General features: G+C 38.6%; 1 protein-coding gene and 2 long non-coding RNA genes across 5 annotated transcripts; 2 read left to right on the top strand and 1 right to left on the bottom strand.

The window, feature by feature from the left end:
- The first annotated feature begins 11,316 nt into the window (after window positions 1-11,316).
- LOC122001934 lies at window positions 11,317-13,523 on the top strand. Its single transcript, XR_006117525.1, has 2 exons — window positions 11,317-11,508; window positions 13,216-13,523. It is a non-coding gene; the product is annotated as an uncharacterized LOC122001934 (long non-coding RNA).
- A 19,152-nt stretch (window positions 13,524-32,675) lies between these two features.
- LOC122001935 lies at window positions 32,676-35,075 on the top strand. Of its 3 annotated transcripts, none has more exons than XR_006117527.1 (4): window positions 32,676-33,071; window positions 33,309-33,408; window positions 33,514-33,587; window positions 34,875-35,075. It is a non-coding gene; the product is annotated as an uncharacterized LOC122001935 (long non-coding RNA). The 3 variants fall into 3 exon arrangements; XR_006117528.1 differs by having other exon boundaries at window positions 32,676-32,820; window positions 32,984-33,071; window positions 33,514-35,075; XR_006117526.1 differs by having other exon boundaries at window positions 33,514-35,075.
- Window positions 35,076-37,461: 2,386 nt separating this feature from the next.
- On the bottom strand, window positions 37,462-38,772 carry LOC121999580 (probable aspartic protease At2g35615). Its single transcript, XM_042554242.1, has one exon. The coding sequence runs from the start codon at window positions 38,770-38,772 to the stop codon at window positions 37,462-37,464; it is 1,311 nt and encodes a 436-aa protein (XP_042410176.1).
- Window positions 38,773-72,089: the final 33,317 nt, after the last annotated feature.

Raw genomic sequence — 72,089 nt, forward strand, 5'->3', positions numbered from 1 at the left:
CTCGCCTTGATGGGACAACAAGACACCCGTTGTCGACTAAGAGTATGGCTTAGTCATGTGACTTGACTATCGGAGATGTTCTGTTCTCCTTTCACGGCCGACGTCGTCCGCGTACGGATGGAAACATCGTCCGACGCCTTCATCCTCGGCCGTGGACGCACGCCCTACATCTCGACCGTCCTTGTCTTTGAGATCTGGGAGGCCTCCGTAGTGACTTCCTCTCGGCTCTGAGACATTGTTTCATTGAGCGTCGGAACCCCAACCCGGTCAGGGCGCCTTTTAATACCGAATGTCCATTGGTCGGCCGACCGGCCTTATCCATTTCTTCCAAGTCCGGTCGGCTCACCCTTCTCCGGCGGGCTACTTGGCCATTTGACCTCCACATGGCGTTGACCCCTCGTTAGGGGGTCCCGGGCTCTTACCACCGGATCACTATCAATATCTTCTCTCTATCCCAATTGGTTTCTACTAATTAATTCTATAAATTATAATATAAGAGGTTCAAGGTTCAATCTTTGACCTCCTTTTTTTTATTTCATTTTATTTCTTTTTTCTTCAACTCACTTCTTATTATTTTTCTAAGGAAAAATTCATCATTCTCTTATTTATCTTAAAAGTTTAGTGGGTGTTACAGTACCCCGTACCTCATAAAAAGTTCGTCCTCTAACTTTAAAATAGCTAAATCAGGTGGCACTGAACTTCCGGCTGAGTGCATCGCCACCTTGTTCGCCTTTCCTGGGTGATAAAGAATCTCATAGTCGTAATCTTTAACTAGCTCGAGCCATCGGCGTTGCCTCATATTCAGATCTTTTTGTGTGAAGAAATATTTCAGACTCTGATGGTCGGTATAAATCTTACACTGAGCTCCATATAAATAATGTCTCCATATTTTGAGAGCGAAGACCACGGCTTCTAGTTCTAAGTCGTGAATGGGATAATTCTTCTCATGCTCTTTAAGTTGTCTAGAAGCGTAGGCAATGACTTTGCCATCTTGCATGAGTACAGCTCCAAGTCCTGAGATGGAAGCATCGCTGTACATATCGAAGCCTCTGTTGGTTTCCGGGAGAGTAAGAATCGGAGCACTGGTCAGTCTCCTTTTTAATTCCGCGAAACTCTTCTCGCAAGCTTCTGTCCATTCATACTTTGTATTTTTCTTGGTGAGGGCTGTCATAGGGGTTGCATTTTGGAGAAATTCTCTACAAATTCCCTGTAATAGCCAGCTAGCCCGAGAAAACTCCTGACTTCGCTGGCATTCCTTGGTTTGTTCCAATTATTTACAGCTTCGATTTTGCTTGGATCCACCATAACTCCATCTTTGGAAATGACATGACCTAGGAATATTACTCGGTCAAGCCAAAACTCGCATTTGGAGAATTTTGCATATAGTTGTTTCTCTTGAAGGATCTGTAGTACAGTATTCAGGTGTTCAGTATGTTCTTCTGGGGTTCTCGAGTAGATAAGTATATCGTCAATAAAGACGATTACAAATTTATCAAGATATGCCGTAAATACCCGATTCATCAGGTCCATAAATACTGCAGGAGCGTTGGTTACTCCGAAAGGCATAACTATGAACTCATAGTGTCCATATCGGGTTTGAAATGCTATTTTTGGTATATCATCTGGTTTCACCTTCACTTGATGATAACCGGATCGTAGGTCTATCTTTGAGAAAACGGTCGCACCCTTCAGTTGGTCGAATAGGTCATCGATCCGTGGGAGTGGGTACCGGTTCTTGATTGTCACATTATTCAGCGCTCGGTAGTCTATACACATTCACATAGACTCATCCTTCTTCTTTACGAATAGCACTGGAGCTCCCCATGGAGAGTGACTTGGACGAATAAGTCCCTTGTCGAGTAATTCGGATAACTGTTCCTGAAGCTCCTTTAATTCAGCCGGAGCCATACGATAAGGTGCTTTTGAGATCGGCTGAGTACCAGGAATCAATTCGATCCCGAATTCTATCTCTCTATCAGGGGCCAATCCTGGTAGTTCATCAGGAAATACTTTTGGATAGTTGCATACTACCCTGATATCTTCTAGCTTCGGGTCTTTGACTTGATTGGTATTAACCACGTGCGCTAGAAACCCCATACATCCTTTATCTAACATCCTTTGTGCTTTAATAGATGACAATAACTTCTCCATTCCTTTCGGTTCCCCGTAAAACTCAAACTCTGGTTCATTTTCGGGTCGGAAAATCACTTTCCTTTTGCGGCACTCGATTGAAGCGCCGTATTTGCTAAGGAAATCCATGCCCAATATTATGTCATAATCCTGCATATCAAGTACTATCAGGTTGCAGTAGAGTTCTCTGTTTGCGATCCGAATGAGTACTGCTTGCAGCATATGGTCCGATGGCATAATCTCCCCGGATGGTAAGGTTGTTAAGAATGTGTCCTCTAGAGTTCGGACATTGCGTGTCCTAACCATGTTGATCTAAATAATGACAAATAGACTAGTGTAAGTGGTTATCGTTTTTTAGCCAATCTAACGTACTATTTTGTTTGTTTCTATCCATTTGTGAGATTGTTCTGGTATTATTCCTAACCTACCAAGATGCAATCCTAGTCTAAGACTATGACTAAAAATAAAGAATAAGGTAGCAACAATGCATCATAAATAAAGCATAAGCAATATAATAAAGCAAAGAAATAAATAGCAAGCAAATAATGTGACACAAGCAATAAAGCAAATAAAGCATAAGTATATAACAAGAAATTTAAGCGTAAGCAATATAAGAAATTCAAAGAATAAATCAAGCAAATAATATAACACAAGAAATAAGCATGAGCATATAAAATTAAGCATAAACATTCTTACTTGGAGCCGCAGGTCGGAGGCTTGATGTGTGTGTAGTGAGCTGGCAAAAACTTTGGCTCTAATACCAACCTGTAACGCCCGCCCTCCCTGCTAACTCTAAGGGACGGGGCTACGATACTCCATGTACAAATTTTTCTTTTTAAAACAACGGAAGACTTAAAATAATTTTCTTAGTTTAATAAAAACTTTTCTTTTGTTTTTCTTTTCATCAAATCTGAACTACACTATCATGGCATCAATAACATGATATCAAAATTTGTAGAAACATAACATCAAGTCACACATACGGTACTACAATTCATGATACCAAAGCATAGTTCTTTAAAAGTTTTTAAAGCAGGTTCTTATTTGGTTGCCTAGCCACTGCCACACACATCTCCTTGCCTCTCCTGCTGCTCCTTTAGCTCATCCAGCTTTTTCCTTTATCTGTGGTACAAGGAAAGTAAGCTATGAGCACTCATGGCTCAGTAAGTTCCTTTCCTACTCACTAAAACCAAAAATCATCACATGATCAAAGAATGTCTCAACATAACATGATCTCAACTAGTCATGGCATAACATATCATACTCTTTAAGCATATCATGCAACATAACAAAATCATAACTAGTCATGGCATATCATCTCTTAAAGCATAGCATGAAACATAACATAATCATATCTCATCATGGCATATCATAGTATCATCATAAGGTGGCATGGCATATCAAGCTCTTAAAGCATAGCATGAAACATAACATAATCGTATCTAATCATGGCATATCATAAATCATAGCATCATCACAACATGATCATAAGGTATATGCAATATGATTTTGAAAACATGTATCCGAAAAACATGTGTATGTCTCATGATCTTTAAAACCATTTCTTCTTACATATATACTTGAACATAATATCAACATAATCAGGGCCCCGGCTTGTACCACACATAGATAAATCACGTAGATATGCGCGCTTCCTAAGTATATCCAAGGTAGCAAGTCTTGAATCATACTAGGAACCAGGTCCGGATCACACAGCCATAGACCTATGGGCGTACTAAGGAGCTCATCCCTTTGTTTTTACTAGCCTGGATCACACAGCCAAAGGCCTAGGGACTGATTAGGAGCCCACCCTTGGTACAAGCCTTACAAAGTAAAGTAGCATGTATAAAAATGCATCATTTAGTCACATAGCATATCATAGAAGTATGCATCACTTAGGCATACGTTATGTCAGAAAAGTATGCATCACTTAGGCATACATCATATCATAAATAGTATGCATCACTTAGGCATACATCATGTCATAAAAAGTATGCATCACTTAGGCATACATCATGTCATAAAAAGTATGCATCACTTAGGCATACATCATGTCATAAAAGCATGCATATTTTCACCACATAGCATATCATGAGAGCATGCATATTTTAGGCACATAGCATATCATCAAAGCATGCATATTTCTATCCACATAGCATATCATAAAAGCATGCATATTTTAAGCACATAGCATATCATCAAAGCATGTATATTTCTATCCACATTGCATATCATGAAAGCATGCATATTTTAAGCACATAGCATATCATCCAAGCATGCATATTTCTATCCACCTGGCATATCATGAAAGCATGCATATTTTAAGCACATAGCATATCATCCAAGCATGCATATTTCTATCCACCTAGCATATCATGAAAGCATGCATATTTTAAGCACATAGCATATCATCAAAGCATGCATATTTCTATCCACATAGTATATCATGAAAGCATGCATATTTTAAGCACATAGCATATCATCAAAGCATGCATATTTCTATCCACATAGCATATCATGAAAGCATGCATATTTTAAGCACATAGCATATCATCAAAGCATGCATATTTCTAAGCACATATCATATCATGAAAAGTATAAATCACAAGCATACATGTTTAAGCATAAGGGTGTATCACGTGATTATACTATCATAAGAAACATGGTAACATAGTTAGCTTGGGTTCTAAGCTTCCTAATCCCTTGGGTTCTTAGCATGGCCGAACCCCCTTTAGATCTCAATTTAGGTAAAAACAACCTCCAAGCATGTGAAACCTAAATTATCATCACATCAATTTCATAGGAAGCATTATAAGCATAATTAACTTGGTTTCTAAGTTCTCCAAGTCCCTAAACTTCATGTGGCCGAACCCTATCAGGTGTGAAACAAGGTCCCAAATGTCATGAAAGCATGGAAACCTTAAACCATATTTATAGCATTTTTTTCAAGTAACATAGTAAGCATATTTGAGCTAGTTCCTATGTTCTTCAAGCCCTTAACATATGTCATAGCCGAAATTTAACAAGTATTCATTAGGGCTAAAAGCAAGCATACAAGCATGTGAACTTAAACTAACATCATGTATAAATTCATAATAAGGCATCATACAATGGGTATGGCCGAAACTTACCCTAGCCTCATTTTAGGTCATTAAACAACATATAGCATGAGAACTTTGGCTTTCTACTTATCATATTTCATGTAGAGTGACATGAGCATATTTAATTTTTGTTCTAGGGTTTCTAGGGAATCTATCCCTTCATGGCCGAAACATACAATGGTCCATTTAGGTCATGAAAAAATTATACAAGCATGTGACACAATCAACATATTATCATATTTCCATAAGAAGCATTTTCAACACATTTGGTTTCAATTCTAAGGCCTCTAGGTCATTTAAACCTTACTTGGACGAGACTCATCAGTGTTTAAACTTGCTTCAAATAGCCTAAAAGCATAGGAAGTCATACAAGTTTCATAGCATGTACAAAGACAAGCATAATAAACATACATGTGAATTGTGTCTTAGGCTTCCTAGGTTTCTTTCCTTTTTCTTTTATTTTTCCTCATGGCCGAAACCTACCAATCTCTAAACTAGGTTTTAAGTGGCCTAAAGCATGGAAAACCTAAGTAAGTTTCATGGCAAAAATTACTAAGAACATCATATACAAATTTGGTTCATAAACAAGCTAGGACCCTTGTGATCTTACATGTCATATATCATGTAACTAAATTCTCTATACCCTAATTAAGCATGAGAGCATTAAACAACTTTCATATCTTAATATCACAGAGGTCTTGAGCATGTTAAAATTTTGTTTAAGCTTTTCTAAGCTATCCATCTTATCATGGCCGAAAATCTTAATGAAGAGTTCATGAATTTCTAGCAATATTCAACATGCAATTCTTTAAGAGAACTCTATATTCTATCATATAAACATGGTTACTTAAATTTAAAGGTCTTCCTAACCCTAAGCTCTTTTCTTGGCCGAAACATATGAGTGGATTTCTTTTGGTTCCAAGTAACTTTTAAGCAAGAAAAACCAACAAAAGACCCTTAGTAATTCATGGAGGGAATCTTGTACTAGTTTGGTTAAACAATGATTTACCTAACCTCTTTAAAATATTTTTGGCCGAAATTCTACGGTTAGGTACTCCTCTGACCAAGCATCATATAGGTATAAAAACATGAAGGAAAACCTTCCTACATAGCATAAAAAAATATCATGAAATGAGGACTTGTTTAAACCTTCCTAGATTTGAAAACTCTTATTTGGCCAAATTTTTCTTAAATTCTATTCTAGGTTTTCTAATCCTCATAAAATCCGAAAAGCACATAAAACGCCTTGTACCACAGGTGAGGGGAAGCTTACATCCTTTTCGCTTGTGGATCTAAGGTGTGGTGATGGAAGAAGTAGCCTCTTCTTCTAGTTCCCTTCCCTTGATTCCCTTGCTAAGTCCTCCTTGTATCTTAGGCTTTCTTTGGAGAAAACCTTGGCTTGGGGCCGAAGATGGAGGAGAGGGGACTGAGGGTTCGGTGAGGGAGAGGGGAGAATGAGAGAAATGAGAGAAAAATAAAATCTTCTCTTTACATACTCTCTTTTATGTTAAGGGGAAAGAGGTAGCAAACTTGGTTTTTGCTTTCCTTCTCCCTTAGCCTTTTTTTTTATTTATTTTATCTTCTAATTTATTCTCATCATTCATGATGAAACAAGGGGGAATGAATCCCCTTAATTCCCTCCTTTAAGTCACGGCAAAAGAAGAAGAAGAGGGAGAGAAAAGAAGGAAGGCAAGTTGCCTTTCTCTTGCTCTTTTCTTGTTTTCTCTTCTTAGATCTTTACTCCTATCTTTATCATGCATTCCCTTTCCTTGCTATCAATATCTTCTCTCTATCCCAATTGGTTTCTACTAATTAATTCTATAAATTATAATATAAGAGGTTCAAGGTTCAATCCTTGACCTCCTCTTCTTTTTATTTCATTTTATTTCTTTTTGCTTCAACTCACTTCTTATTATTTTTCTAAGGCAAAATTCATCATTCTCTTATTTATCTTAAAAGTTTAGTGGGTGTTACATCTACCAGTAAAATTGTTGGTGCAGTGGAGCCAACAAGAGGGGGGTGAATTGCCTGCAAAATAAAAGTATACCCTTCTCAAGACATTCAACTCTAAAATAATAGCAACAATTATAAAATAAAAGGCAAAAGTTAAAAGAGACCAGAAGTTAACTTGGTTACAATCAAGAAGGTTATTAATCCAAGGCGGTTGAACGGAGCGCACTAAGAAAGTCTCCTTCTCTGAAGGCAGAGAAGCCTTTTACACACAAAAGCTCTTACAATTTACTAGGAATTGATTACAGAGTTGATTGAATAATTCCTAGCTCCAGAGGACTTTATATAGCTCCTGGAAAGTCTATCTCGAGGGTTGAGGGCGCCTCCAATAGGCTTGATGGTGCCTCCACCTCGGATGGTCGGATAAAACTCTATCCGATTGCAAACGGTCACTTTGACCTGGTTGAAGGCACATTCAACAAGAAATGAAGGCGCCTTCAATGTTGAAGGCACCCTCAATGCTTGATGAAGATGCCATCAAGGCTGGTATAAATAGCTTCCTGCTTGCATGGTATAAATAGTTTCCAGCTTCTCTTTTTCTTCTTCTTCCGAAGCTCCGATCGCTTCGGTGATTCTAGCCAACCGAAATAGGGCTCACCCGAACCCAATTTCTGGCCTTCTCCTCAAGCAAGCTTCCAACCCGGCTTTACGTCACTTGAACGTCACGCACGTTCTTCTCGCCCATCGGTGTACTCTTCAGCAGCACTCTCGTCCTTCGGACGCACCAAGCTCGTCGGCTCCCTTCTCGTGCCGTCCGTCTCGCTAGCTGCGTCTTCTGCTCGACTTACTACTTCTAAGCTCCTGCACACTTAGACACAGGGATCAAAAATAAAAAGGACCTAACCTAACTTGGTTGATCACATCAAAACAACCACGGGGTTCAACAATCTCCCCCTTTTTGATGTGCATCAACCCAAGTTCAAGTTAGGGTAAAACAAACAAGTAATAATTTAACGAAATTACTAAACTAACATTTTAAGCAAAAAATGGTTGCAAGAATATAATTTGCAACTTAAATTAAAAACATTTTTAAAATTCTTAATTCCCCTAACTCCCCTCAACTTGTACCTATCTCTCCCCTTTTGATCATAACAAAAAACTAAGGTAATATAACTCTTTTTTTTTAAAAAAAAATTCTAAGTCAGAATAATCTTTAAGAATTTTTTAAGTAAAAAAAAATTCTAATTTTAGAGAACAATTTTTTTTAACTTTTGCAAAAAAAAATATTTTTGAGAATTTTTATAACTGAAAAAAATTTTACGCAAAATATTTTTCTAAGTATGAATATTTTTGACTAATTTCCAAAAAAAAATTTAAAGCATTATTTAATCTTAATGCTTTACCAGAAATTTAATTAAATATTTCATTTCAATATTTTGACTTCTAGGTCGTGGTGAGGCACTAAGTTTTCTTGGTTATTGGAGCAACAACCACTTCCTTAGACAAAGCCTCAAAAGAAATTAACTGTTTAATTTATCTCACTGAAAGCTTTACTTTTAAAAAAAAAATTAGTCTAGAAAAGATTTTAGAATCTAGTAAAGGTTCCTTCCTACTGGATTAATCAGAAACTTAGGAGGTACATAGTTTCTAGGAACTTTTCTAAGTTGTCCCTGATGTTTTCTAATATATCAATTTAATTTTCCATAAATTTTTAGTTTTGTTTTTGGAAATTTATTTAAGCATGCATGATTATTTTTCAATTTCTCAATTTCAATTTTTAATTTTTCATTTTCTAATTTTAAATTATCATACATTTCTAGTGGGCATACTTTTGCTAAGTTTAACTTCAACTCATTATTCTCTTTTTCTAATTTAACTAAGTCTTCTCACTTTTATAAATTGAAAAGACTACTTTGGAGTTAGATTACGTACTTGACTTACCGCTATCTCTGATGCTCCCCCTTCATCGCAACTTTCTTCTTCTGATGAACCTCCCCCTTCATCTATGCTCATCTCTGAGCTGGTTTCTTCGAAAAGATGGTTGGCTATCAGTGCTAATCCTGAGAAGGTCTCGACTTTTGATTCGGACGACGTATCGTCCCACATCGCCTTTAGGACTTTGCGCATTTGGATAAAATTCTTACCTTTTTCCTTGTCCTTGTTCTTTATCTTGGGGTAGTTGTCCATGACGTGCTCTTCTTCGTCGCAATGGTAGCAGCGGATCGTCCTTTTCTTTCTACCCTACGGATGGTTAGTTTTTCTAGAATTATTTAACTTCTTAAATTGTCTTACCATCATTACCATTTCCTCGTCGTCGAGAGAAGACTCTGACTCAGGTTCGTCTCTCGATGCTTTGAGGGCGACATTGTTCTTGGACTACTTCGTACCTACACATCTTGATTCATGCACTTCAAATGTGGAAAAGAATTCTTCTAATGTACTTTTTTTCTAAATCTTTCGAAATATAAAAGGCATCTACTAGTGATGCCCATTTTGTATTTCTAGGAAAAGAATTTAATGTGTACCTGAGCGAATCTGGTTACTTACTTTTTCTCCGAGATTCGAAAGTTCGGCGATGATTTCTTTAATTCTTGAGTGCAGATGTGCAACTGTCTCATCTTCCCCAAGTCGCAGGCTAGTGAGCTGATTGCGAAGTAGATCCCGTCTAGCAAGCTTAAGCTTGGCTTCGGATGCCCCTTCGTGCAGCTCGAGGAACTTCTCTCATAGTTCCTTCGTGGAATCATAGTTGTCGATCCTGTTGACTTCTTGTGGCGGGAGAATGCTCAACAGATGGTACTCTGCTTTGTTGTTTGCTACAAAGTCGACCTGCTCCTTTTTCGTCTTGTGGTATTTCTCTTTTCTTTCTGGAGTTGTAAATCCAAATTCCATTATTAACATTAATTCAAAATTTGTTGTAAAAAATACCTGCATTCGCTTTTTCCAAGTAGCGAATCCCCTTCGAATTTCTGCAGGTAGATGCTTAGTCCGACCATTATCTTTGCTTCGATTAGCAATTAGTCCTCCTAAAGCGTCTTGGCTCTGATACCACTTGTTGGTGGCGGGGCTAGCAAGAGGGGGGGGGGGTGAATTACCTACAAAATAAAAGTATACCCTCCTCAAGACTTTCAACTCTAAAATAATAGCAACAATTATAAAATAAAAGGTAGAAGTAAAAAGAGACCAGAAGTTAACTTGATTACAACCAAGAAGGTTGTTAATCTAAGGCGGTTGAACGAGCGTACTAAGAAAGTCTCCTTCTATGAAGGAGGAGAAGCCTTTTATACACTAAAAGCTCTTACAATTTGCTATGAATTGTTTACAGAGTTGATTGAATAATTTCTAGCTCTAGGGAACTTTATATAGCTCCTGGAAAGTCTATCTCGAGGGTTGAGGGCACCTCTAATAGGCTTGAGGGCGTCTCCAGCTTGGATAATCAGATAGAACTCTATCCGATTGCAAACGGTCACTTTGACCTGGTTGAAGGCGCCTTCAACAAGCAATGAAGGCGCCTTCAAGGTTGGTATAAATAGCTTCATGCTTGCATGGTATAAATAGTTTCCAGCTTCTCTTTTTCTTCTTCTTCCGAAGCTCTGATTGCTTGGGTGATTCCAGCCAATCGAAATAGGCTCACCCGAACCCAATTTTCGGCCTTCTCCTTAAGCAAGCGTCCGACCCGGCTTTATGTCTCTCGAACGTTGCGCACGTTCTTCTCGCCCTCCGGCGTACTCTTTCGCAGCTCTCTCATCCTTCGGACGCACCGAGCCCGTCGGCATCCTTCCCGTGCCGTCCTTCCCGCTAGCTACGTCTTCCGCTCGACTTCCTGCGTTCCTAAGCTCCTGCACACTTAGACACAAGATAAAAAACAAACAGTACCTAGCCTAACTGGGGTTCAACAAAAATGATCTAAGAACACACAAGCACCAATTAAGGGATTTAATTTGGATAATGTTTTACAAAATCAAAGAAATTTCTATCGAAATTTTAAAATAAACTGGTACAACATAATAGGATAAAAATATGAAACTTAATGGAAGCATGAGGGAGATACTTTAATTAAGGAAGGGATTAATCTTAATTAGCCTAAGGAGTTAAAAATTAAACAAGTATATATATATAAACTAAACCTAGTTCACTGTGCCGAGTCATTTCCTTTCCTCACTCGCTGCTCTCGGAGGAAAAGCGCCGTCTCTGCCAAGTGCCGTCTCTGCCTCATCGGCTTCGCCAGGGCACCAGAGCGATGATCCATCGTGACTGAGCTCCGGCCAAGCATCGCACGGTGCAGTTCGGCAGCGACAACAAAGGAGAAAGACAAGTACACTCCGATTATGTGAGTATGAGATTCGATAGGTATGGATAGGTGATAGGTGAGGTTTTTAGGTTTGATTGAGATGGTGATCGGCTTGATTTGAACTGTGATTTGGGGATTGGAGATGTTCTTGTACATTCTTGCTTGACCTTGTATTTCCGCTCTTTCTCTTGGATTTCTGCGGTGGATTTTGAAGTTTTCGCAGGAATATTTGGTCTAATGGGTTCTACAAGATTGATTTGAGTTCTTGCGTTGACTGTTCGGTTTTGGTTTGTGGGATTTCGTCGGAGTTACTGCAAGGATTCCCTGCTCCTATGTATGCCTGGGGATTTCTGACTTTGGTGTGTCTTCCGGTACGCGAATGAATTTGGTTTTGGATAACTGAAGGTTGATTGCAAGATGGCTCTGTTGTGCCTCGTTGATTTGAGCTCTTGACTTGAGATCTTTCCTCTCCGCTTCTGGATCTCTCTTATGTTCGGATTCATTGATTGTTCTTGGTATAGGTGGTTTGCTTTGATGCTTTTGCTTACTGTGGTCTATAGATTTAGGGTCGGTTTTAGAGGATTTGTCTTTTCTGTTACTTGTGTTAGCTCTGATGGGTGGATTCTTTGGATTTTAGGAGTTGTGACCGATTGGGAATTTTGTTGATGTTCTTTGTTTTAGTAGATACCTGTGAATTGGTGTAATGTTGTTCGGTTGCTAGAGTCTGCTGTTATTAGAGATGGGTTAGTGATTTGATTATTTTCTTTTGGTAGTTGGAACTGTTCTTTCGGAATTCTTAATGTATATGGCAAGATGTACTTTAATGCATGAAGTAGGAGGTGCAAGGGTGAGTGCCCGGGTGCTATAAAATAGTGTAGTTAAATGTGATCCATTTGAATGCTAAGGTTAGGTTCTATAAATGACATTTGGTACTTATTACTGCTGGAATGTTATAGTAATCTTCTATTACTGATGAATGGCCTCCTATACTGGATGAATGGTTTCTAATACTGGTAGAAGTAGTTGTTTCACTTATAATTCCTTTGATATCAGATGAAATGTTATGTCAATTTCTATCATTGACGGATGACTTTAGTACTGAAAGAATTATTTACCTCACTTTTATTTTCCTTGGCATTATGCGGATTGTTCTGCTAGTTTCTTTCACTTGAGAAGGGCTCTAACATAGTAGGGGTTCATGTAGTGTCAATTGCAATGATATGATAGTTTTTACTATTGAAACTTAGTTCTTTCGTAGTTGGGAACTAATTGTTATTTTCTTTATTTACTTAGATATTGTAGTTCTTTGTATTTAAGTACAACAAAAGAAGATAGGAAAAAGGGTAGAATTCCGTAAAAGATTAACTAGATGTATATGAACATATGTGGTGACAGTACGAGTTGGGTGTCTCGGGATGAGCTCCGGGGAGGGCCCTTCCAAACAGGACTGGTGTTATAATTTATGACTGATATTGTAATTTATGTTAGCTTGGGCTAAATGACTGCTTGTTTTCCTAGGAGGTACCTCTAGAATCATGGTATGGATTGATAGACTGGCTCAAATAGTGCTCCCCACAGTGTGACATATACACTCTAATTAGCTATGTAGGTTTTCATTCATCTACTGCATATCCCTTTCCTCTGATCTGGTAGTTAAGCTATTAATCTAGATTTGTTAATGTTCCAATTAATTATGATTTATGAATGTCATAGCTTTTATAATGGTTTGTACTTGCTGGGATATAGACTCATGATGACTACATACAGATGAGGGAGACATTTCCCAGGATGGGGCAAAGGGTTAGCGGATGATGTAATCGAGAAGATGAGATGGACGCGTGCTACTGTCCAGGGCCCCAGGAGTGTTGTGTAGGCTTGGTTATGTTTGAGACTGCTCCTATAGAACATGGTTTAGCGTATATTTCCTTTATATTTCTGCAGTGGCTGTTTGATTGTGACGTTACTAGTGATTGAGGTGGTATGAAACCGCTACTATGCTTTTATACCGGTTGTTATCCCTTGAAATTTAAATAAAAAAAATTTTCTTGGATCTAGGGTTGTTTCATGTATCATGTCTTATACTTGTCATCATAAACTCTGAGCTTCAGAAGCGATATGAGAACATGGATGTCTATGATATGGTTGAATATATCAGACAACTATATCAAGGACAATCAAGGTATGAGAGATTTGAGATCTCTAAGGCTCTATTTCAATGTAGGATGCAAGAAGGAAGTCTCGTAGGGCCTAATGTGCTCAAAATGATCAGGTATGTGGAGAATCTACGAAAGTTGGGATTTTCACTAAGCCAAGAATTAGCCACTAATATTATTCTGCTGTTATTGCCTGAGAGCTATAGTCAATTTAACATGAATTATAACATGAATGAAATTAACAAACCATTACCTGAGATGTTAAGTATGTTGAGAACTACTGAACTCAACCTTAAGAAGGCAAAGTCTAGTACCACTTTGATGGTGCCGAAGGGCAAAAGCAAATGGAACATTGGAGATGGGGTCATATGATGTGTCATTGAATTATATCTAATCCAAATTTGACTCAATTTGATCTAATTATTAGATTGAGTCTAATTTGAATTAGATTCATGGAGTCAATTTATATTGATGTTCATGGAGTCAATTGGGATTAATAAGGTTCAATGAGTTAAACTCATTAGGTGAACTTGAGCTCATTAGGTGAACTTGAGTTCATCAAGGAAGATAAATGGTCAATTCTGAACTATTGAATTGAATAGTCAATTTTAAACCATTAGATTGAAGAGAGGAAGACCTTAGGGTAAAACCCTTTGGTATTCCTTAGATGGATATAAATATTATTTATGAATGAAATTTTCATGAGATAAAAACTTATTGTGTCCATTGAGATTCCTCCTCCTATTCTTCTTCCTTCTTTTGGCCGAAATTCACCTTTTGATTGCTAGCACAACTAAAGGTTGTTTCTTTCTCCACTTTGTGATTTTGTGAGACAAACAAAGGTTTGGTCATATGGATACTGAAGAGGCATGATGCTTGATCATGTTGTGATCCTAGTTGTCAGGAGTTCGTGTGCACACATCAAAGGTATAACCTCTAATCAAACTTAGTATATGAAAGTTTTTCCTTCACATGGATATTTTGAAGAGGATCTAGTAAATTTTTCACTGTGCTTTATGAGTGTTTAGCACTCTAGATCCTTACATATACACTGCCTTATTTTAATAGTTGAAGGTTTTGAAAATAGTCATAATTCATTAAACTTGATGAGTACTTGAATTCCCATGGTGGTTTCTTAACTACATCGTGGTTATTATATTGATGCTTGAAATATTAAAGCGTATTTGGAAAAATGAAAATTCCACTAGTTTCATCGTTATAAATGTGCAATTGTGTAAAATAATAATAATAATAATTGATGAAATAAGGGATTAAAATTTTTATTGTCATGAGCGAAAACTAGGTGTTTGTCCCTTTGAGACCGAGTTAGGTTATTGGGGAAATGAACACTAGATTTCTCTTGTTATCGAGCATATTCTTTAGACCTTGGATAGATTTAAGATAGATGAACCAAGAAGTGTTAGCTGCTAGGAATTAAAAAAAAAATGGTTCAACGATGACTTTGTTAGGATGTATACTAAAAGCCTAGTTTTTTGTAAATATTTAGTTTAAAATAAGAATCACATTGGTCAAATATCTGTATTTAAGTTAAATGTAATTGTCCATTTAATTTATATTGTAGATAACATGGTGTGTGATGTCACACAGAAGATCATGTTATCAGTTTCTTATAAATTATAAATAGTAGCTCACGACTAAGATGGATAGGGATAAACCATTGGAACAGACGTAGTATAATTTGGTATTAGTTTATCTTGACTATAAAATTACACTAGTATACTATGAGTGTATTGAGCAGGACCATTTGAGACTGTTCTTTTTATACTAACGACATAAAAGAACAAAACTTCTGTTATTATGGATGTGCGTACTCTTAATCCCGATATAATAACAAGCACATATACTTAGTATTTATTTCTTTAATGTATCAATGGGTGAGATTTATTCAATTAAATCAATAGGTCCGATAAGTTGAGATTAATATTATTTATATGGTGTGTTGTTGATTATAAAAGGAAACTGTGTCCTAGTTATCTAGGTTGATGATGTTCCCTTGAAGAGCTCATAAGGATTGTCATGTAAACTCTACAGGTGGATTTAGTTCCAACATGACAATGAATTTGAGTGATACTACTCTTGGAGCTAGATGTTAATTAAATAAGTGTCAGTAACTCATTTAATTAATAGACATTCGATATCTTAAACACAGGGAGATTAATGCACTCATGATAAGAAGGAGTCCATAATGTAATTTGGGATTGGCGCGGTAGTTCAATAATAACTCTTTAGTGGTATGAGTTATTATTGATGAACTTGAGTTGAGTGTTCGCGGCGAACACAGGAAGCTCAAGTTCATCAGGAGACCAAAATTAATTTCTCCTCTAGGTCCCCGTTGTAGCCTCTTATTAAAAGCCTTTTTATCCACCCAAAGTCCAACTTCTTACCCAAGCTAGGGGCCAACCACATCCTTGCTTGGTGCCCAAGCAAGGGGCCGACCATAGAAGAGAGAAAAGGAAAATTTTATTTTGTTAAAATCTTTCTTTTTTTGAAGTCATCCACATGGTTTTAAAAGATAGTTTTAAATTTTAAAATCTTTTCTTTTATAGCTATCTACAAATGATTAAAAAAGAGATTTTAATTTTGTTAAAATTTTTTATTTTTTGTAATTATCTATAATGTTTAAAAGGAAATTTTAATTTTGATAAAACTTTCTCTTTTTGTTACCATGATTTAAAAGAGAAGTTTTAATTTTAAAATCTTTCCTAATTTATAGCTATCTACAATTTTTAAAAGAGTGAGATTTTAATTTTTAAAACTTTCCTTTTGTTGTCATCCACAATAGGAATTAAAATGGAAGATTTTATTTTTTATTTAAAATTTTTCCTTTGCAAGGGGTGGCCTGTCAGTACAGCGGAGACCGGCAAGAGAGGGGTGAATTGCTGAAAATAAAAAACAAACTATACCCTCCTCAGATTTCAACTCAGAATTAAAACAGCAATAAGAATAGCAACTAAATTAACGAAACAGAAAAAGAAATAGAAACAGAAACGACTCAGGGATTTAACCTGGTTACAACCAAGGAGGTTGTTAATCCAGGACAGTAGAAAAGAGCGCAGTAAGAAAAATCTCCTTCTCTGAAGGCGGAGAAGCCTTTTACACTTTTGAAGCTCACTAGTTGCTTAGGAATTGCTTACAGGTTGATTGCTTGAGTTGTTCTTGAATTCCTAGCTCCAGGGGCCTTTAAATAGCCTTTGGAAATTCTATCCCGAGGGTCCAAGGCGCCTCCAACAAGGTTCAAGGCGCCTCCACAGCTCGGTCAGCGGATAGAACTCTATCCGAACGCAAAACGGTCATTTTAACTTGTTGAAGGTGCCTCCAATCAGGCTGAAGGCGCCTCCAGCCTGGCTGAAGGCGCCTTCAAGCTGGAGGCGCCTCTAGTCAGGTTAGAGGCGCCTCCAAGCTGGCAGCTCAGCTCTTTTGACTTCGTTTCCAGCTTGTTGCGACTTCCGATGCTCCGATCTTTTGGGTGATTGTGGCCAACCGAAATAGGGCTCACCCGAACCCAATTTCCGGCCTTCTCCTCGAGCAGCCTTCCGTCCCGGCTTAACGTCCCTCGAACGCAGCACACGCTCTTCACGCCCACCGGAGTACTCTTCCGCAGCTCTCTCGTCCTTCGGACGCACCGAGCCCGTCGGCTCCCTTCCCGTGCCCTCCTTCTCGCTAGCTGCGTTTTCCGCTCGACTTCCTGTGCTCCTAAGCTCCTGCACACTCAGACACATGGATCAAACGCAACAGGATCTAACTAACTTGGTTGATCATATCAAAACTGCCATGGGGTTCAACAATCTCCCCCTTTTTGATGTGCATGAATCCAAGTTCAAGTTAGGGTTAAAATAGACATAAAAAGTAATTTTAAAGAAAAATTACTAAACTAACAAGTTAAACATAATTTTTGCAATTAGTAAAATTGCAACACTTTTTATAAAAATAAGGAAAACATTTATAATAAAAGAAATTTTATATTTATCTAACTCCCCCTAAACTTGTACTTTTCTCTCCCCCTTTGATCACAGCAAAAATGTGGTCTTAAGAATTTTCAAGTAAGATTGAAGTTTTTGAAAATTTTCTAAGTGAAAAAATGCTAAGTTAAAATAGATTTTCCAAAAAAAAATTTCTAAGTGAGAAATGAATTTTTTTTAAAAAAAATTTCTAAGTCAAATTTTTGAAAAAAAAAAATTCTAAGTCAATAAAAAAAAAAATTTCTAAGTCAACTTTAAATTTTTAAATTTTCACAATATGACTTTTTAGAATTTTAAAAAGAATTAAAAACTTTTAAAGCATTAGTTAATTTTTGTTTAATGCTTTTTCAGAAAGTTAATTAAATATTTTCTTTCAATATTTTAGCTTCCAGGTCGTGGCGAGGCACTAGGCCTTCTTGGTTATTGGAGCAACAACCACTTCCTTAGATAAAGCTTCCATAGAGAATTTCAATGTTTAATTTTCTCACTTTAAGCTTTTAATTTTTGAAAAATTAATTAAGCACTGATTTTGGAACCCAATAGAGGTTCCTTTCTACAGGATTATTAAAAAATCTAGGGGGTACATAGTTCCTGGTATTTTTCTAAGTTGACCTTGATGCTTCCTTATATACCAATTTAATTTATCATAAATTCTAATTTTTGACTTTGGAAATTTCTTTAAGCATGCATCATTTTTCAATTTTTCAATTTCTAATTTTAAATTTTTATTTTCTGATTTTAGATGATCATACATTTCTAACGGGCATGCTCTTGCTAGGTTCAACTTTAGTTCAGCATTCTCTTTTTCTAATTGATCTAACTCTTTAGAAAGAAACTTGATAAATTTGAAAGATTGAGTTGGGGTTAGATTGCGTACCTTACTTACAGTGCGGTGGCGCTCCCCTTCACTTCTTGCTTTCTTCTTGAGGTTTCTCCCCTTCGTGATGCTCGTCTACGAGCTTGAGTTTTCTTCCTGTTGATGGTTCGCCATAGCGCTAACCACGAGAATTCTTGATGTCAGGCTCGAGGTTGATGAATCGACCAAGTAGCCTTGATTCTTGTGTTTGGAGGGTTCGGCTTCTTGTATTTTGGCTTTTCCGTTTCTTTCTCCTTTCTCTTTAGCTTTGGGCGTCGTCTTTGATGTGCCCTCTTCGTTGATTATAGCAATGAACCGTCCTCTTCTTTCGATGATGCTGCGGTTTAAATTTATTAGTCTTGAAAAACTTATTGAGCGTTTTACTAGTAGTGTCACTTGGATTAAATCGGTGAGGTTTGGTCGAGCTTCATCTTTGCTTTTAAGGCAATATTTTGACTTGTCTTCTCTGCTCTATTGGGTTCTGAAACTCGAGACTCGTGAAGTTCGAAAGTGGAAAATAATTGTTCTAACGTACTTACCTCGAGGTCCTTAGAGATGTCGCATCTACTAAGGAGGCCCACTCTGAGTTCTCGGGAAGGCATTGGGCGCGTTTGATAGAATCCCGGTTGGTTACCTCTTCTCCAAGGTTCGTTAGTTGTCATCAGCTCCTTGATTCTCGCTGAAGTTGCGCTACCTTCGCCTTGGTTCATCCGGAGGTTCGTTAATCGGTTCCGGAGGATGTCGCTTTCTAGCTTCGCGGAAGTACCTTCGTGAAGCTCCAGGAATTTCTCCCAGAGATCTTTCGCTGAGTCGTAGCTTCCGATCCGATTTACCTCCTGCGGCGGCAGCACACTGAGCAGGTGGAACTCTGCCTTTCCGTTGGCGACGAAATCGGCTTGCTCCTTCTTACTCCATGTGTTTTCTTCTTTGTTTTTCGACGTTGCAAAACCATATTTCATTGTAATAAGAATATCAAAATCCGTTTTAAAAAATACCTCCATTTTGCGCTTCCATGTGGGGAAGTCTCCGTCGAACTTCGGGGGATGGATGTTCGCTCCGGCCATCGTCTTGATCGTAGTGCTTCAGTTGGCGGTTAGTCCTTCTGAGGCGATCAGGCTCTGATACCACTTGTCAGTACAGCGGAGACCGGCAAGAGGGGGTTGAATTGTTGAAAATAAAAAACAAACTATACCCTCCTCGGATTTCAACTCAGAATTAAAACAGCAATAAGAATAGCAACTAAATTAACGAAACAGAAAAAGAAATAGAAACAGAAACGACTCAGGGATTTAACCTGGTTACAACCAAGGAGGTTGTTAATCCAGGACAGTAGAAAAGAGCGCAGTAAGAAAAATCTCCTTCTCTGAAGGCGGAGAAGCCTTTTACACTTTTGAAGCTCACTAGTTGCTTAGGAATTGCTTACAGATTGATTGCTTGAGTTGTTCTTGAATTCCTAGCTCCAGGGGCCTTTAAATAGCCTCTGGAAATTCTATCCTGAGGGTCCAAGGTGCCTCCAACAAGGTTCAAGGCGCCTCCACAGCTCGGTCAGCGGATAGAACTCTATCCGAACGAAAACGGTCATTTTGACCTGTTGAAGGCGCCTCCACTCAGGCTGAAGGCGCCTTCAACCTGGTTGAAGGCGCCTTCAAGCTGGAGGCGCCTCCAGTCAGGTTGGAGGCGCCTCCAAGCTGGCAGCTCAGCTCTTTTGACTTCGTTTCCAGCTTGTTGCAACTTCCGATACTCCGATCTTTTGGGTGATTGTGGCCAACCAAAATAGGGCTCACCCGAACCCAATTTCCGGCATTTTCCTCGAGCAGCCTTCCGTCCCGGCTTAACGTCCCTCGAACGCAGCACACGCTCTTCACGCCCACCGGAGTACTCTTTCGCAGCTCTCTCGTCCTTCGGACGCACCGAGTCCGTCGGCTCCCTTCCCGTGCCCTCCTTCTCGCTAGCTGCGTCTTCCGCTAGACCTCCTGTGCTCCTAAGCTCCTGCACACTCAGACACAGGGATCAAACACAACAGGACCTAACTAACTTGGTTGATCACATCAAAACTACCATGGGGTTCAACATGGCCGACCATGACAAGGATTAAAAGGAAGTTTTAATTTTTTGTCTTAAAATATTTCTTTTTAGCATTCACCAAAGATTATAAAAGAGAGATAGAGGGTGCCTTCATGAAAGATGTCTCCCTTAGTTCCCTCCTCTTTTCCTTGGTGGCCGACCCCCTCTTCTTTCTCTTTTCCTTTTTTTGTTTTCTTCCCTAAGGCTGGCAGCACACTTTTTCTTCTTTCCCTTTCTTCTTTCTAAGGTCGGCACCCATCTCTTCTTGGTGGCCAAAACTTGAAAGAAAAGGAGAAGCACTTGGTGGCCGGTTGCTTGGAGGGGAAGAAGAAGAGAAGGAAATTTCTTATTTTGGCATTTTTTGGATGGTCGAAACTTGTAAGCAAAGAAGAAGGTTTGAGTGGATTTCATCTTGGTAGATTGTCGCCTACACGACATCCAAGAGGAGGAGAGAAATACAACAGAAGATCAAGAGGTCTTTAGTTAGAAAAAAAGATATAACTAATTAATTGTTTCTGCTTTGTATTAATTAGTTTGTGTTCTTTGTATGGATCCTGAAATACCAACATAAGAGGCTAGTGATTTTGTGCTTCGTTTTAGTGTTTCGATCTTGTGCTTTGTTTGAGGTCTCTATAGTTAAACCTAAGATTACTGTAAGGAATTAAATATTAAATTTCTTTGAAAGACTTTGTCTAGCAAGTGGTGGATGATCCCATACCGAAGAAGGTCAAGTGCCTCACCATATTTAACCTGGAAGCCAATCTTTAAAATAGATATTTTATCTACTTCTGTAATATGATTTAACTTCTGAAGAACACATGGGTTGAACTTGGAGTAAAAATGTTAAGTATCGTTTCCAATCCAAGTTTAATTTCAGAAGAACGAATTTGGAGTAAAAATGTTAAGTTTTATTTCCAATCCAAGTTTAACTTCTGATGAGCACATGGGTAGCTAGGAAAAGTTCTGTGCTTGTATAAATTTTTATACAAGGGAAACAAAATGGAACTCCGAGTAGCAACCAACAGACTTGACTAAGACTAGGGATTGAAGCTTGAGAAATTTAGGCAATGATTTGCATTGATCACAGAGAACTCATTCTTAGGATAATTAAATCTATTTATAATTATGCACATTATTGAAATTGTTTGATAGAGTTAAATTGATTCACTAAGGATTATGATGCACTTACTCTACACATGCTTCTAGACTGCAAAATTTTACTTGAAACAATCATGGGCTTTATTGTAGATCATTTTTTTTATTATGCTCATTAATTTCTCTAGAATAGAATAGAGTAGAATCACTAGGGATACTCATTATCAGCTCATGAATCTAGATTATAGAGTTTGCTTGAGGACAAGCAAAGGTTTAAGTCTAGGGGTATGATGCATAAAGATTATATATGTTGTTTTTCACTATTTGACACACATCTACTTATATTTCATGTTTATAATCTATATTTTCTACACCCTTTTTCACCGATATTTCTACATAATTACTATTTTGTGTCTAGAGATGTGTTTGATGTCTATTTTCATTTTTAGGAGCAGTTTTGAGCGGTAAAAGATTTAGAATAAGCAAAAGGAGACAACATGAAAAAAAACTTTGACCTAGCCATTTCTTTCCCATGGTGAGGGAAGCAAAGGAGTGGAGTATCCAAGTCAAGGAGCGCAAGTAACAACCATTTCAAAAGCAAATTGGACATGGTTATGCTATATGGCACTACCAAGGAACAAGAAAAGATACGGGCCATGCCAAATGGCATGACTAGGAAGCAAATCTAGCACAAGTGAAGACATGGTCATGCTTCATAGCACAACCAAGAGCCTGCCTGTGCCGATCTCTAGAGAAGAAATGGACTAGGTCATATCTCCAGGCATGGTTATACTTCAAAAAGTCAAAAAAGTGTAGGTTTGAAGAACTAGTTGTGCTAAACGACACGACCGAGATGGAGAAAACAAAGCAGTCTCTATTTTGGTTGTGCCATATGGCATGACTAGACACCAAAGACAGCGCTGACCGTGCCCATAGAGCATGGCCTAGTGCCCAGAACTAGAGCCAATTTGGCTCTAGCGGTGTCAAATGGCATAGCAGATGCATAGGGAGTGGCTTGGTCGTGTCTCCAGCCACGGTCACCCCGTGCCTCACCTCTATATAAGGAGCACTTTATCTCCTTCATAGGGGAGGAAGATCCAAGGTGAGAAGGGACGATCAAGGTTAAATCCTTGCATTCGGAGGCATCATCTAAGCGATCCAAGGCTGCCCTACTACTCTATCCTCATCAACACTCCAAGATTGTCATATGAGGGATTCACTTAATATCAAGGATAAGTTTTCTTCCCCTTCTTTAGGGTTCTTGAAATTCTTATGAATTTGAGTCTTTGGATTGTAGTTCTTTTAATTATGGAGTAGATTTCTATTGTTCTAGGATTTAGAAAGTAATTGTAATGCACAAATGTTGTAAACTCTATTGAATTGCCAATTTCCTTATTTGATGTAGCTAGTATGACACTTGTTATGTTTGATGAAATGCTAGCAAGTAGGCTTTCTTAGTGAACATGGATTTATATATCTAGATTATATTTTTGTATGTGTAGATCTAATTTCTGAATTATATACATTACTGTGTGTCTATATCTGGGCATGAATCTGAATTTTCATTGAATAGATGCATGAATTGTTGTGTCTTTTGAGTGTACGTTCCAATATAACTAGGCATGACCTTAGGATACTTGGTTAATGTTGAGTATTTAAGGTAACTATCCTTTTATATGAAATGTAATATCCTAAGGGAGAACAATTCTATGTATGAATAAGTCTATAACTTAACCTAATGAGTTTTCCCTAATCATATGCTACGCAAGTGACCTACGTAATCTAGAGACATAAAATCAGGGGAGGCTTTGTGACAGGAGATACTCTAATGAAAACCCGGACCCTCTAAGTTACTTCTTCACTTGATGACACACTTAGTTACTGGCAGGGGAAGTACTCTGAAACACCATTACGGGATGGTATTCGGGAGTAATTTAGACTGCCCTACAAACATACAAGTGGAGAATTAGGAATAGGTGAATTCATAATACAACATTCACCATTCAATGAAACCAACAGCTTAAAACATCTTCTGAATTAAAGACTTTCTCAATTATTTTTATTTACTTTTATTTTCACATCGTAGTTGAAAACCCAAAACAAACATTTATCGATGTTGTCTAGCTAAATTCAATGTGTAAAATCAATTAGTATTTAATCCTCAGTCCTCGTGGGATCCACATATAAATTTTACTAATTGACGATGACCTTACGCTTGCAGTAACACATCAGTCGTGTCTAAGAGACATAGTCGTGCTCCCTTAGATCTGAGTTGGCATGGCCATGACATGGCCCGTGCTCACAAGGTCGTGCCTTGCTTATAAATAGGGGAGTTCTTCCCCCTTTGAGGGGAAGAGAGTTTTCCCCTTAGGGGAGACTCTTAGTCAAGATCCATGCTCCATCTATGCCTCATTTGATGATCTAAGGTCATTTCTGACCTCTCCATCTTCTTCGAACACAAGGATTGGATCCAAAGACCCGGTATCACACTTAGATAAGCTTTCCTTCTCATCTCTCTTGAATTGTTTAAGAAGCTTGTAATCTTAATGCCTTAAGATTCAATTATCCTTGTTATGGAGTTGAAGCTTTTGTTCTAAGATTAAAGGGGTAATTGCAATGTAAAATTGATGTGAACTCTATCAAATTGCTAATTTCCCTTCTAATGATATGTTTATACCTTGTATTCATTTGATTAAACATAAGTGTGATGTGCCTTGTGCTTAATTTCCATGTTCAATTGATTGGATGTATAGATTTCTCACCCTGTCGAGGGGATGCTCTAGATCATATGACTAGGGATCTCATGACAGGGGATAACAGGACTTTCAGAGGCATCTCCTTGAAAGTGAGGGTAATATCCTTTATATGAAATGACCTAATTAGGTTTAATGAGTTGTTCCTTATTCTATATTAACATGTTTATTGCATAATCTAGAATCATATGACTGGATCTCCCTAAGAGACAAAGGATTATCCTTTAACCAGACATCCTAAGTTATCTCTACTACCTAGAGGTATCGGGTAATCAAGGGAGCAACACTCCGACACAACCGTCATGGAGGAGTGTCGGGATTTAGCTAGACTTTCTATATTGCAAAAAGATAGAGAATTTGAGATGAGCAATGCATAATACATTGATCAACATTACAATGTAATCGAACCCCTAAAACACTCCCCTTGACCAGTACTCCTCAAAGCTGTATCCCTCTTTCTTACTTCCTCAACCTTGGTTTATAGGACTTCAATCAATATTTTAATTGTCTAGCTAGCATATGATGCAAATTAACTAGTGTTTAATTAACAGTTTCTATGAGATCGATATTTTTATTACTAATGACGTAACCATATACTTGTGACTTCGTAACATTTGGTTTGAATTTAACCATGTGATGCCTTTTATTTGCCATAACTATGTTTGCTTATCTTATCCTGCATTACTTTTTGATATATGTTAAAGGGGGAGTGTGAATATTAAAATCAAAAAGGGAGAGTGAACACAATAAGATAATTTACAAACTAAGTTGGAAAGACAAGTACACAATTAATGATTAAGATGACAACAAGTCATTATTCACCCTCACTAACCGTCTCAGTAGTTGGATATGGAATTTGAATGACCTTTGATATGGAGTGGATATTGAGTCACGTGGGCTAAGAGAAGTGTTTTGGGATTTCACTAAGATGTCCTTTTTTAAGGTTGGTCTTTGGCTACAGAAAGGAGGAGGTCCCCTTTCTTACTATGGCCTCCTTTTTCTTTTCCTCTCTTCTACTCACGTTGCCACCACTACCAGCATTGCCTCCCCTCCTCTTTCTGGATGTGGCATCTCGCCGTCGGCTCAGTTGAACCTCTTCCAACCATCGTCGACTCCACCAAATCTCATTCCCTGTAGTCGTCTCCATTGGATCTCCCCCTCTTAGTTCTCATCGGACAATATCGCTGCCTCCAGTGCTTGGTGTAGACCCCCTATCATTGTTGTCGACTCCAACGCATATCCTCCCTCACTGCTACTGTCGAATGCCACCCACAAATCATCTCTGCCTTCTCTCTATCTCGAAGCCCTCCTCTATCATCTCTAGCCTCACCGCCATTCGAGCATGTCGATCCCTCCTCTATCGACGCATGCCGCCATCAATATCATACCCTCTCCTAGAGGCTGCCTCCTCTCATCTTTCTCTATGCCTTTGCCAAAATTGACAAATCTAACCACACCTCATTGTCAGGCATACCAGCTAGCTCCTCCAAATCTCATCATTACCACCACCTCCGGGGATGATCTCGACGACATCACCTCCCTAGTCGTCATATTATCTCTCTCGCCTTCTCTCTCACTGCTTTTGTCGCTAGAGCTACCTCCTTAATGCGATCTCCGCCCTGCTAACCTCACTGCCAATCCCGCTCCATGGCTTGTTCATTACAGCCATCGCTCATCGGTATTGTAGCACATTGATCCCTCCTCTATGAGCCATTTCCACCACCATCAGAGCTTGTCGCTACCCTCCCGGCCAGAACTTGTTATCTCTAGATTGCCTGAGCCATAGGTGACTTTTGAACCCCTTCATTGTCTCCAGTCCCCATCTACCAGACTTTGATTGGCTCTATCGACCCAACTCCAGCTCTCCGATTGGCCAGGCCAACCCGACTCCAGCTCTCCGATCACCCTTGTCCATACAGCTCTCCAATTGGCCTCATCAACATAGCTCTCAGATATGTCACACCGACACAGCTCTTTGATAAGCCCCGCCAACACAGCTCTTTGATCTGCCTAGCCGACATAGCTCTTTGCTTAGACCTGCCCACATGCCCACATAGCTCTTTGATCGGCCCTGCTGGCGCATCTCTTTGCTTGGCCCCATCGATCAAATGCCTCTCTCAGCCTCATTGATTCTGATCTAACCCACCTCGTCTCCGCTGATCCAGTGCTCTCTAATTGGCCCCATGAATTTGTAGGAGCGTTGCACTAGATGGGAGTGAATAGCTCTCATGGATTTTCACATTTTTTGAAAATCTATCGAGAGTAAACACATAGTAGAATAAAGAGATAGAAAGTAAAAAAAAGATTAACAAAGCCAAGTTTTATTTGGTTCAGAACCTATGACAACTCTTACTCCAAGGTCCACACTTGAGAGTGCTTTCAATAAGCAATCACTAATTAATTGAGTTGTTATGAAAGTAATTTAAATTTTAGTACAAATAACTTGAAAAATAAAATATACCGATGACTTAGAAAAAGAGATCTTGCACTACAAAAAAATACAACTTTGGGGACAAACGTTTGGAACGAAAAAAATTCGTCCCAAAATTGGAACAAATTTCGGGTCGAAAATAAATTTCGACCCAAATAACCAACAAAACTTGCAACAAAAAAATTTCGTTTCAAGTTTGCAACATAAAATAATTCGTTGCTAAATTCGTCCCCAAATCTGGAACGAAAAAAGAATTTGTCCCAAATTTAGGAACAAATACTGGATTCGTCCCAAATTTGGGAACGAATCGAAGATTCATCCCAAATTCTGGGACAAATCTAGGATTCGTCCCAAAATTTGGGATGAATCTAGAATTCGTCCCAAACCTAAAATTATTTATAAATAATTAAAATGAAACACGTAATGCTTAAATATGGACCTAGAGACCTCGGAATTTGATGAAACAAGTTTCTATGCATTCGTATCGTTGAGCTGATCGTAAATACGTCATCATCCATAATTTTTAAATATTATTTTCAGTGATTTGAATTTTTAACACCAAATTAGGTCAAATTGGGATTAAAAAATTCCAAATATATATATATTTGGTAAAAAATATTTTTATTGATATATTTATGATCATGACAATGAGACGAGCACATAGAAACTTGTTTCATCAAATTCCGATGTCTCTAGGTCCGTATTTAAGCCGTCCAAGTTTGTTTATTTTAAAAAAAAAATGATTAAATTTTTGGGACGAATCTCTGGATTCGTCCCAAAATTTGGGACGAATCCAGAATTCGTCCCAAACCTAAAATTATTTTTAAATAATTAAAATGAAACACGTAAGGCTTAAATATGGACCTATAGACCTCGGAATTTGATGAAACAAGTTTCTAAACATTCGTATCGTTGAGCTGATCGTAAATACGTCATCATCCATAATTTTTAAATATTATTTTCAGTGATTTGAATTTTTAACACCAAATTAGGTCAAATTGGGATTAAAAAATTCCAAATATATATATATTTGGTAAAAAATATTTTTATTGATAGATTTATGATCATGAAAATGAGACGAGCACATAGAAACTTGTTTCATCAAATTCCGATATCTCTAGGTCCGTATTTAAGCCGTCCAAGTTTATTTATTTTTAAAAAAAAATGATTAAATTTTTGGGACGAATCTCTGGATTCGTCCCAAAATTTGGGACGAATCCAGAGATTCGTCCCAAACTTTGGGACGAATTCTTGGATTCGTCCCAAAATTTGGGACGAATCCAAAATTCGTCCCAAACCTAAAATTATTTTTGAATAATTAAAATGAAACACGTAAGGCTTAAATATGGACTTAGAGACCTCGGAATTTGATGAAATAAGTTTCTATGCATTCGTATTGTTGAGCTGATCGTAAATACGTCATCATCCATAATTTTTAATTATTATTTTCAGTAATTTGAATTTTTAACACCAAATTAGGTCAAATTGGGATTAAAAAATTCCAAATATATATATATTTGGTAAAAAATATTTTTATTGATAGATTTATGATCATGATAATGAGACGAGCACATAGAAACTTGTTTCATCAAATTCCGATTTCTCTATGTAGATATTTTTTAAAACATCTATAGATTGATACTAACTAAAAATGTGTTGTGTACTGAACGTTTGTAAATTAGTGTCCGAAAGCTTAAATAAGGACCTACAGATCTCGGAATTTGATGAAACAAGTTTCTATGCATCCGTATCGTTGAACTGATCGTAAATACGTCATCATCTATAATTTTTAAATATTATTTTCAGTGATTTAAATTTTTAACACCAAATTAGGTCAAATTGGGATTAAAAAATTCCAAATATATATATATTTGGTAAAAAATATTTTTATTGATAGATTTATGATTATGACAATGAGACGAGCACATAGAAACTTGTTTCATCAAATTCTGATATCTCTAGGTCCGTATTTAAGCCGTCCAAGTTTGTTTATTTTAAAAAAAAATGATTAAATTTTTGGGACGAATCTCTGGATTCGTCCCAAAATTTGGGACGAATTCCTGGATTCGTCCCAAATTTTGGGACGAATCCAGAATTCGTCCCAAACCTAAAATTATTTTTAAATAATTAAAATGAAACACGTAAGGCTTAAATATGGACCTAGAGACCTCGGAATTTGATGAAACAAGTTTCTATACATTCGTATCGTTGAGGTGATCGTAAATACGTCATCATCCATAATTTTTAAATATTATTTTCAGTGATTTAAATTTTTAACACTAAATTAGGTCAAATTGGGATTAAAAAATTTCAAATATATATATATTTGGTAAAAAATATTTTTATTGATAGATTTATGATCATGACAATGAGACGAGCACATAGAAACTTGTTTCATCAAATTCCGATGTCTCTAGGTCCGTATTTAAGCCGTCCAAGTTTGTTTATTTTTAAAAAAAATGATTAAATTTTTGGGACGAATTCTGGATTCGTCCCAAAATTTGGGACGAATCCAGAATTCGTCCCAAAATTTGGGACGAATCCAGAATTCGTCCCAAACCTAAAATTATTTTTAAATAATTAAAATGAAACACGTAAGACTTAAATATGGACCTAGAGATCTCGGAATTTGATGAAACAAGTTTCTATACATTCGTATCGTTGAGCTGATCGTAAATACGTCATCATCCATAATTTTTAAATATTATTTTCAGTGATTTAAATTTTTAACACCAAATTAAGTCAAATTGGGATTAAAAAATTCCAAATATATATATATTTGGTAAAAAATATTTTTATTGATATATTTATGATCATGACAATGATACGAGCACATAGAAACTTGTTTCATCAAATTCCGATGTCTCTAGGTCCGTATTTAAGCCGTCCAAGTTTGTTTATTTTTAAAAAAAAATGATTAAATTTTGGGGACGAATCTCTGGATTCGTCCCAAAATTTGGGACGAATCTAGAGATTCGTCCCAAACTTTGGGACGAATTCCTGGATTCGTCCCAAAATTTGGGACGAATCCAGAATTCGTCCCAAACCTAAAATTATTTTTAAATAATTAAAATGAAACACGTAAGGCTTAAATATGGACCTATAGACCTCGGAATTTGATGAAACAAGTTTCTATACATTCGTATCGTTGAGCTGATCGTAAATACGTCATCATCCATAATTTTTAAATATTATTTTCAGTGATTTGAATTTTTAACACCAAATTAGGTCAAATTGGGATTAAAAAATTCCAAATATATATATATTTGGTAAAAAATATTTTTATTGATAGATTTATGATCATGACAATGAGACGAGCACATAGAAACTTGTTTCATCAAATTCCGATGTCTCTAGGTCCGTATTTAAGCCGTCCAAGTTTATTTATTTTAAAAAAAAACGATTAAATATTTGGGACGAATCTCTGGATTCGTCCCAAAATTTGGGACGAATCCAGAGATTCGTCCCAAACTTTGGGACGAATTCTTGGATTCGTCCCAAACCTAAAATTATTTTTAAATAATTAAAATGAAACACGTAAGGCTTAAATATGGACTTAGAGACCTCGGAATTTGATGAAATAAGTTTCTATGCATTCGTATTGTTGAGATGATCGTAAATACATCATCATCCATAATTTTTAATTATTATTTTCAGTAATTTGAATTTTTAACACCAAATTAGGTCAAATTGGGATTAAAAAATTCCAAATATATATATATTTGGTAAAAAATATTTTTATTGATAGATTTATGATCATGATAATGAGACGAGCACATAGAAACTTGTTTCATCAAATTCCGATGTCTCTATGTAGATATTTTTTAAAACATCTATAGATTGATACTAACTAAAAATGTGTTGTGTACTGAACGTTTGTAAATTAGTGTCCGAAAGCTTAAATAAGGACCTACAGATCTCGGAATTTGATGAAACAAGTTTCTATGCATCCGTATCATTGAACTGATCGTAAATACGTCATCATCCATAATTTTTAAATATTATTTTCAGTGATTTAAATTTTTAACACCAAATTAGGTCAAATTGGGATTAAAAAATTCCAAATATATATATATTTGGTAGAAAATATTTTTATTGATAGATTTATGATCATGACAATGAGACGAGCACATAGAAACTTGTTTCATCAAATTCCGATGTCTCTAGATCCGTATTTAAGGCGTCCATTTTTGTTTTATTTTTTTAAATAATTAATTTTTTGGGACAAATCTCAGGATTCGTCCCAAAATTTGGGACGAATCCAGAGATTCGTCCCAAACTTTGGGACAAATTCCTGGATTCGTCCCAAAATTTGGGACGAATCCAGGATTCGTCCCAAAACTGAATTTATTTTTAAATAAATAATATCAAACACCTAAGGCTTAAATATGGACCTAGAGACATCGGAATTTGATGAAACAAGTTTCTATACGTCCGTATCATTGAGCTGATCATAAATACATCATCATCCATAATTTTTAATTAATATTTTCAGTTATTTAAATTTTTAACACCAAATTAAGTCAAATTGGGAATAAAAAAATTCCAAAAATATATATATTTGATAAAAATATTTTTTTTTGATAGATTTACGATCAGGACAATGATACGAGCACATAGAAACTTGTTTCATCAAATTCCGATGTCTCTAGGTCCGTATTTAAGGCGTCCAATTTTGTTTTATTTTTTTAAATAATTAATTTTTTGGGACAAATTCCTGGATTCGTCCCAAAATTTGGGACGAATCCAGGATTCGTCCCAAAACTGAATTTATTTTTAAATAAATAATATCAAACACCTAAGGCTTAAATATGAACCTAGAGATATCAGAATTTGATGAAACAAGTTTCTATGCGTCCGTATCATTGAGCTGATCGTAAATACATCATCATCCATAATTTTTAATTATTATTTTCAGTGATTCAAATTTTTAACAACAAATTAGGTTATATTTGGATTAAAAAATGCTAAAAATAAATATATTTGGTCAAAAATATTTTTATGGTTGTATTTACAATCAGGACAATGATACAAATGCATAGAAACTTATTTCATCAAATTCTGATGTCTCTAGGTCTGTATTTAAGGCGTCCCATTTTGTTATATATTTTTTTAAAATAATTAAATTTTTGGGACGAATCCAGGATCCGTCCCAAAATTGAAAATAATTTTTAAAAAGGTAAAATCATACACCGAAGGCTTATATCTTGACCTAGAGACATCGAAATTTCATGAAATAAGTTTCTATACGTTTGTATCGTTGACCTGATCATAAATATGTCTTCATCCATAATTTTTAATTAATATTTTCAGTGATTCAAATTTTTAACAATAAATTAGGTCAAATTGGGATTAAAAAATTCCAAAAATAAATATATTTGGTTAAAAATATTTTCATGGATATATTTACGATCAGGACAATGATACAAACGATAGAGACTTGTTTCATCAAATTCCGATATCTCTAGGTCCGTATTTATTCTTTCTAATTTTTTTCCTCTTTTATTTAAAAATAAATAAATTCTGGGACGAATTCCTGAATTCGTCCCAGATTTTGGGACGAATCCAGGGATTCGTCCCAAAATTAGGAACAAAAACATATTTGATGCTAAAAACCCTATATCTACATCTCATCCCGATTCCTATGTTCTTCCCCATTTCTTTCTCCCCCGTTCCCCCTTCCAACATGCGATTTCCAGGGTTTCGGCCACATCTCCGACCGACGACGGCGTGATCTGCGACAACCGCTTGCTCTCCAGCGGTGGAAGGTTTTCGATTGGTAAGCCCACTGCTCTCGGATCTCCCTCTCTCGGCGACGGCGCGGGCCTTGCCGTGGCTGGCCGAATCTTGTCCGCGTCGCGGGGCTGCCTGCAGTCGACCGCCAGGCGCGTGCTGGAAGCAGAGAACGATCCGTTCTGTTGTTGGCGATCAGTCGAGTTTCCAGAAACAAAATCGAAGTCTCCATTCTGTTGTTGGCGATCAGTCGCTGGATCGTGGTCGAATCCGGTGTCAATTGATGGTGAGGAAGCCCAGCAGCAGTTGCTGCGCCATCTGCGAGGGTTCAAATCTGGCATCAATTTGTGCTCCCTGCCACAAGCTAGTGATTTCTTTTGATCATCTTTGATATGGAGCTGGATATGGGCAATTGTCGGTATGTAGTGATATAATTTCAGAAATTTCAGGTTAAACGAGTACAGCCCTCTGTTGAAATCTCTGAATACCGTCTGTAAATCTCATTATTCGAAGCTGGACGATTTGCTCGCCAAGAAGGTTAGCCTTCAAGCCTGTTGTCTGTGGCGTTTTGACTTTGTATTGTACTACACTAGTGACTTTCAATTTCAAATTTTCCCGAATGGTACCACTGTATTTTCATCTCGTTTGAAAAAAAAAACTTTATTTCGCTCAATTGTTTTTACTAATGGATTTTTCTTCGACAGCTTTTATGCTCTTTCTTTTAGGTGAAATGTAAGTTTATTTTCGTTAAATGTTTTGCTGTTTGTGTTTTAGAGGAAAGCAGATCAGCAGATTAACTGGAGAGTGATGCAAAATGTGGAACTCAAGGCATTGAAGGAACGGCTAACCTACTTGAAGAAGAAACTTGCTGAAGGTTTGTTTCTTTGTAGGTAATGCAAGTTAAAGCATCCCTTCTTGCAGCAAGGATGCTTCATTATGTTGCGGTTCGATTTTCTTGAAACTGATATTGCTCTTGCAGATAAGGCTAAGGTTTCCAAAGAATCAAATGATCTGAAGTTGAAATATGGGTCATTGGAATTAGCATTTTCTATAGTGAGATAATTTTACTTTTATACTCTTCCTACACTTATTCGTCCTTTCTTCAATTGTATGCTTCTAATATGTCTGAACTTTTGTTAATTATTCATGTTTTAGATGAAAAACAAGCAAACAGAAGTATTAGATAAACTCAGTAGCGATCTTATGTCCAAAATCTCAAAATTATTTATACACATCTGAATTGTAAGATAATATAGCTATGTAAAAGAAATCAAAAAATATACCAATTAAGATTTTCAAAATTAATTGTACACATCTGAATTTAGAACTATCAAACCATAAATCAACTTTTTTTCATGATATGCATCTTTTCCGTATTAAAAGGCAATCTAATTTAAACAAAGCCAAGTCCCTTCATCAGCCTATCTTAATTATTAGTACCACATATACAAGATGTCCACATAAAAGCATAAAAGAGGAGAGGATTACAAGGAGGATGTGAAAAGAATCAATTAGGCGAAATTAATAAAAATGATCAACAAGCATCCAACAACTTTTGATGCCATCATTTTGCTTAATTTTTATAGTTTGATAAATGAGCTCCGAAAATATATCCTTTTTGGTCGTCCTAACGTTTTGTGACACTTTACAATTAATCATATTTGCTTAGCAATAAGTAAACTTTGTACCAAAAGCAAGTGATTGAACTTACTAGAGAAAAGAACTAGTGTAAAGAACAGTAGTTGTGTCTTAGACTCCTAGTCCAGGATCCATAGTAAGTTTCAACTAAAATACATAGAAATTAGCAACCGTTTCACTTAGATGAGGATCAGGTGCATGAAAGCTAAAGGAAGAAAGATTTGCATATTCACCATGAAAACCATCATTAGTTTACAGAAATTATTTGCATATTCACAGAAATTATTTTAAACATTCTTTAGTTTACATTAAACACCAAAATACAACCAAACCAAGGACAAAACTATAAATTCAGCAAATTAAAATGAAAAATAAAGTGAACAAAGTGAGGAAATTTGAACCCTAATACCATACTACACAAGATCTCTTTCTCTCTCTATATATATGATGTGCCAATTATATTAGGTTGTATCATAGTTACGACACTTGTACTTAGCTTCACGATAATTCTTATACTTTTATTTACCGTTGCTATCACATGGATGGTTCATATCGTTGGTAAATAGGGCATTTATTTGAATGTTTAAGGAATTTCACAGTTATGTCTTTTTTCCAATCGTTCTTGTTACATGGTCATATCGTATCATATTTACAATCTTTCTTGTTACACATGATCTGGTTTATTTGTTTGTTGTTATGTAGGCAAAGGAGATTTGATGGGGAGCAAAGCTTTTGTGGCAGACGAAGATGACTTGATGTATTATTAGTTTATTTACCTTCTTGATGGATGATGAACTTATATAACATTGGGTTGTTGAACTTTGTATAATATTTTCTAGAAGCTTGAACAAGATTGTTGAGATCTTTATATTTGTTGAATTATGAGTTGAGTTCAATTATTAATATTGTATGTGAAATTAGGATGTGTTGAATGTATATTATATGTTATTTGAATTTGGTGTTTATGTATCTATGGATTGAATTGTAGAAATAAATTGAATCTGGAAAAAATATTTAATATAGGGACGAATTTGGCGACGAAAATGATTTGTCCCCGTTCTATCATAATTAGGGACAAATTTATTTTCGTCCCAGATTTCGTCCCAGAATCAGATTCGTCCCAGATTCTGGGATGAATTTGTGGATTCGTCCCAGATTCTGGGACGAATCCACAAAATTCGTCCCAGAATTTGGGACGAATTCTGGGACAAAATTGAATTATTAATATTTTCATGAAATTTGGCAATTTTTGTTGCCAAATTTGTTGCCAATTTTGCAACAAATTTATATTCGTTGCAAATTTAGGGACAAAAATGGCAACAAAACATATTTTGTCACCGAATTTGTCCCCAAATTCGTTGCAATATTAGGGACAAACTTCGCAACAAAAAAAAATTTGTCTCCGAATTCGTCCCCAAATTTGTTGCAAAAATAGAGACAAATTTGGCAACAAAACTTATGTAAACTCGTCCCCAAATTCGTTGCTAAGTTTGCAACAAAAAAATTATTCGTTGCAAATTTGTATGCTTTTTTGCAACGAATTTGGGGACGAAACTTTTATTCGTCGTGAATTTCGTCCCCAAATTCGTTGCCAAATTTGCAACAAACCATTATGTGAATTCATCCCCAAATTTGTTGCTAAATTTGCAACAAAAAAATTATTCGTTGCAAATTTGTATATTTTTTTGCAACGAATTTGGGGACGAAAATATTATTCGTCGCCAATTTCGTCCCCAAATTCGTTGCCAAATTTGCAACAAACCATAATTCGTTCCAAAAGTTGGCATCAACCATTTTGGGACGAAAAAATTTTCGTCCCTGATTTCGACCCAAAAAATTTTGCAACGAATTATTTTTTAAAATTCGTCCCAAAATTTGTCCCTAAAAGTCTTATTTTTTGTAGTGTTGAGTGTAGTAGTTATCGGAGCAGCTTTTGGGTGTTGTAGAGTCATTTATCGAGCAACACATAGGAGAGAAACTTGTTTGAATTGATGTGTTCAAGGTGATGATCGAAACCCCCTTTTATAGCCCTATCCAGGCATCTAGATCCTTCCCCGGGCACTTGGAGTGTGCTGACGTGGTGTGCTCTTATCGAAACTTCATCCGAGAAGTTTATCCATGTCCGGGAGCCTAGACCACCTCCGGATACTTGGACCGCTAATGTGTGTTGGCTAATCGACACACTTAAACTTAGCTTGCAGATAAACTTTGCTAGTCCAAGGACCTGGATGGGTACCTGGGTGTCTGGACCATCAGGGTGCCTTCTGTGAAGGAGGTTGGCCAAACTAACTCGAGCACTTGGACTAACTTTGGGTGCCTGGTCTAACTTTGAGCTCCCAGACTACTTTAGGCACCTGAACTTTCGGGCGCCTAGATAGGCTCCGGGCGCCCAGAGCCTTTTTTCCTGCCTTTTATTTATCTACACCAAAGAATTAGAAAACATGCAATAACATGTAAAGGTAATTTTGACAGACTCCAGACTATCTGGTCCTGAGTCTACCAAATATCAAAACACAAGTTTGATTAGCTAGTACCAATAGAATCTAGTATTGTGCTCACCTCCAGTCGGTACTCCCAGGGGAGGCCTTCTAATTAGATATCCAATTCATGTCCGATCGGACCTACCATTCTGACTTTTTGGCTCACCCCCACTCCAGGTTATAAAAAGTACCACCCTATAGGCCCAGGTACATGTACCTATGTACACACATTCATTTCCATTAATGTACTACTGTTTATCTTTTATATCTATCTCACCGGAGACTAACTTAAGCGTTGGAGTGCACGAACCAGGACACCCCTAATCGTCTATCTAACACTCTGTTTCTCTTCTCCTATCTTCTAATAGTCTTGTAGGTATCGTTAATTATCCGGAGACTTTTTTACATTTTAAACTCCCACTTCTTGTTCTTTCCTTAAAGTCCAACAATTTAGTTAACTTAGAAGACAACTCACCTTCTTCTTACTCTTAGTTATGCCGACTTAGTCAATATCCGTGACACCTCATCGGTAGTCCAGCCTTCATCGATTTCAAATAGGATCAACCTAAATATAAAATTCTAAACACCTTCTAGTATTTAGAAATGACATGTAAAGTTAATGAGTATCATCCAAAAGAGAGTGATAGAAAGAAAATTATATTCAATCAAACTACTCCTAGTCAATTAAATTATTTAATTAAATCATTGCAAAATAAAATAAAATAAAATAAATGCACATTTCCTTTTATTAAAATTCCTTGATATATATATGAATGCTCAACTTAGCACTTCATATACATAATACATGTTTAATAGGGTTTGTATAACTCGGTACAATTTTTTTCTATAAGGGTCAATTCCATTTTTTCTAGATCATGTCCAACCAAAACATCTTGCTGCATAACATTTCCAAAGACCTGTATACCATTCGTTCCCCTTATCACCATGCATTTTACATTGTTACCAAGCCACCTAAACAGGTTTTCAGGGCTCACCCTGAAGTCCCCCAACTGTCCAGCAAATGAGAACCACAACCCTGGCAGAGTCTCCTCTTGCTCCGTTGAGCGCACACGGAAGCACAATTTGAATATGCCTACCGGGGTCACAGTCGATAATGTTACGTAATTCGTCAATTCGCTCACCAATTCGTCCACCACTTGATTGTCTAGCATGGTCATGACGGTACCGGAGTCGAAGATGATGTTGCCAGCCCTTAACTTGGACCTCCTAGTATTGTACTCAATGTCAAACTCACCCGGGAGAGAGATGGTATCAAGTTGCACGGCATAGAAGTCGTCATTTGTCATAAGCGGCGTGACGGTTGCCTTTCCGGCGACCGTCGGTTTGCTCTGTCCCAAGAAGAGCCTGCTACCGTATCCCCCATCGAGCAAGTTCAGGCAATAAGAGAAGTACTTTTTGATGTACTTAGGAGCAAGCTGGTTGATCAGAGACGGCGAAGAGGGGCCCAAACCAATGAAGCAGCCCCAATCGTCGCCAAGGGTGCTCAAGGACCGGGAGTTGCAACCGAATACCACATTTGGAATGGATATATCTAAATGGGTGAAAGTGAAGGTGTCTGAGGATAATATTCCGTCGATGTTGGAGCCATCGCCATAGGAGTAATGGTACTGGCACTTCCGATCAGTACTGCAATAACCTTGACTAAGGCTCCTGCACTCATTAGAAAAGCAGGATAACTTGTTATAGGAGATGGATGCACTACTATTGAATAGGACAGCAGTGTTATTGAAGCACTGGCAGCCCACGCAGTTGACCCAGTTGAGGTCGCTGCCGGTGTCGACCATGCCCCACACAGATTGTGGGTTTGGCATGCCCATGCTGAACCCCATCAAGAATTCCCCATCATCATAGCGAATGTCGATTTCCATGTCGACAGAGGTCTTCATGGCGATGCGCTTGTCTATGTAGCTAGCTCGGTTGATTGAGCGGAGGGCGGCAGCCTGTAGGCGATCGAAGGGCGTCATCGAGCTATTGTATAGTGGCGACTTAGGGGAGTCGCGGTGAACCAACTCAACATCGAAGACAGTGTCCGTCGAGATAAGGGCCGGCACGAAGGAGATCAGTAGGAGGAGTCGAAAGAAGGTACTGATGGCCGTCATTGCGAAAATTAATGAAGATTTATTTTCAACTGGTGCGTGGATTTTATAGAGAGCGGCAATGACAAAAAAAGATGTTTAATTAATGGGAATTGATGATAAAATTGATTGAATAAAATTTAGAAGGAAGTTAGATTCAGAATCACAATTAACTTAAAAAATCTGAGAGTAATTGGAAATTAATAAGAGCTAGGCATTTCCTCAATTCGATCACATGGCAAAAATATATATTTAATTATTTATTATATAATTAATTGATTCCAAAATCAACCGTGTAAGTGTCCTTCAACACCTTCCAACTAATTGATATGTATTTGGAAGGAACTTTGCTCACATTCCAAGTTTAGTTCAATTGTTTTAATTACATTTAATGCATTTAGAATCTATACATGGAGTGTCTCCATATTATTTTCTGCCGATAATGGAGCTTCCTCCGATAATATGATTTGGCTTGAGACTTACTGGATGTCTACCAATCAACCTTCGGTATTGACAATGATGCTCCTATATAGATCAATATGTATTGGTGTAGCCAAAATTTTTAATCCGAAGCCGAATTCAATAAATTAAAAAAATTAATATAATACAAAATCAGATTATCCAACTTAAAAACTCAAAAATATTTTTAAATTATAATTTGAATTTTAAAAATTTCAAACATGAGTGTAGGGCAATTTTCACAATTCAAAACTTGAAATTTCAAATTTAAGGAATTGAAAACAAACTAAATTTGGAAATTTTGACCTTAGCCCTTGATTAAGTCTAGTTGAAACAATCGATCGAGATAAGTCAAAATCAAAGAATTTTTCATGATCTCACTTTATCATAATATTTAACATTTCTACATACGAGGCCTCCATTCCAATCTAAATAATTATCTTAACTAGCAACTTAATAAAATAAAGTTTATATTTTACAACTCTTCTTTAATTAATGAAATATGAATTTCAATTAATGAATCATAAAAGAAGAAAGAAATAACTTACTCTTCTTGTTCTTGCTGTGGTTAGACAACGCAAAAAACAAGAGATGTTCGTTAGAAAAAATAAAAGGAAGATTGTGTAGGATCGTAGACGTGCTAGAGGGGGGGGGGGGGGGGGGGGGAATAGCACACATTTCTTTTTCATTTGTTTCAGAAAATACAGAGCATACACAGCAGAATAAAGAATGAAAAGACAAGCAATGCTAACACACTTTCTTTTACTTGGTTCGGAGCCTGTGGCGACTCCTACTCTAAGGCCCTCGATCGTTGATCGCTTTTGATGGGCAATCACTAATAGCTAAAATAATGATTACAAGTTTGAAGTACAACAATAATATAATAAGGTTAATGATAGTACAAAGATGAAGAAATAGGATCGTCGATTGTCGGAGCAGCTAAGCGTTTGTTGAGTCATTTCGGAGTAGCGCACAGTAGAAGATCATTCAGAATTCTGTTGTTAGTGTTGTCGAAGCACTTGGTCGAGCCCTCCTTATATAACCTACCTAGACCTAATCCAAATCCACTGATCTCGAGATCAAGTTTGACTCGTCACTGATCGGTCCATCGATCCCTTGGTTCGGTCGACCGATCTTGCCAGGATAAGCCTCGCTTCCCGTCCAGATTATGCAACTTCAGATAAACCTTTGTTTGGTCAATCGATCCCATCATTCGGTCTATCGATCAGTTGATGATCTCTGCCCTGATCAACCCAGCCTGATCCAGTCGTCGCTTATTCCTGGTTCGATTGACCGATCCCGAGGTTCGGTCGACCGATCCCCTGGTCGAACCCGTTCCACTAGCTGCAACTCTGATCTTGCTACTTGGAGGTTCGGTCAACTGAATTGGACGTTTGGTCAACTGATCCTGATTGAATCTAACCTTGCACAAAGTGTTAGTCTCCTGCAAAATAAAGTTTGCACACAACAGATAATATGTAAATAAATAACTTTGACAAGGCTATCCTTCTGTCACTAGGGCCCTCGGTCTACGTTCCTAGATTACACAAGTCACTTCCTAACATTAATTTGGGAGAACCCTTTAAACTGTAATTAATTTTCCTAATAAAGAATCGATTCCCATTTCAAGGAAATGCCTAGAAAGTAAGGAATACCTTCTGTCACAAGGTCCTATGGTCTTACAATCCAAGGCTCTTCCTCTACTTGGTGATCTATAGCCTACATCTACATGGATTGACCTCACACACATTTTGTTAAACACATACAAGTCACAATACACATAGATGATGATATAAATACTTCATTGCATAGGAAAATGTCCAAATACATAGTTCATACATTACAACACATCACAACTACTTCCTACATCTTAGATCTAGAGATCTACTCCATTATAAGGGAATTACAACCAAAGACGATAAGTAAAACAAACTACAACTCAATACATAAAAATATAGAGAAGAGAAAGCTTATCCTTGATGCGTGACATCCTCGGAGGTGCTCCCTTGCTCCGGGGGAGGATGGATCAGCGAAGATGGAAGATTTAGGGCCTCTCCAAAGGGGAGAACCCTTCCCCAAGCAATGGGGAAGAGCCCAAAGCCAAAGATGAGTGAAAAGGGGAGAAAAACCCCTTTTATAGAGCAAGGCACGGGCGTGACATGGCCGTGTGGCTTCCACACGACCTCCTTCTTCTTGCTTTCAGCCAGGGTGACACGGTCGTGTGGCTCACACGACCATGTTTTGCTTTAGTTTTGGATGGGCTACATGACTGTGTGGCTCACACGACCTAGCTCTTTTTGACCTCTAGAAATGCTGCACGACCGTGTAGCTCACATGGCCAACCACTGCTTACTCTTTGGAAGTGTTGCATGACCATGTGGATCTAACACACCCCTTGCATGGCCCTTGGCATGGCTCTGCATGGCTATGTCTCATTGCAATATCTTTTATACCATCAAGATGGGGTTTTCTCTGGTTGAAGTCTTCTCAAAGTTGTAAATCTTGAAGTTATCTACATTTTGATATAAAGAACAACCCATAACTCCAACCGAGCACATAGTTATGGCTATTTTAGTTTCAATTTGCAGTGCTGAAAATTCCACATGGCCTTTATACGGCTGTGTGAATTCCACACGGCCCCCACACAGCCGTGTGGACGGCTAGAACATGGAAAAACTTAGTTTTCACATGCCCGTGTGAGCTCCATACGGCTCAGACACTCTGGAAGCTCTAAACTTCATTTAAGCTCCATTTTTGCTCCAAATCGTGTCTTATCAATCAAAACAAGCAAAGAGCCGATCTCTGAACAGAATATAATGGAAATATGACATTATAATGAAATAATGTGTAATAAACCTAGATTATACTAATAAAATATAAGTAGATGCGCGTCAAAATATAATTAAAAGTGTATATATATAATCTACGCACATCACAGACACGTACACACCATAGAACATGTAACACTCCACCCTCCTCACTACTGGACTGTGAGGGCGGAGCGCTACTGGACTACTAACTTTACTTAACTAACATTGCACACATGTTGATAGTAATTCCTAAAACTCTTGGAGAACTCAAAACATACAATTAACTAGCAGTGGAAGACTAAATGACTCATCTAATACATTCTACTCAACTCTTTGTTAATAAATTCTTATGCTAAATCCCAAGGCTTCCATAGTCCAGGCATCACACATCCATCCACACCTCCTTGTCGCCTTCCTTTACTATAGCTTTTCCTTTCCTTTATCTGCAGTAAGAGAAAATGCATCTATAAGCAAAATTGCTTAGTAAGCGCTATCTAACTCACAAAACTCGAGTATGCATGTAAGCTGAAAAAATCTAGAAACTAAATGCTCATCTAATAGAAAACGAAACATAGCATACTGAAATACTAAACATGTAAGCAAATCTAAACAACATGTCAGTATATAAGGAAGCTAAACTTGCTGAATTTTAAACTTATGTGAAGCTTATTTCTTTTGTTTGAAAACTTATACTTTAATACTTCAAAATAATAATCAACTTTCTTCTTGGGCCCAGGCGTAGTACCATCTTATGCGCGTTCCCTAATAGGTTGGGGTAGCGAGCCACCCCTTATTTGTTGTTGCTAGGACACGATCGTGCTCACAGATAAGATTTGAGGAAAATGTAGTTTCACGGAGACACACTTGGCCGTGCCATAAGCTCTCTAGTGAGCTTCACCGACTTGAGCTGCCGAGGTCGCCGAACCCTTCCCCTACCGACTTCCTGGTGTTCATCGAGCTGGAGGCCTACGCCATCGACAGAGAGCGACACGCTCCAGCGCCCGTGTTCGGACGATTCACAGATCAATTTGGCGCCGCCTATGGAATGCTCCTGCATCCGATCGAACAATGGACAAGCCGGACAACATATGGTGACGCTCTCGAATGAGGAACTCGACGCTCTGATCGAGATAAGGGCCGCCAAGCTTGTGGAGCAAAAACAGAAAACAACAGCCAAGCGTCCAGAACAGCAAGCAACGTCAATGTCTGGTGGCCGAGCGGAAGCACCGCAGACCACCGTTGCATTTCATCGAGCCCTATTTCGCACCCCCGAAGCCACAGCAGCTCATAGAGATCGGGGATCCTCTTCGGATGAAATGCCCAGACGAGACGAGAGAAAAGGAAAAGCCCCCCGAGCGGACGCATCGCCCGAGCGGATCAATCGCCAATTTTCAGAGGCTATTCTACGAGATCCTCTGCCCAAGCATTACGTACCCCCGGCGATCGGCGAATACAATGGGACAACCGACCCGGATGATCATCTGGGTAAGTTTGACAACACAGCTACTCTCCATCAATACACAGATAGAGTAAAGTGCCGAGTTTTCCTCACCACCCTCTACGGGTCGGCTCAACGGTGGTTTCGGAGATTGCCGGACGGATCTATCACAAGCTTCAAAGATTTCCGAACGGCCTTCCTCCACCATTTTGCTAGCAGTCGACGCTACCAGAAAATGAGCGTGAGCCTGTTCGCCATCAAACAAGAAGCCCGTGAATCGCTTCGAGCTTACATCCAGCGGTTCAACCAAGTGGCGATGGACATTCCAACGGACACCTCGGAAACCATGATGAACGCCTTCACACAAGGCCTAGTGGATGGGGATTTCTTCCGAGCGCTCATCCGAAAGCCGCCCCGAGATTATGATCACATGCTACACCGGGCTAACGAATACATCAACGTGGAAGAAGCACAAGCGGCTAGGAAAAAAGAAGCTCCAACAGAGCGGGCTCCACCGGCCGAGCGGAAACCACACGCCACTCATCAGCCGCCCAGAGGACCAAGGGCCGAAGCAATTCGATCCCCCCATGCCAGATCCCACGTGCAAGAGGTATCCGCCGCTCGGCCCAAGCCAAAGAAGAAATGGACCCCGATGTTCTGTTCCTTCCACCGGACGGATACGCACAACACGAGGGATTGTTGAAGTCTTCCCTTTGTGGCTCATCCTGTGCCCCGGAATGCCGGACGACGGTCTCCCTCAGCCGGCAGGCGACAGAGGTCTAATGAAGTCGATCGGACGTGAGCTGACAGGCGACAGCAACAGACTCCCGATCGGCACCGTTCCCCAAGGCAGGAGAATCGCCGAGCGTCCAGAGAACGGTCTCGACCGTCCGCTCGGGAAGAGGAAAATAAAAGCAATACCTCCCGAGGCGAGATCAACGTTATTGCTGGCGGGCCGACCGGAGGAGACTCTAACAGAGCAAGAAAGGCGAACGTCAGGCAGCTCCAAATCCATGCCGTTGGCTGCAGCCAAGAACGGGCGAGCGGACCGGAAATCAGTTTCGGGCCAGGGGACTTGGAAGGAGTCAAGCTCCCACGATTTATTCATCAAAGCATTCGATCAGCAGCAAATTGATTGAGCCGAGCTCATACCCATGACAACTCCGCTTACGGGTTTATAGTAACGCAGCTCACCGGCTGGACAGATCCTACTGCTACCTGGGAGAAGAGCCGTCAGAGGACAAGGACTACAAACTTTGTGGTGGTCGACTTCCCTCGCCCCTACAACGTTATCTGACGACCTGGCCAATAACCCGAGCGGTCGCCCCAACCTTCCATCAAGATCAAGTTCCCCGTGGAGGACAAAGTGGAGAAGTACGAGGAGATCAACTAGCATTGCGATGTTACATCGAGATGGTCCCAGAAGCCAATTCCACAAGGCGCCCCTGATCGAGGTAAACGCCATCACCGAAAACCACCTCTTTAATTTATGAAGAAAAGAGGAAGTACAGATTCACCCATCCCGATCGGAGGCCACAACCTTTATTGTCCGATCTGGAGGAGAAGTAAAGAAGAGCTAATACAATGCCTCCGAAGAAATCATGATGTCTTCTCCTCGTCGATACATGAGTCGCCTGCACTCTCGCCGAGCATAGCGAAGACGAAGTTACATGTCCACCGACGCCACCAGAAGCAGAAAAGAGATTTCAGCACGAGCGTAACGCCATCATCCCAAGCGAGGTGGAGAAGCTTCGAAGTCGGGTCATATTCAGGTTCAGCCTCCCGAATGGCCGGTCGAACGTAGTATTAGTCTCCAAGCCGCAACAAATGGAGAGTGTGCATAGATTTTCGGATCTCAACAAAGCTTGCCCGAAGATTTTTATCCTCCGCCTTGATAGACCACCGTGGACTCTACTACCGATTAATATGTATGCCGACGCCTACTGTGGCTATCACCAAGTGCCACCGTGAAGATCAAGAAAGGTCACTGACACCGACCAGACTTATTGCTATAATGTGATGTCGCTCGGATTGAAGAATGCAGGAGCCACATATCGTTGTTTAATGAATAAAGTGTCCAGAGAGCGATCTAACTGAACCTAGAAGTTTATGTGGACAACATTCTCATCAAATCATCCGAGCCAGATCTCTTCAAAGACATGGAGGAAACCTTCAACGCTGCGCAAATATGGAGTCAAGCTAAATCCCCTGAAATGCCCGCTCGAGCAAAAGGAGGGAATCGAAGCAAATCCCAGCAAGGTGAAAGCCCTACAAGACATGCCGCCCCCAAGAAATACAAGGGAAGTGCAGCGTTTGACCGGTCGGATAACCGCTCTATCCAGATTCATCTCCAAAATCGCCGACTGGAGCCTTCCTTTTTTCAAGATCTTACGCAAAGCTACAAAATTTTACTGGGACGAAGAATGCGACCGGGCGTTCGAAGATTTGAAGGCATATCTGAATTCGCTCCCGGTATTAGCCAAGCCGACTATTGGTGAGCCACTTTGTATTTATCTATCCTCGACCGAGCACGCTGTAGGCTCAGCACTTGTGAGGTCGAGCGGCGAAGAGCAGCCGGTGTATTTCCTGAGCCACATTTTAAAAGATGCTGAATCCCGTTATACCGGGCTCAATAAGTTGGCCTTTGCTCTGGTTCTAGCCGCTCGGCGCCTTCGCCCATACTTCCTGGCGCACACCATCATCGTCAAGACCAATAGTCCGCTCGGACGTGTGTAACTGAATCCAGAAGCATCCGGGCGGCTCATCAAATGGACGACGGAGTTGAGCGAATTCGATATTCAATACCAACCCCGCTCGGCAATCAGGGCACAATCCTTGGCAGATTTTATCACCGAAGTGCAAAGGCCAGAACCGGAAGCTATATGGAGAATATATGTGGATGGGTCGTCCACTCGGCTCGGAAGCGGGATTGGAATATTGCTGCTCTCCCCACAAGAAGAAAAGATGCACCTATCCGTCCGGCTGGATTATAAAGCTACCAACAATGAGGCGGAGTATGAGGCCGGAGGTATATTGTATGAGCCGCACGCTCGATAACGAAGACCCCTCGCCCCTCGGCAGGGCGTATATAATCAGTTAAAAGTTAGCCGTAAAGGCCATCGAGCTCCGACGTTAAATATCGAGAGACGAGCCGGCGTCTATAAACCCTCCGAGCGGAAGACCGTCGAGCTCCGACGTTAAATATCGAGAGACGAGCCGGCATCTATAAACCCTCCGAGCGGAAGACCGTCGAGCTCCGACGTTAAATATCGAGAGACGAGCCGGCGTCTATAAACGTCCGAGCGGAAGACCGTCGAGCTCCGACGTTAAATATCGAGAGACGAGCCGGCGTCTATAAACCCTCCGAGCGGAAGACCGTCGAGCTCCGACGTTAAATATCGAGAGACGAGCCGGCGTCTATAAACCCTCCGAGCGGAAGACCGTCGAGCTCCGACGTTAAATATCGAGAGACGAGCCAGCGTCTATAAACCCTCCGAGCGGAAGACCGTCGAGCTCCGACGTTAAATATCTAGAGACGAGCGGAACCCCGGCGAGCTCCGACGTTAAATATCGAGAGACGAGCCGGCGCCTATAAACCCTCCGAGCGGAAGACCGTCGAGCTCCGACGTTAAATATCGAGAGACGAGCCGGCGTCTATAAACCCTCCGAGCGGAAGACCGTCGAGCTCCGACGTTAAATATCGAGAGACGAGCCGGCGTCTATAAACCCTCCGAGCGAAAGACCGTCGAGCTCCGACGTTAAATATCGAGAGACGAGCCCTCATAAACCCTCCGAGCGGAAAGGTAACGCCAAGTACTTCGTTAAACTCCCTATCGAATGCCAGACGAGTCATAATAGGCGAGTGGACGACACCCATGCTAACTTAAAAGGACAGCGTGCAAAAGGAAAACACTGCATTCAAATTAAAACTTTAGGCCGGGCAGCCTAAGTACAAAAGGGATCATAACTAGCCGAGTGGCCGAATTAGCCCGCCAGTCGGACAATTCGCCTCCTTCGACTAGACTTGAAGGAGAGGCAAGTGATCCGGTGGTAAGAACAGAGGACCCCATTCGGTGAGGTTAACGCCACGTGGGAGTCAAAGTGGAATGATGCCCGTCCGGAGATGGGAGGTCCGAACGGCCGACCGGCCGTTCGGTGGAGTCAACGTCCGTAGAGGGCTGGGTCCGACCGGACGGCCGTCCGGCCGGTGTCGGGCTGATGGTTAAAGGCGCCCTGTAGGAAGTCAGGGTTCTGGCGCTCAGGGGGAAAGATCGCAGGGACGAGCGGACTGCACGCTCGGCCAAGGCCATAAGGTAACATACTGCTAATGGTCTCCACAAAGCACGTGATGGAGAATCTCCCAAGTAAATCACCGCACACGTCCTACCGGATGTTGAAGGAGTGGCCGACCGGACGAAGATCTGGAGCAAAGGGGAAAAGGTCAAGGAACGTCTTTTTCTGACAGAGGTATATTTCACGCGCAGCCATGCTCCAAATCTTATGACAGGAGATTTCACTGTTCCATCGAGGACATGCTTGGACTGTAGCAGTATGGGTCAGGGAAGCTCACTGACAAGCCCTTACAGGGGTATGGGCCATGGACACGTGTACACCTCGGTAGGTGTACACCCACTTCTTCGCTGCCCTATATAAAGGCCCTCTTACTTTGCCGGAGGTACGCACGCTACTAGTTTTTGAGCCCCTTTCTCTCTAGTGAGCTTCGCCTGACTTGAGCGTCGGAGGGTCGCCGCCGGGAACCCCTTCCCGGCCCGACTTCTGTGCAGGTTCGTCGGAGCTTTGGAGGCCTACCCCATCGATTAGGAGAGCGACACGTTCCCAACGTCCTTTGGTTCGGCGATTCGGACAGGATCAATAGTCAATACTATGAATCTGTTTGAAACCTTTAGCTACCAAGCGACCCTTATAGATAAGTCCATCCATGTCAGTCTTTCTCTTAAAGACCTACTTACACCCAATTGGTTTTACCCCTTCAGGTGGATCAACCAAAGTCCATACTTGGTTGGTGTACATGGATTCCATCTCGGATCTCATGGCCTCTAGCCATTTCTCAGAATATGGTCTCATCACAGCTTCCTGATAGGTGGTAGGCTCATCATCTATGAGCACAACGTCATCATGGTCAGACAAGAGAAATGAGTATCTCTCAGGCTGACGACGTACCCTATCAGACCTGCGAAGAGGTATGTCTACTTGAACTGGTTGTTGTTCCTCAACTTTTTGTGGAACAATATCATCCACAACACTTTGTGGTTCCAGTTCAACTTCCATCAAGGCTTCAGTGATATGGTCCGCATCTTGAACTTCTTCAAGATCAAACGTACTCCCACTAGTCTTTCTAGAAACAAAGTCCCTTTCTAGAAAGACCCCAGTCTTTGCCACAACTACCTTGTGCTGACTGAGAATGTAGAAGTAATATCCCTTAGTTTCCTTGGGATATCCAATAAAGTAGCACTTGTCGGATTTGGGTCCTAATTTGTCTGAGACTTGACGTCGAACGTAAGCCTAACAACCCCAAATCCTCATGAAAGACACCTGGGCATCTCTCCCAGTCCATATCCTATATGGTGTCTTTATCACGGCCTTGGATGGAACTCGGTTGAGTATAAATGTTGTCGTGTCTAGAGCATAGCCCCAAAGGAATGTCGGAAGATCTGTGTGACTCATCATAGATCGTACCATATCTAATAGGGTACGATTCCTCCTTTCGGATACACCATTCCACTGTGGTGTTCCAGGAGAAGTGAGTTGGGATAGAATCCCACACTCAGCTAGGCAGTCACGAAACTCATGGCTAAGGTATTCTTCACCTTGATTTGATCGAAGTATCTTAATACTCTTGCCAAGCTGGTTCTGTACTTCATTCTTGAATTCTTTGAACTTTTCAAAGGATTCTGACTTATGTGTCATCAAGTACACATAACCATATCTACTGAAGTCATCAGTAAATGTAATGAAGTACCTATAACCACCTCTAGCAGTGACATTGAAAGGGCCACATACATCACTATGTATGAGTCCTAACAAATCAGTCGCTCTTTCGCTGTGCCCACTAAAGGGAGTCTTGGTCATCTTGCCTAGTAGGCATGACTCGCACGTCTCATAAGATTCAAAATCAAATGGGTACAGCAAACCATCCTTATGGAGCTGGGATAAGCGCTTGTCATTTATATGACCTAAGCGACAGTGCCAGAGATAGGTTTGGTTCAGGTCATTTGACTTGAACCTCTTGGTATTTATGTTATAGATAGGGCTTTGAAGGTCTAGAATGTAGAGTCCGTTCATCAGAGGTGCACTACAATAAAACATATCTTTTAAATAAACAGAAAAACATTTGCCCTTAATTATAAAAGAGAAACCTTTCTTGTCCAAACAAGAAACTGAAATTATGTTCTTAGTTAATGCAGGCACATAACAACATTCATCTAATTCTAATACAAGACCAGAGGGCAGAGATAGAAAATAAGTCCTTATAGCAACAGCAACAACCCGTTCTCCATTGCCTACGCGTAGGTCCACCTCGCCCTTTGCCAATGCCCTGCTATTTCTCAGCGCCTGCACATTAGTACAAATGTGAGATGCACATCCGGTATCTAATACCCATGATGAAGAAATAGATAGATTGACTTCTATAACATATATACCTGAAGTGGAAGTCTCACTTCGCTTCTTCTTAAGATCTTCCAGGTACACCTTGCAGTTCCTCTTCTAGTGTCCGGTCTGACCGTAGTGGAAGCAGGTAGCATCCTTGGCGACCCCTCCTTTAGGCTTCAGTGCCTTGCCTTTGCCCTTGGCTTGGGACTTTCCTTTGCCTTTGGGCTTGCCCTTGCCCTTGTATTTTTGAACCATCAGAATAGAGTGGGCCTTTGCCTTCTTAAGGTTCAGCTCAGCAGTTCTTAACATGCTAAGCAGGTCGGGCAGTGACTTGTCAATTTCGTTCATATTGTAGTTTAGAACGAACTGACTATAGCTATCCGGCAAGGATTGCAAGATCAGGTCAGTGGCCAGCTCTTGGCCAAGCGGGAATCCCAACCTCTGTAGGTTTTCTATGTACCCAATCATTTTGAGTACATATGGGCCTACGGGAGCCCCATCTGACATCTTGCACAGAAATAGCGCCCTTGAGATCTCAAATCTCTCATGCCTCGCTTGTCCTTGATACAGTTGACGAAGATTTTCAACCATATCGTAAGCGCCCATTAACTCGTGTTGCTTCTGAAGCTCAGAGTTCATGGTCGCAAGCATTAGACAGGACACATCTAATGTGTCATCTTGATGCTTCTTGTAAGCATCTTTGTCTGCTCGCGTGGCATTGGCAGGAGGAGCCTCCGGAATGGGCTGCTCCAGAACGTACAGTTTACGTTCCTAGGTAAGAACTATTCTCAAATTCCTATACTAGTCCAGGAAATTTGCTCCGTTGAGCTTGTCCTTCTCAAGAACATATCACAGGGAGAAAGTGTTCGTCTTTGACGTCATAGTTATCTACAACAGAAAAATGCAGAAAATAAATATCATATTCTTTTAAATCATTTAATTAGGCCTTTAAATAAATGATGCTCCCACTAAATTATATAATTCATGTGGGACAAGATCCACATCATACTAACCCTTGAGTTAGCTTTGGCTAATACACCCAAGATTTAGTATGATCGGTAGGTAACGATTTACCAATTACATCACTATGCAACTCTTGTTTATAGGATCATTATCCGCAGTTATATTAAAACTTGAGTTAGCTTTGGCTAATACGCCCAAGAATTAATATAAATGTGATTTATGTCCTATCTTTCCAACCATTGGAAGAATGCCTATAGTTGTACTCGATCTAACCGAGTTAACTAGGAATACTCAATCTAATTGAGTTTGTATTCGCCCATGCGTTGATAAGCGGGACCAAGATTGTCCCTCCGTACCCTACCAAGATAATATGTGTTGCTCTGCTTTGGCAGATTCAACAACACATGTGATTGAGGTAGTGAAAGGTATCACGGCACGGTAGGCATTAGAGTTGACGCAATTTAGATCTAACCTAATCGTCGATGTGCATCAAATACGTGATAGATCTAATATACTAGAAAGGGTGCATCATGTACATGATTTAGATCTAATCTAATCGTTAGGCACTAATTAATTACTAATCATGCATCACATACACATAAGCAATTAATTAAATTAATTTGTGATTAGTCATGGCCCTACTACGATCTTCTCAAGCCAATGAGAAGATCGGATGGTCAACCTAGGGTCAACAGCTTCTCAAGCTCCTCCCTTTGACCACCTTATGTTGCTCGCGCCCTCCTTGTAACTCCGTCTCGAATGGACCTTCCACGGCTCCAATTTTGTATATTATAATTTTGAAACTCGAGTTACATTCGAGTCTAAACTAATTTACAACAAGAATATAAAATAGAGAAAGGCACGACGCGCAGGTCGCGAATTAAATGTACAACACGCACAACACAAATGACGGCGCGCAGGCCGTAATATGAATTACAACACAAATCCAATCAGATTGGGTCTTTTGGGCCATGACTATCACAAATTATACATAATTCTAAATTATGTAATTTCCATAAATTTATGTAATTTTAATACTAATTTTTACAATTTTACGAGTAAAATTTCCCGGCGGTCCCGTTTAACGGTTTTCGGGCGCAATCGCGGAACGAATCCCCTTGTGGGGCTAGGGGCAACGCCCCTACCCGCGATCTAACTATCGTGAGTGTCCCTAAGCAATCCTACAGCGCCTTAGTCTGCTGTCCCAAAAAGTTTTGGGGCGAAACCTTGTCGTTTTGGAAAAAACTTCTCGGTAGTCGAAGCCTACAAGTGTATAAACACTTGTGCTTCGCTTCTACGAGAAAATTACTCATAAAAATCATAAAAAATTTAAATTTACAGAAAATCACAGAAGCTATATTTTTCATAAAAAATCAAATTAAACTCGTACAAGTCTTCGCACGTGGCTCTGATACCACTGTTGGATTTTTCGGGCCCTGAAAATCGCTTTTTCACGTCGAGAAAACCCCGAAAGCCCCGCCACCGGATCTGTGCGAAGAATAAAAACTTTGAAAACATTACGAGTACGATTTTACAAACTCTAGATCTACATTAGAGTATGAGTTTTACCCTTGATGCGTTCCTTTCGTGAATCCCGCTCGTCCAATGGTGTCGGATCTCAAGATTGTCAAAGTAGACAACCTTCTAGAAGTATCCACATGAACACATGAAGGAGATCACCAAACTAAAGTGTGCTAGCACCTTAGTAGGGTTCGGCAAGATGAGGAGAGGAAGAGCAAGAAGAGAGAGCACTAGGAGGAAGAAGATGAGAGTTACACTTGCAAAATGAAACTTATTCCACCAATAAAGTGGCCGGCCACACTTATGTGGTTTGTAACCTCCATGGGATACCAAGAGTCACAACTCTTGGTAACTCCGATGAGGTGAAGTAACCATGATGATGTGGAGCATCATCATTGGTCCACTTAATGCCAACTCACCAATGAGGTGGCATAAAGTCAAGTTAAACTTGACTCTTCATCTTCCTCTCAAGTCAAGTCAAACTTGACTTAATCTCTCTCATGGTTGATCTAATCCAACCATTTAATTCAAGCCAATTTAATATAATGAATCTAATTCATTTAATTAAATTGATTCAATGAGTCATAATCTAAATTAGACTCATTGAACACATGAATCAACTTGAGTCCAACTCAATTAGCCCAATTAGGATTACTCTTAATCCAATTTGATTCATCAAATGAATCTAATCCTCTTGGTTCATCATATGAACCTAATCTCCATCTAATTGTCCTTAGTGTGTGACCCTATAGGTTCTTGTCACGTTGGCAATGCCCCTAAACCCATTTAGGAGAATAAGTAATGAGCGGTATCTTGCAACACATCATTAATACCCAAGTTACAAGAATGTTGAGATCCAACATCACCTTGTGACTACTAATTGTGACTCCTCACAATATTTGACAAGTGTCATTCTATCCTAGACATCTAGATTGATCAATGTGAGGCATAGACCGTGTCCTCCTTTGACCAATCTAAATCTTGATCACCAAGTAGACTCACTAAATCAAATGAGCTCAATATCTCATATTGACTCATTTGGGCATGGCCATTCACTTCGTGGTCTCACTCTATCAAGAATATCGATGTCGCTCCCGTCATATAGGAGGGATAGATCCCATCTACGTCACTCACATCACTCTGCATAATTCGTTACATACCCAGTAATCGCCTTTATAGTCCACCAAGTTACGGGTGACGTTTGACGAAACCAAAGTACATAACTCCTTATGTAGGGATCCATGGTGACTTCAGGTCTAAGGACTAGTAGTCATACTAATAGCCACATGAGAAAGTATATGACATTCATATAACGATTCATGATACTTTCTCATAGCGGGTCATTCAGTTTACATTCTCCAATGCATACCCATGTGTCAACTTGATATATCTATATCCATGACTTGTGAGATCAAGTCATCGAGTTGACCTACATGCTAGTCTTATTGCATTAACATTATCCCTGAATGTTAATACTCGACTAGCAATGATTAAGAGTAGTGTTCCCTATATCATCTCACTATCGGTTCAAATAACCGATTGATATAGGTGAGAACCTTCTACTCAAGGACGCTATTATACCTAGTTTATTTGGCACCAATAAAATAAGTATAATAACCAAAACAAATACATTTATTTATATAAGAATATGATACAACAAGTCCATAATACAATCATCAAATGATTGACTCTAGGGCTCTAACTAACAATTTTCCCCCTCTATCTAAAGGTTTCTTCTTCATTTCAAAAGGGGTCTTCTTCCTTTGAGGGGGAATTCAAGATTTGGAGCGTTCCTCCACCTTCTTGGAGGGATTTCCAGCGATTCTAAGGGTGGATCTTCAACGTTTCGACTCCGGGGAGCGAGGATTAGATCCGAAGATAGTTCTTCATCATAGATAAGCTTTTCTTCCCCTTTTTTCTTGGATTTGGGGATCAAGATGTTTGTCTTTTCTTATTCTTTGGGATTCTTTTCTTGTTCCATGGATTAAATCTCTTATTCTAGGATGGAGGGAGTATTTGTAATGGAGATTTGATGTAAACTCTTGTGAATTTGTCAACATTCCTATTTCTATGATTTTTCCCTGTTTGTATCTATTCTTTCTTGTGTGGATTGTTGTGATTAGGGCTTAATTACCATGCTTGATTGAATGTTTGAATATCTTGTGGATCTTGTAGAGGTAATTCCTCATTCAATTTTTCGAGAGACATTCGTGACAGGAACATGCCCGTGTAAGGATGTTTGAGGGGTAATCTTGAAGGGAAAATTAGATATTTCAAGAGGGTAGGATAGATTGTATGAATTAATCTTTATATCTTAATGAGGTTGAGAAGTAGTGAATTTCTATGTTGATTTTCCAAGGGGCGCACGTGATAGGCAAGCCCGTGTAAGGACAACATAGGGTTCATTCCTAATTGATCGCATTTAGATATATTTTAGTCCTAGGCCGATTGTCTATTGCAAGAGGGAACCGACAACTTCTATAAACGGTGGACAATTGAGAAATAAGATTTGGTAGATCATTACATTGAATAACATTACAAAGAAACCAAAACTCCTAGAACATACCTTTATCATTGCCCTTATTCTTGTTTCCTATTCTTTTATTTCCTTGTTTACCTTTCATAGTTACACTTAGATTTTGTAAATCAATTGATTGGTTGTTTAGCTAACTCACTTTGAGACATCTTTAGTGCTTATTCCAGTCCCTGTGGATTCGATATCTTTTATTATTACTTGTGACATATCCGTACACTTGCGGAGGTTAACAAGTTTTTGGCGCCATTGCCGGGGACTGCGCTATAACATTAGAGATTATCAATTGAGTTAGACTAGACATAACTTTTCTTTTCATTTGCATAGTTGAATCTAACTTTTAGAATTTTGTTTTCATAATTCTTTCTTGTATACTTTACTACTTCTTCATAATTCCTTCTGATTTCAGTAATTGTAACTTGTATCTCCTATTCCTCTTTTCTTTTGCACATTAAATATGGTATTCAGGTCATTAGGAGATTATGGAGCCTCAAAGTCTGCCAAGGGATTAGGGCTAGTTGTTTACCCTGAGATTCAAGCAAGAAATTTTGAAATTTTGTGCTTAAACCTTCCTTCATCTCAATGATTCAGAAAACTCAATTTGGGGGCCTAGAGATTGAGAACCCTTACTCACATCTCATGGAATTATATAGATACTATTATACTTTTAAATATGGGGAGGTTCCATCTGATGTTATACAGCAACTGGTTTTTCCCTTTAGTCTGAAAGGTGTTGCAAAAGATGGTATAATTCTTTGAAATCTCAAAGTATCAAAACCTGGGATGAGTTAGAGTAGAGATTCTTGGGCAAGTATTTCCCCCCTCAAAAGACTACTTATTTGAGAAGTCAAATCTTGAATTTAAGCAACTTGTTGGAGAATAGCTACATCAAGCCTGGGAAAGATATTCAACTCTTCTACAGTTATGTCCACATCACAGTATTGAGAGATGGTTGACTATGCACCTATTCTATGAGAGGCTTTCTTTCTCAAATAAAAGTCAACTAGATATAACCTCCGAAGGATCCATTTTGAAGAAAAACTTAGAGGAAGCCAATGAGATAATTTACAGGATTACATCAAATTTTAATGATTGGTCAGGACAGAATAACACAACTCTAACGGCTAATACAGTGGAAGAAAAGGAAAATAGGGAGAAAGGAATTACTCTGAATTAGAATGATCTTCATGTATTATTGCCTTGGTGTTATGAGTCTCTTTTAAAAATATTCGATGAAGAGACAGTTTCAACGGAGGAGAAGAAAAGGGATGATACTTTTCTAGAAGATGAAGAAGACTTGGAGAAGGGATCTCAAGAAGAAGAAGAGATTAAGTTGATAGAGCAAGAGCTAACTGTGCCAGAAATAGTGTCACCTCAACTTGAACTTAAGCCTTTGCCATCAACCCTAAAATATGAATTCCTTGGACCAAATTCTACTTTTCCAGTTATAATCAATGTCAGTTTAACTGAGTCTGAAACACATGTTGGTTAGTCCTAGAAAATAGTACCGGCTCCACTGTACAAAAATTTTATACAAGTGTCGAACCTTTCCTTAAATAATCTATTGTATTCTTTAGAAGTTAAATTAGGAATCGCAGACGAAACTTAAAATCATTGATTCCAAATTTAACTTATCTATTCTTAATGGTTTAGATTTGAATCGCAAGCGTAACTTAACACTATTGATTCAAATCTACCTATGTTATTAATTCCATTAAATATTAATTTCCAAAATTAGCTTCCAGGACTGCATGGCGATGCACATGACCTTCTTGGATATGGGAGCAACCACCACCACCTAGACAAAGCCTTTTAAGGAAAACTAATATTTAATTTCCTTAAATAACTCTAGGTTAACCAAAAAGAACAATCGAATCACAAATTCGAAAACAAAGAAAACACCAACTCGAAAAATAAATTTGAAAAACTAGATCTAATGCCTCGTGTTTGGAATTCTTACAAAAAGAAATAACTAGCATGATGCGAAAAACAATTGCTAATTATACCTTCTCTTTATATGCTAATGACCTCGAGATCTTCTGTTGTATTCCTCGCCTCGCCTTGGACGTCGTGTGGGCGATGATCCTCCAAGATGAACACCACCCAAAAGATTTCTTCCTCTTCCTCTAAAATCCGGCCACCACCACCACCAAGGAGAAGAGAGCAAAAGGGAAAAGAAGAGAAGAAAGAGGGAGGGTCGGCCACACCAAAATCTCCAAGCAAGAGAATAAGAATTGTATCCTATGAAGCCTCCTCACTCCTTCTTTTATAATACTTGCCCAAGGCAAATAAGGGAAGAATTTTTACAAAAATTAAAATCTTCCTCTAGTTTTTCCTTTTCCCTTTTGTTTTTCCTTTTCTCTCCTCTTGATTGAACCAATCACCAAATCAATGGTTGGATGGATCTTATCTTGGCCGTCCCCTTGCTTGGGCACCAAGCAAGGTGGCCGGCCACTTATAGGAAGAAAAGAAAATTTTTATAAAATTTTTACAAGAAGAAAACCTCTTACAAAATTTTACAATCTCTTTTTCCTAAAGTGGATGTTAAAAAGGAAAGCTTTTAAAAATTAAAACTATGTTTTAAAATTTAAAAACTTCTCTTCAAAAATTTCCTTTTTTAACATGAATAGAAAATTTTAATTTTTAAAACTTCTCTTCCTTTTTTCTAAAACCATGAGGATGGATAAAAAAGGAAAGTTTTAAAACTTTTAAAACTCTCTATTAAAACATATGGTCTAATTCAAATAAGGAAAGTTTTAAAAATTAAAATCTCTCTTTTAAAACTTATAGTTTTCTACAAAGAGAAGATTTTAAAAATTCAAAACAACCCTCCTTGTTTGAATTATTGTGGACGGCCCCTACTAGCTTGGTCACCAAGCAATAGGAACGGCCCCTATAGAAGAGGATGTGGCCGGCCATTGCTTGGTCACCAAGCAATGAACCGGCCCCCTTCTTGTATTCCAAGAAGAGCCTTACATTTGGATGGACTTAAGGCTATAATGAGGCTACGACAGGGACCTAGAGGAGAAATTGGTTTTGGCCTTCCGATGAGCTTGAGTATCCCCTGTTCGCCCCGAACACACAACTCAAGTTCATCGATAATAACTCATTCCACTAGAGAGTTATTATCGCACTACCGCACCAATCCCAAATTACATTATGGGCTCCTTCTTATCATGAGTGTGTTAGTCTCCCTGTGTTTAAGATAACAAATGTCCACTAATTAAGTAAGTTACTGACAACTCACTTAATTAATATCTAGCTCCAAGAGTAGTATCACTCAACTTCATTGTCATGTCGGACTAAGTCCACCTGCAGGATTTAACATGGCAATCCTTATGAGCTCCTCTTGGGGGCATTCTCAACCTAGATAACTAGGACACAGATTCCTTCTATAATCAACAACACACACTATAAGTAATATCATTTCCCAACTTATCGGGCATATTGATTTATCTAGCTAAACCTCACCCTTTGATAAATCAAAGAAATAAATATTAAATATATGTACTTGTTATTATATTAGGATTAAGAGCACACACTTCCACAATAACTAAGGTCTAGTTCTTTTATTTAGTCAGTACAAAAGAACTTACCTGAAATGGTCCTACTCAATACACTTAGAGTGTACCAGTGTAATTTATTAATCAAGATAAACTAATACTTAATTACACTACGACTATTCCGATGGTTTGTTCCTTTCCATCTTAGTCGTGAGAAACTGTTTATAATTTATAAAGAACCGACAACATGATCTTCTGAGTGTGACACCACACACCAAGTTATCTACTATATAAATTAATTGAACAATTACATTTAATAAATAAATATAGATATTGACCAATGTGATTCTTTTATTTCAAAAATAAATATTACAAAAGCTACGCTTTTAGTATACACTCTAACAATCTCTCACTTATACTAAAAGACTAAGCTGTCATATCTGCTGCCATACATCTGATTCCCATTCCCTCCACATGCCGATCAAAAACTTTCGCCGGAAGGGCCTTAGTGAAAGGATCTGCCAGGTTATCTACTGATGCAATATTGGCGACGACAATTTCTCCTCGCTTGACGATGTCTCATATCAGGTGGTACTTGCGCTCTATATGTTTACTTGCCTTATGGGCTCGTGGTTCCTTCGAGTTTGCAACTGCACCGCTATTATCACAATAAATTGTGATGATTTTGGGCAAACCAGGAATCACATCTAAGTCCATTAGAAAGTTCCTGAACCATACAGCTTCTTTGGCTGCCTCAGAGGCTGCCACATACTCAGCTTCCATGGTTGAGTCTGAAATACATTTCTGCTTAACACTCCTCCCGCAATGGCTCCACCTCCTAAAGTAAACACATAGCCTGATGTAGACTTACTGTTGTCTCTATCTGATTGGAAATCCGAATCCGTGTAACCCACAAGGAGCAAATCATCTGCTTTGTAAACTAGCATATAATCTCTAGTTCTTCTCAGGTACTTCAATATATGCTTTATAGCAGTCCAATGTCCTTGTCCAGGGTTACTCTGATATCTGCTAACCATACCCACGGCAAAATAGATATCAGGTCTCGTACACAGCATTGCATACATAAGGCTTCCTACAGCCGAAGCATAAAGAACTGCCTTCATATCCTCCATCTCCTTTGATGTCTTCGGAGACATCTCTTTAGATAAGGCTACTCCATGTCTAAAAGGTAAGAAACCTTTCTTGGAGTTATGCATGCTAAAACGAGCAAGGATTGTATCTATATATAAGGCTTGGGATATGCACAACATTCTTTTCTTTCGATCCCTTATAACTTTGATCCCAAGAATGTGTGCACATTCTCCTAAATTATTCATATCAAATTGTTTGGACAACCATACCCTTACGTCCGATAATACCTTGACATTGTTGTCAATTAACAAAATATCATCTACGTATAGTACAAGAAATACCACCACATTTTCGTTACACTTCTTATATACACAAGACTCATCCGGACACTGAATAAATCCATATGACTGGATTACTTCATTAAACTGGATGTTCCAAGATCTTGAAGCTTGCTTCAGTTCATAAATGAACCGATTGAGCTTGTACACTAGATGCTCTTTGCCCTTTTCAATGAACCCTTCTGGTTGCTTCATATGGATGTTTTCTTCAAGACTTCCATTAAGGAAAGCTGTCTTGACATCCATTTGCCAAATCTCATAATACATACGTGCGACAATGGATAAGAGTATCCGGATAGACTTAAGCATGGCTACCGGCGAAAAGGCCTCCTCATAATCGATTCCCTCTTTCTGAGTGTACCCTTTCGCAACAAACCTTGCTTTGAAGGTTTCTACCTTCTCGTCTGTCCCTCTTTTCCTTTTGTAGATCCACTTGCATCTAACAGCTTTTATACCAACAGGTGGTTTTACAAGCTCCCAGACCTTATTAGAATACATAGATTCTATTTCTGAATTCATTGCCTTTTGCCAAGATACTACATCTATATCTTGGAGTGCTTCATCATATGTCTGGGGATCAGGTTCATGTTTACCTGGGATCAAGTCTGAAGACTCTCCCAAAAATATGAATCTCTCAGGTTGCCTTACAACCCTCTCACTATGACGAGTCACTGTTAGTGGTTGTGTATCATGTGTGACACGTGTTGCAGTCTCTTGTGGTACTTCATCTTGTACTGTTGGTACTAAAGTAGACGTGCCCTCTCTAAGTTCTTCTAGAACAATTTTGCTACTGGGCTTGTGGTCCATTATATAGTCTTCTTCTAAAAACTAGGCATTGGTGCTAACAATGACCTTCTGGTCTTTAGGACTATAAAATAAACCACCTTTCGTTCCTCTGGGATAACCCATAGACACGCGCACTTCTGTACGAGATTCTAACTTATCAGCATCCAGATTTAGCACATGTGCTGGACTACCCCAAATCTGAATATGTCTTAGACTAGGCTTTTGCCCATTCCACAATTTTATGAGAGTAGATGATACTAATTTAGAAGGTACTAAGTTTAGAATGTGCGCTGTCGTTTCCAGAGCGTATCCCCAAAACAAATTTGGTAATTCTGAATAACTCATCATCGATAACCATCTCCATAAGAGTCTTATTCCTTCGTTCTACCACACCATTCTGTTGGGGTGTAGCAGGTGTGGACAACTAGGACTGAATCCCGGCCTTTGATAATGTAACGACCACCCTTCTTACTATACTATACTACTCTTTAAGGTGACCGTTACTTAACTACTAACTCTATTTAACCGGTGTGATCGAAACCACGAGGAATCCCTACCGAAAAATTTCGGCAGAGTCTCTCCTGTACCGGTGACCTTAAACTGAGATACAAACATAATATACATCAGCCACAGGCGGCTGGAATATATATATCAAACACTCACGCAGTTAAATAAGTGACAAACATCAAAATATCTACTTATTAAACAGAACTCATCTCCATGCAATCTAAACAAAAATAATCTCAAATGACATGAACTTAAAATACAACTCCAAATGTTTATTAATTACTAAAATGTTGAAAACTTAATAACGTCCCAAATCTCTTCCATAGTCCTGGCATCACACACCATCCGCGCCACCTTGTCGCCTTCCTTTGCTAAATCTTTTCCTTTCCTTTATCTGTAGTAAGAGGAAATGCAAACTATAAGCGAATGCTTAGTAAGCGCTATCTAACTCACAAAATCTCGATAAGCATGTGAATATACTGAACTAAAACTGAATGCTCAAAAGAAAAACTACTCATGCTCATCTACTAGTAAAAGAAACAAACATACTAAAATGCTAAACATGTAAAGCTACTCATACTCTTCTAATAGCAAAGAACAGTAAGCTAATCTAAATAACATGCTAGCATAAAAGAAAACTAAACTTGCTGATTTAAAAATAAAATGAAACTTATTTCATTTGTTCTAAACTTATTCTTTTATTCCACTTGTTTAAAACTTATACTTTAATACTTTTATACTTATGTGAAACTTATTTTACTTGTTCAAAAGCTTATACCTATAATACTTCAAAGTAATAATCAACTTTCTTCTTGGGCCTGGCAACTGTACTTGCTATGCGTGCATCCCTAACTAGACCCAAGCTAGCTAGTCCCGAATCTAGTAGGGTTTACTATTGTAACGACCTGACCTATTTGGCGGCCCATTTGGCGACCCTCGGGTCGTCGACCGTCGACCGTCGGCCGTCCCGTTACTACTAGGTTATCTAAACCTAGGGACGACTATGGGAGCCCAACCCAAGGAAAACTGAGAGTCCAGCACAGTACCACTGATAAAAGTAAAATACTTGTTATCTTTTAATACTTCTAATATATAATGCCTCGGCATTTTAACAAGCACCTTGTGTGCCAAAAATCCCTAAAGTCTTGACTTTGGAATCTACTTAAGGCCTTGGCCTTTTTCTTGCTTTTCTTTATCTTTCTTATACTTGTTAATACTTCTAAAAGAATGCTTCTTTAAAAAAAAACTGAAATGTTTAAGCAAATTCTAACTTTAAAATGCTTGAACCAAAAATCTGCCTACTATGCTAATAAAATTCTGCATATTAAGCTTAATAAAAATATGTTCTAAGATTGGAGTTTTGCATGCAACACTTATCAAAATCTGCAAACAATACTTATAAAAAATCTTGTGTACAATACTTATAAAAATCTGCACTATAATAAATTTCATGTTTTAATCTAGAACTGCAATGCTAAACAAAACTAAAACTGTAAAACGTAAAATTGCATACTTTAAGAACTAAAACTAAACTATCTGTTTATAACACATGCACCCAAACTAAGGCATAAAACTTATGACATGCCAATCCAAATTTGCATACATAAAAACATAATGCACAGCAAACCCGAATGTATTGATACTAGCATAAACATGCACGAAAACAAAATCTGAAACATAATCATGTTCAGGGAATTAATAAGGAAAACCACAAATTGCATGCTAAAAGGAACAGAAGCTGCTCCTGTTCAGAACTCATGGAAATTCAACTTGCTGAATTGAAGCATAGGAAGTCAAGTTTGCTGAATTGAAACCTAAGGAATCAAACTTGCTGAATTGAAACTCAAGGAATCAAACTTGCTTAATTGAAACCATAGAGTAACCTCAACCTGATCAACTCTAAGACAATAATTAAATCCGAACCCCATAAAACCCGAATCAAAGAACCACAAGCTAAACAAGCAAACAACCAAACCCTATCTCAGCTTCCTATAAAAACTCATGGCAGCAACACAAAATCCCTAAACATGCTTCAACTTTAACCATGTCATGCTCCAATAACTCAACAAAAGATCTGTAACTACTATGCAAGAGAAATCTAAAATCTGAACCATTTCTTGCCCATTGTCTAGCAACAAAAACCCAAATCTGCAGGGTTACATATAATCCGATCATGCCCATTAGGGTAGCAAAGAAAACCTAAATTTGAGATGCTAATCATAGGGGTTGTAAAATGAAATACTAATTATAAGAGCTGTGGAATGAAATGTTAACGACAAGGGGCTGTAGAATCTACATAACATGCTTGATCTACAAACATGCTTGCTCTACAAAAATGACAGCATGCTTCAAGAGAAAACCTTCTTTACAGAATGCTTCGAAAACCAAAGAAAGACTCAAGAATCCGAAACCTCAATTCACCGCAGCAAGCTTCAAAATCAACTAGTTCCAAATCCTCAATTCACGGCAACAAGGACAGAAAATCTTGAAACTACTCTTACCGCAGGTGAGTAGTTACTTACCTTGCGTTCTTAGACTCTCTACCGAAGGAGAAAAGGGCTTCTAGGGTTTGGATAACTCGAGTTTTCCGGCCTCTCCTTGCGCCTATAGCTTCTCCTCGGTGAGAGGATCTTGGGAAGGCGAAGAGCTCTCGGATGAACCTTGGCCGGTCGCCGGAAAACAATGCCCTAGCCGCGACTTTGTTCTCCGCCCGAGAAGTCGCCATTGGCTGCGCGCAGAAAAAGGGGAGGAGAAGGATTCTGATCGGGGAGAATAACTTAACCCCTCTCTTAACTTATCTTTTTATACTTAAGGTATTTCGGTTATGACTTAAGATTATTTCGCTTCCCTCTTATTACGAAACTTTCGTTGGGTCGCCTGGTTAGCCGCGCTTTAATGGGGTCAGAGGTCGTGGGTTCGATTCCTCAGCCAAACCTTTTTTATCCCTATTTATTTTCTATTTCAAATCATTGCTTAAATAAATTTCACTTCCTATTTTACCAGCAATGACCGCCAGCACACTTGGTCAGCCGAGTTTTAACCGAGTCAAAGGTCGTTGGTTCGAACCTCGGCTTGGACATTTTTTGTCAAAACTTCCTTCGTTTAGTAAAAATACCAAACGACCTCCAAAAATTGCATAAAAATACTCTAAAAATTTCTAAAAATCCCTAGAATATTTCTAAAGTATTTCTAAATATTTTTAAGAACTTTTAGAACTCCTAATGAGGAAAATTGGATTGTTACAGATAAGTAATTCCTAAACTCTCCTAAGAGGTATTCGTCACCACGAGCAGACCGTAGTGTCTTGATACTTTTACCAAGACGTTTCTCCACTTCAACCTTGTACTTTTTGAATTTATCAAAGCACTCAGACTTGCGGCACATCAGGTAAATATATCCGTATCTTGAATAATCGTCTATAAAAGAGACAAAATATTCAAAACCACCTCTTGCCTGGATAGACATAGGACCACACAAATCAGAATGAACCAGTTCTAACGCTTCTTTGGCTTTATATCCCTTGGCCTTAAAAGGTCTCTTGGTCATCTTACCTTCCAAGCAAGATTCACAGGTTAGAAAATTTTTCAACTCCAATGGACCCAAGAGTCCATCAGCTATGAATCTTTGAATCCTACTTAAGTTAATATGACTAAGCCTTAGATGCCAAAGATACATTTGGTTCATCTCTGAAGGTTCTTTTCTCTTATTAGAGTTGGAAGATGTATTATTAATTTTCATATTTTGCTTTGTGGGAGAAATTGAATTCAAAGTATATAAATTGCCAACCAATGCACCAGAACAGATAATCACCTTATTTCTCTTTATAACCACATTGTTACTAAAGGAAACTGAATATCCATCCAAATATAGTTTAGAAACTGAAATAAATTCTTTATAAAACTAGGTACATAAAGACAATTTCTTAAAATTAAATTTCTATTCCTATCAAAAGATAAGTAAACGTCTCCCACTGCAACAGCCGCCACCTTAGTAGCATTGCCCATGTAGACGGTTATCTCTCCTTGAAATAGTCGTCGGGTTTCCTGGAACCGTTACAAAGAATTACAGACATGATTAGTGGCTCCCGTATCTACACACCAGGTGCTGGTAGATAACACCACTAAACATGTTTCAACTACTAGAGTATGAGATATACCTTTATTGTTCTGATTCCTACGAGGACAGTCCGCCTTCCAATGTCCTGACTACTTGCAGATGAAGCACTTGCCCTTCGGCTTCTTCATTCCAGCTTTCTGTCCTGTACCCTAAGGTTTATTCACCTTCTTTGCTGAAAAGACCTGTTTCTTCTTCTTCTTGCCTTTCGACTTAGAAGTAGAACCATTTTCAGCATAGTGAATCTGAGAACTATGACGAAATATTCCTTCTGCTGCCTGTAGTTCTGTCAGAAGTTCTGCTAACGTATACTCTCTTATGTTCATGTTATAGTTCAGGCAGAACTGCTCAAAACTTCTGGGTAGCATTTGGAGAATTATATCGACCTGGGTTTCCCCATCGATTTCTCCTCCAAGGACTTGTATTTCATTCAGATAAGCCATCATTTTAAGGATATGATCCCTTACAGGTGTCCCCTCAGACATGGTGGCTGTCATTAGCTTTCTCATTGCCTCTTGCCTAGCAGTCCGACTCTGGTGCCCAAAGAGTTCTTTGAGATTGTTCATTATATCATAAGCTATTGATAAATCTTGATGCTGATGTTGCAATACATTTGACATTGAAGCCAAAATGTAACACCGCGCCATCTCATCTACTTTTACCCATTTCCTATGATACTCAATCTCCTCTGGGGTAGAGTCACCGTTAGGTGCATCAGGGCAAACCTCAGTCAGTACAAACTTATAGCTCTCGGCAATAAGAACAATGTCCAGGTTCCTTTTCCAATCTATATAGTTGGGACCAGTAAGTTTATTCTCTTTCAGAATAATGGCCAGTGGGTTGAAAGTTATCCTAAGAATAACAAAAATAAACTTTGGTCAAGACTCTAAATTTAGAATAATATTGATTCCTCAAACAATACTATTTTAAATTAGCCAACACCTCAAATCACCGTGAATTTTGCATGCCACGATAGTGTGGACGTATACAAAATCAAACATTTGTAAGAGGAGGTTTTACCCATTAATTTTATTCTTGTCAACATAACTTTATGACAAATAAAATTAATAGTTGGTTTTCCTTCGGTCACACAAATAATAGCAGTGACTCCGATGGGGAGGATACTATTAGACGTGCCTAAGTGTATATCATTACTTAACACTTAGTCCATTAATAAGATTGTGCCCCTTCCGATGGGGAAGATCACACGCTCTTAATTAATTTCCTATAGTTATCCAAAATGAAAGTTTGATATAGCGATCCACAAACAAACTCATCCGATATGGAGGAAGGCACTCAGAGCCAACGCGCAAATTTGTTTGCATCACTTACAAACCAGTAATGGAGACCGTGGAATTTATTAAAATCCCTCTCCCACTTAGTTATTTAAAAATGAGAATTTTAACCTATACTAGCATACATCACATGCTCATAAACATCACAGTAAATAAAAATAATAAATTTGGAAATTAATTTTCCAACTATTATGGCCTTTTCCATCACTGTCTTCAGTATACTCCAACCCTAGCTGCTGCCATCTTTAGCCACCGCTATCGGGTCAAGTTGTCGCATCTATCTTGCTTCTTATTCTGTTGTGCCTCTGGTCCTCCAATATCACCACGCCTCGCAAAGATATGATCCGCGACAAATATAGAATTTTACATATATCGATCCTATATTCCATAAAGGAATGTACATATATTCTAGATCGAACAAAAAATAAAATTCTAAAAATAATAGAGCTCCTGCTGTATTTAATACATACAATCAAGCACACAAAATAATGCCCTTAACATGTCCAAGGGACCAATTACACACAATATCTAAATGTCATAATAGTTGGAGCCTGCAACTACAAAGTTAGCACATCCTACTATTATCCTACCTAAATTATGTATGACATGTGCATAATTAATTTGAAAACCAAAACACACAGAGGCAAACCCTAGCTCTGATTCCAATTGTTGGTTAGTCCTACGAAAACAGTACCGGCTCCACTATATAAAAATTTTATATAAGTGTCGAACCTTTCCTTAAATAACCTATTGTGTTCTTTAGAAGTTAAATTAGGAATCACAGACGGAACTTAACATCATTGATTCTAAATTTAACTTATCTGCTCTTAATGGTTTAGATTTGAATCGCAAGTGGAACTTAACACTATTGATTCAAATCCACCTATGTTATTAATTCCATTAAATATTAATTTCCAAAATTGGCTTCCAAGACTACATGGCGAGGTACATGGCCTTCTTGGATATGGGAGCAACCACCACCGCGTAGACAAAGCTTTTTAAGGAAAGCTAATATTTAATTTCCTTAAATAACTCTAGGTTAACCAAAAAGAACAATCGAATCAAAAATTCGAAAACAAAGAAAACACCAACTCGAAAAATAAATTCGAAAAACTAGATCTAATACCTCTTGTGTTTAGAATTCTTACAAAAAGAAATAACTAGCATGATGCGGAAAACAATTGCTAATTATACCATCTCTTTGTATGTTAATGACCTCGAGATCTTCTGTCCTATTCCTTGCCTCGCCTTGGACGTCGTGTGGGCGATGATCCTCCAAGATGAACACCACCCAAAAGATTTCTTCCTCTTCCTCTAAAATTTGGCCACCGCCAAGGAGAAGAGAGCAAAAGGGAAAAGAAGAGAAGAAAGAGGGAGGGTCGGCCACACCAAAATCTCCAAGCAAGAGAATAAGAATTGTATCCTTTGAAGCCTCCTCACCCCTTCTTTTATAATACTTGGCCAAGGCAAATAAAGGAAGAATTTTTACAAAAATTAAAATCTTCCTCTAGTTTTTCATTTTTCCCTTTTATTTTTCCTTTTCTTTCCTCTTGATTGAACCAATCACCAAATCAATGGTTGGATGGATCTTATCTTGGTCGGCCCCTTGCTTGGGCACCAAGCAAGGTGGCCGGCCACTTATAGGAAGAAAAGAAAATTTTTATAAAATTTTTACAAGAAGAAAACCTCTTATAAAATTTTACAAGCTCTCTTTCCTAAAGTGGATGTTAAAAAGGAAAGATTTTAAAAATTAAAACTATGTTTTAAAATTTAAAAACTTCTCTTAAAAAATTTCCTTTTTTAACATGAATAGAAAATTTTAATTTTTAAAACTTCTCTTCCTTTTTTTAAAAAAAGGAAAGTTTTAAAACTTTTAAAACTCTCTATTAAAACATGTGGTCTAATACAAATAAGGAAAGTTTAAAAAATTAAAATCTCTCTTTTAAAACTTGTAGTTTTCTACAAAGAGAATATTTTAAAAATTCAAAACAACCCTCCTTATTTGAATTATTATGGTTGGCCCCTACTAGCTTGGTCACCAAGCAATGAACCGGCCCCCTTCTTGTATACCAAGAAGGGCGTTACATTTGGATGGACTTGAGGCTATAATGAGGCTACGACAGAGACCTAGAGGAGAAATTGGTTTTGGCCTTCCGATGAGCTTGAGTATCCCGTGTTCGCCCCAAACACACAACTCAAGTTCATCGATAATAACTCATTCCACTATAGAGTTATTATCCCACTACCGCACCAATCTCAAATTACATTATGGGCTCCTTCTTATCATGAGTGTGTTAGTCTCCCTGTGTTTAAGATAACGAATGTCCACTAATTAAGTAAGTTACTGACAACTCACTTAATTAATATCTAGCTCCAAGAGTAGTACCACTCAACTTCATTGTCATGTCGGACTAAGCCCACCTGCAGGGTTTAACATGGCAATCCTTATGAGCTCCTCTTGGGGGCATTCCCAACCTAGATAACTAGGACACAGATTTCTTCTATAATCAACAACACGCACTATAAGTAATATCATTTCCCAACTTATTGGGCATATTGATTTATCGAGCTAAACCTCACCCTTTGATAAATCAAAGAAATAAATATTAAATATATGTGCTTGTTATTATATTAGGATTAAGAGCACACACTTCCACAATAACTAAGGTCTAGTTCTTTTATTTAGTCAGTACAAAAGAACTTACCTAAAATGGTCCTACTCAATACACTTAGAGTGTACTAGTGTAATTTATTAATTAAGATAAACTAATACTTAATTATACTACGACTATTCCGATGGTTTGTTCCTTTCCATCTTAGTCATGAGCAACTGTTTATAATTTATAAAGAATCGACAACATGATCTTCTGAGTGTGACACCACACGTCATGTTATCTACTATATAAATTAATTAAACAATTACATTTAACAAATAAATATTGATATTGACCAATATGATTCTTTTTTTTCAAAAATAAATATTTACAAAAGCTAGGCTTTTAGTATACACTCTAACAATACAGAGATTGGTTGACGAGTTAAAGCTGCACAGAAAAGCAATTGGATATACTATTGATGATATAAAAGGGATTAGTCCTTCCCTTTGCATACATAGGATTTTACTTGAAGAGGGTTATAAAAATTCAATTGAACATCAGAGGAGGTTAAACCCAAATCTGAAAGAGGTAGTAAAGAAGGAGGTGCTCAAACTTCTTGATGCCGGGATCATTTATCCAATTTCAGATAGTGAATGAGTGAGTCCAGTACACGTAGTCCCAAAGAAAGGGGGAATGACTGTTATCAAAAATGAGGATAATAAATTTATTCCAACACGAACAGTAACGGAGTGGTGAATGTGTATTTATTATCAAAAGTTGAATAAAGAAACTAGAAAGGATCATTTTCCCTTACCCTTTATTGATGAAATGCTTGAGAGATTGGCTAAGCACTCGTATTTTTGCTATCTGGATGGATATTCAGGATTTTTTCAAATTCCAATTCATCCTCAAGATCAAGAGAAGACTAATTTCACATGCCCCTATGGTACTTTTGCTTATCGTCGTATGTCGTTTGGGCTTTGTAATGCTCCAGCCACTTTTCAGAGATGTATGATGGTAATTTTTTCAGATTTAATAGAGAAAATTATGGAGGTGTTCATGAATGATTTCTCAGTATTTGGGAATGACTTTGAAATTTATTTATCTAATCTCTCTACAGTTCTTCAAAGATATGAAAAGGTAAATTAATTATTAAACTGGGAGAAATGTCATTTCATGGTTAAAGAAGGAATTGTTCTGGGGCATAAAATATCAGAACGTGGGATTGAAGTGAATCAAGCAAAAGTGGAAGTGATAGAAAAGCTACCCCCACCCATTAATGTAAAAGGAGTGTGAAGTTTCCTAGGGCATGCCAGATTCTATAGGCGTTTTATCAAGGATGGGTTTGTTGCGGATCACTAGATCAAACTTCCTTTATTGATAGTTATAAGAAATTATTTAGGAGCGTGTGATCTTCTCCAACTGAAGGGGCACAATCCTATTTAATGGACTAAGTATCAAGTAATGGTATACACTTAGATGCATTCAATAGTATCCTCCCCAACGGAGTCACTACAATTATTTTGTGTGACCAAATAACTATTAATTTTATTTGCCATAAAGTTAAGATGATAAAATAATAAAATTAATGGGTAAAACCCTCCTCTTATAAATGTTGAATTTGTATATGTCCACGCTAACGTGGCATGCAAAATTCACAGTGTTTTGAGGTATTGGTTAATTTAAAATAGTATTGTTTGATGAATCAATATTATTCTAAATTTAGAGTTTTATGATTCTTAAGATGATTTTCAATCCACTGGCCATTATACTGAAAAAGAACAGACTTACTGGTCCCAACTATAAAGATTGGAAAAGAAACCTGGACATTGTCTTAACTGCTGAAAGCTATAAGTTTGTACTATCAGAGGTATGCCCAGATTCACCTAACAGTGATTCTACCCCAGAGGAGATTGACTATCATAAGAAATGGGTAAAAGCATATGAGATGATGCAGTGTTACAATTTGGCTTCAATGTCAAATGTATTGCAACATCAGCATCAAGATTTACCAACTGCTTATGATATAATGAACAATCTCAAAGAACTCTTTGGACACTGGAGTCGAACTACTAGGCAAGAGGCAATGAGAAAGTTAATGACAGCCACCATATCAAAGGGGGCACCCATAAGGGATTATATCCTCAAGATGATGACTTATCTAAACGAAATACAAGTCCTTGGAGTTTAAATCGATGGGGAAATCCAAGTCGATATTATTCTCCAAACGCTACCCAGAAGTTTTGAGCAGTTCCGCCTGAACTATAACATGAACAAAAGGGAGTATACGTTGGCGGAACTTATGACAGAACTACAGGCAGCAGAAGGTATATTTCGTCACAGTTCTCAGATTCACTATGCTGAAAATGGTTCTATTTCTAAGTCGAAAGGCAAGAAGAAGAAGAAACAGGTTGTTTCAACAAAGAAGGTGAATAAACCTCTAGGAACAAGATCAAAAGCTGGAATGAAGAAGCCAAAGGGAAAGTGCTTCATCTGCAAGCAGGCTGGACATTGGAAGGCAGACTGTCCTCGTAGGAATCAGAATAATAAAGGTATATCTCATTCCCTAGTAGTTGAAACATGTTTAGCGGTGTTATCTACCAGCACCTGGTGTGTAGATATGGGAGCCACTGATCATGTCTGCAACTCTTTGCAGGGGTTCCAGGAAACCCGACGACTATTTGAAGGAGAGATAACTATCTACATGGGTAATGCTACTAAGGTAGCGGCTGTTGCAGTAGAAGACGTCTACTTATCTTTTGATAGGAATAGAA

The sequence above is a fragment of the Zingiber officinale genome, chromosome 7A, assembly GCF_018446385.1.
Source record: "Zingiber officinale cultivar Zhangliang chromosome 7A, Zo_v1.1, whole genome shotgun sequence".
Lineage (NCBI taxonomy): Eukaryota > Viridiplantae > Streptophyta > Magnoliopsida > Zingiberales > Zingiberaceae > Zingiber > Zingiber officinale.

What these genes read in the sequence shown, in the direction of transcription:
- LOC121999580 (XM_042554242.1), bottom strand. Translation starts at nt 38,772, where the DNA reads ATGACGGCCATCAGTACCTTCTTTCGACTCCTCCTACTGATCTCCTTC.